Source organism: Carassius auratus, chromosome 11, assembly GCF_003368295.1.
Source record: "Carassius auratus strain Wakin chromosome 11, ASM336829v1, whole genome shotgun sequence".
NCBI lineage: Eukaryota > Metazoa > Chordata > Actinopteri > Cypriniformes > Cyprinidae > Carassius > Carassius auratus.
In genome coordinates this window covers 2,671,351-2,743,439 of record NC_039253.1, presented here as the reverse complement: position 1 = coordinate 2,743,439, position 72,089 = coordinate 2,671,351, and the positions used below count along the sequence as shown (strand labels likewise).

Genomic DNA, 72,089 nt, shown 5'->3' with positions numbered 1-72,089 from the left:
CTTTTTTTTTTCAGAATAAATAAATCCATTGAACAAGTAACCATCAGTCTTTGGAGGCACTGCTTCATCTGTAGGAGAAAATATTCACTTCTGTACAGGGCACTAGCAAGATTAATATGGCATGCCCCAATATGTAACATGCTGCAGTTCAAAACCACATGTAACTCTTAAAACGAACATGAAAATATTGTGTAACCATCACATCTAAACAGGACACATGACACGCTGTACATGAATAATGCCCCATCATCAGTGCACTCACGCACAACATTATGGCTCCATCTGGCAAAACATGACAGGCTTGCATAGACTTGATTTTGCTTGGCCGAATGAAATGAACGATAAAATAGGTCAGCCGTTTTATGTTAACATGTAAAATGTAACATGATTCTTTCAACGCAGGTAACAGCTCTAGGAGATATTCAACACAAGTGTTTTTACACTCTATGATTTCTTAACCATGAGCCTGTAAATGCATTTAGCTCACTTGGATTTGCTCGGTTTATCTGGAGAAGCTCTTTTTTAAGAATGGTTTCATTAAGGGAGGCTCTCAGAGAACAACTTCACTGCATAGATCACAATTATATACATGCATCTTAAGTTACAGCGTATGTTTTCTACAGCAGCCTCGCACTCCTTTTGTATATTACTCCCTTTATTGACTTTTGATACTTGTGAGTTTCCAGCACAAATTTTTAAACAACAGGGGAGGAAAAACTGTTTTTCAGGAACTTTCTGTTGTATACAAATTGTATCAATTAACATAATATTTATAAACATCATAATTGTAAAAAAAAATTGTTTTGCATCAAATTGCTCACTGAGTGGCTCCGACAAAACGGTAAGCTAAGCATGCAATGTCACAGTATATTACATCTCTAAAACATCTTTTAAAAATCATGGTAACAAATTAAACTGCATGTAACAGTTCATTTCAACGCAAATTGTAAAGATGTTCTTCTCAAACATTCATGTAACGCAATAAATCCATAAGGTATAAACAGAGAGATAAAACATATTCAAATTTAAAAGTCAAAAAGGGAAGAATAAAGATAAATTAACTAGTTATTTTAAACTGAACCTAAAATTCAGTAACCTGAGGGACAAATCTAAAAGATATGTGGCATGCTTGCACCAATTTGCCCACAGATTTAGCCAGACTTGACCAGGCTTTCACTCTTTACACTAGCCTCCCATTCACACTCCACTAACCTGTTTTATGATACGACAGATGTTCTGACAGACACTGAATCAGTTGTAACCGTAAAACACACAGGCTGCTAAACCTGAGATGAGGAGCGGTTGAACTGAGACTCATACTGTGGTCCCAAACACAACCCCATCTAATTCCTGATCGTCAGAGTCGTCCTCGCTGAGGGAGAAGTCTTTGTGGTTGGAGAGGCAGCTGGGGCTGCAGGTGGACTCTCCGTCCTTGAGAGAGCTGTTGGTCGTGGGCTTCCCCAAGTCACTGACAGGCCCCATCCTCTCGGCCTCGGCCATCTGGGCCAGCATGCTGTCCAAAAATGGACGGCTTTTGCAAATGTTGTCCAACAGCTGACATCGGTGTTGTAACTGTCCGATTAAAGAATCTTTTTCCTTAATCGTTTGGTTGAGTTTATGGATGGATTCATCCGATTGACAGAGCTTCTCATGGAGGAAGAAAATCTCTCTACATGAAAAATAAAGATAAAAAGTACCCTTTTTAATTAAAGCGGCAGTTAATGCACCATTAGTTGCACCAATCGGAATAGAGCTGTTCAGTAATAACATCAATTTGTAGGCCAATCTGGACAGCTAATTCACCCTTTTTTTTTTTTAAGAGTAGCAGTCGTTGATTTGTTTAAAATGAAAATTCTGTCTATAATTACTCACCCTCAAGTTGCTCCAAAACTGTATCAGTTTCTTTGAGCTGTTGAACACAAAAGAAGATGTTTAAAAGAATCTGGATAACCGAACAGTTCTTGGTCCCCATTGACGTTCATAGTATGGAAAAAGAAATTCATGCAATTTTGGAATAACTTGAGGGAGAGTAAACGTGGCGAAAATTTTTTTTTTTTGGCTGCTTATTACTTGAAGACATTTTCATGTTTTGTTCTGCAAAATTATCTATGACATCTAAAAATTAATTTGAGGCTGATTTCTTTTGGAAAACAGTTGTTATATAAGGACTATAATTGTTGTTTGATATGGCTGTAAAAAAACGTAAAGTTCATAAAAACAATGCCTTTTTAAAATTCATGTTTGAGGCGTGACTATATTGAATAATTCTAACCACAGATCTTATTGTTGAAAGTCCAAACGGCTGATAAATACATCAACAAATCCATCAATACGATGCTTTTAACTGTGAACAGCTGCTGTTGAAACCACAATCCATAATAACGTATCCTCCAGTTAAAATCTCATCTGAATCAGGAGAGAAATATGCACAGGTCAAGCAACTTTCACAATCAAATATAGTTCTGAACAAATATATTTGTTTGTTTTGATGTGAGAGGACGACAGGGACTGACTTTTTCCACTAGAGGAAGCATTATCACAGCCTCATATTTAAGCCTGAAGTGAAAGTTTAAAGTTAAAAACATTTTTATTATGGGTTTGTTTCTTACAAACACGCAGCTTTTCACTTCACAAGTAGTTAACTGGTGGACTAGGGTGGTGTGGATTATTGTGATGCTTTTATCAGCTGTTTGGACACACTGAACAGCAGAGTGATTGAGGAAACATGTTAGGAAACAGTAACCTGTCTGTCTTCCATCTGCATTTTCTAAGACCATCGTATCCAATAATATCTGTTATGTTTTATTTCAGAGGTAGTTTGAATGCAGAAGTTGCTTACAGTAGCTTATTTGAGCTTTCTGATTTAGCGTATACATGGTTTTGACGTCAAATAATGCAATATTATGCATCTACTGCACCATACGATTGTGTTAAAGGGTTAGTTTAAACAAAAAAATTTAATTCTGTCATTAATTACCCACTCTTCGTTCATCTTAGGAACACAAATTAAGATATTTTTGATGAAATCCGAGAGCACTCTGACCCTTCATAGACAGTAACACACAACTGTAATATTCCCAGGTCCAGAAATGTTGAAGATAAATCTTTAATATAATCCATCTTTAATATAATCTTTTTACAAAGCTACGTGAATACTTTTAGTGCATAAAGAAAACAAAAATAACTTTATTCAACAACTCTTATCCTCCTCATCCAATCTCCATTGTGGAGAGTATCACGACGGATGTGCTTGTTTCTGCATCAAATAAACAACCATGCATGAGCGTGTTAAGCGCCATGTGCATGCATTGTTTACATGATGCAGAAGCAAGCACATGCATCATGATACTCTTTTCACTAAGCTACTACTAAAATTGTAGAAACTTAATTTCCTGTAAAGTTGCTTTGCAATAAATTGTATAGTAAAAAGCGCTATACAAATAAACTTGAATTGAACTATGGCGGCATGTGGCGGCAAGAGCTGTCGAATAAAGTCATTATTTTTGTGCACAAAAAGTATTCTCGTTGCTTTGCAAAACCCCTGATGTCACATGGACTATTTTACTTATGTCATTACTATGCTTCTTGACCTTAAACATGGTAGTTGTGTTGCGGTCCAAGAAGGGTCAGTGAGCTCTCGGATTTCATCAAAAAATATCTTAATTTGTGTTCCCAAGATGAACATAGGCCTTATAGGTTTAAAAACGACACGACGGCGAGCAATTAATGACAGAATTTGGATTTTTGGATGAACTTCCCCTTTAAGGAAGTAAATATTTTCTTTCTCCTACTTGTCCTTGGCCTCCGTGATTTCTTGCGTGGTTGCTCGCAGTTGCTCGTCTTTGCGGATGAGGCTCTCCGCCTGCTCGCGCACGGTTTTCTCCGCGTCCTCGAGCCTCTGCTCCAGGTCCGTGACGCGTCTGTACAGCGCCGCCAGGTGCGCGTTCGCCTCTCTTATCTGCACCGGCGACGGGGACGACATGCTCGGGAAACGGAAGAAGAAAACACCAGCCCGGTAAGCTCTTTCTCACCCACGGTAACGCCGCACCGCTGGGCTGATCATCTTCCGCGGGTTTGGACTGAATGATGCTGAACTCTCTCTCGATCTCCGCGTGCGTGATGCTAAAGCAGTGGCGCGCGACTCTGTAATGCAGCGACAGACGTCAGTCAGTGCGCGTTTACATGCAGCTCGGAAGTTTGTGACATTATCTTATTCGAGCAGGTGTTGTAGTTTGTGTTGTTTCCAGTCAGCTGACGTGTCATCTGCACCAACTTCGTAGCAACCTGTAGCTCCTGACCCGGAAATGATATTTGGAGCCGCTGGCCAATCAGAGTCAATGAAACCGAGAGAGACAGCAGTGATTACAAAATGCACTTGCGAGGCTCCAAATATAGCTTTAGATTTGGGGGCCCTATTTATTATTAATTATAATAATATGAATGTGCTGATATCTAGTTTTTATAATAATAAAATAATATTTTAAAATATACCCGTTTAATTTAGCCTACATTTTGTAAAATTAGATTGTATCAGTAATTAAAAATAATATCTAAATGATAAAATTAAGTTTTTCAAAGACTAGTTTACATAAATTACATACAGTCACCTAATTCATGGAAATTCAGGTTAACAGTTATTTACTTCAACTTTAAAAATTTAATATTAAGTCACAATATGTCAATACACAAAATCTAGGCTATATTTATCTAGGCTTAAAAGTGTTTATTTTAGGTTCTTTTATCTTTTTTTATTTTTTTATTTTTTTTAGTGTACCTTTAAGAAGAATCCTTTTCCTTTTCTTTATTTTTTCTCTGTTTTTCATACAAGATGTTACAGCTGAATCGTTAAATAAAACCTGCAATCTGAACTTGTTTGTGCTTAGCTAATACCTGTAGTTATGCATAACATTAAATCACTAAAATAAAGATCACTGTTTTTTTTTTAGAATCACTAAACTATTATAGTATTTGTTAATGTTAGGGCTGGAATTTATTTGTATAGTTTCTGCATTCATGTTGATTTTAATTGAAGTTTTATTATTTCTATTGTGTGTGTTTTTTTTTGTCATTTTTACTAGTATTGTCGTTTAAAAATGTCTATTTTTATTCATTTATTTCAGTTGTATTTTTAGACATTTCAGTCGGCCAACATATAGTCAAATATATATATATATATATATATATATATATATATATATATATATATATATATATATATATATTTCCAGTAACTTTTTATGGTTTAATTATAGTTTCCTTTAATAACCTCGGTTTGTATATAATCGGATTGGAGGATGGTGAGAATGCGACTTGATCCACAAGATCATTAGAAGAATGAGATCAAGAAGCTTTAGCTCAAAAGATAAATTTTATGGCCTATGACTGCACTGCCTTAGAGAAACTAAATTGAGAGGATATACTTTTTTAGAGGGAGAAGGAAATGTGTTTCACACTCCATAGCAGTTGGTGGCAGTATTGCACTCTTTTGTGCACCAGCCGCCAATAAACCCAAAAAGAAGAACTCTCGCGATATTTCAGTCGTGTCCTTGATGCAGAAATGGGCTACTGGGATCTGGAAGAGGGCAAAGACTGCGTTGCCAAAACATGGATCACCACCAAAATAGCCACTGCCATCGGTCAGTCTGCGGTGTTTCTGGATTCTAGGGTTTCTAACGGATCATTTAAGCGTGGTTTCTAACATGCCCATTGTTTATGTACTCTAAAGGCTAAGCTGCTAGCATGCACACTAGCTAGTAATATAGTGCTAAATTCATATTTTCGGCTTAATTCCGTCGGTTAGTTGGTTTATATAACTGTAAAGTGGCATCAGCGTGTATTTTGTGATTGCACAATAACATCAAGGGCTGCTATCAGTTTCCTGTCGTGGATTTGCTTAATACCTCACTTACTTGTGTTGTTTGTGTGACTCTCATAATGATGCCGACGATGCTTTATTAAAGAAAGCTTCATGTGCTTTACTACTACTTCTGTTGTTGTTCTGCAGGGTTGGTAGGTTCTGCTTACCACATTGTGGCATTTCCACCTGAAACAGCTGTTGAGGCTTTGACCAGAGCAACATCTGGCACTGTCACCATGGGTAAGACCAATAAACTGTGTCCTCATGGTAGGAATGTCGACGCAGACTCTCTCTCTCTCTCTCTCTCTCTCTCTCTTTATATATACATGCATATACGCACACACACACACACTGTCCCTCCATTGAAAATGTATGTGCAGTATACTGTCCATGTCCAGAAAGGTAATAAAAACATCTTCAAAGTAGTCCATGTGACATCAGAGGGTCAGTTAGAATTTGTTGAAGCTGTTGAATGCTGTTGACGTATGACGCTGCTGATGTGTTTTCTTTGTTATTGGGTGCACCGGTCAGCAGCGTCGTGAAAGCACTCACAACAGACCCGGAAGAGAAGACAATGCTGAATAAAGTCCTAATTTTTGGACCAAAATGTATTTTTGATGCTTCAACAAATGCTAACTGACCTGTATTATTTAAAAGTTACATTTCATATTTGTATTGCAAAAAAGTAAAACATTAATCTAATAACATTATTCATGCATTTGGACAGATGGAGTTTGTTGTTACTGATTTCATTTGAATAGTGACAGACATAGTGTCTTATTATTCTAACTTAATCTATTGATCACATGTAAGAATTTGAGGTAAATGGAGACATGTACATTTAATCAGAAAATATTGTCCTTCATAAAGTTAAAAAGTGTAACAGCAATCAATTTAAGGCAAATATAATACATATGCTGATTAAAGTAATACCTGATAGAGCACTGATGAGACTGCTTCAGAACAAATTACCTACATTTGTGCCACGAAAAAAAAACAAACCTGGACAAGTAATTTTTTTAAATCTGACAAGTGAATGATTGATTAATTGTCTGAAGGACAAGCTCACGTCAAAGCTTAATGTCGAGCCCTGCTCTGAATAGCTGCTGCTTTTGAATAACTTTTTAGTAACCATTAGAATGTATATTCTGTAATGTATGTACAATGAATGTAATTCAGACGTACTACATTCAGCTATAAAATACTATCTTTACGGTTGCTTGTGTTGGCCTTGTGTCAGAACAGTAGATACATATTTAATTTAAATTCGTTATATCAGATGGCAACACACACTTGCTTCAATAATTTACTTCCTGTTTGCAACCCTTTTAGCCGCCATGGGCGCCATCTTTGGAATGGCCACCTGTCTGAGCGCACAGGCCAGAGAAGCACCTGACGACCCAACCAACTATTTCATCGGTGGATGTGCTTCAGGTATTTTCCTCGGGGCACGAAGTAAGTACAATATAATACAATATATAAGCTGCAATGGTGTCTTGTTGTTGTTGTTAAAGAAGTTTGCTGATGGGTTTGTTTTATGTTTTGTTTTTTTTAGCACACAGTGCTATCACAGGTACCACAGCGTGTTTTGGTTTGGGAACTTTGGCTATGTTCACCAAGATTGGAAAAAAGGAAGGCTGGAGACTAACAGGACCCCCAAAACTGTGACCTGATACGTCCCCTAGTGCTTGATGTGTTTATATTGTATATTGCTCAAATGTATTACATTAAAAAATCTCTGGATGTACTCTCTGTGTTTGAGTTTCTGAAGTCTGTACTGTTTTTCTGTACTGTTGTTGTAATTTTGTCCGCATCAGAAATGGGTCGTACCATTGATTTATACCAGAGAAGTTAAAGTAAATATGCTAGAAAACTTTGCACTTCCAAGGATGCACATTTGATACATGTGCGGCGCAACATAAGTTAGCCAAAGTGTTTAAAACCTATGTGCACTGTTTATCCTCTCTAAATTTGTTGTTATTTGGTTTTGTGTTCATCTGCTTCTACCATTTGCTCTTTTTGATAATCATTCTATTATAGACTAATACAATCAGATACAATAATAATATCTCGAGCCCCTGCCTCTTTAATCACTGACGCCCGTTTGGTCCGGTCCATGATTTCTACAGCCGGAGATCTCAAAATATTTAAATATTTACATTTGAGTGTAAATGGCCATCCCTACAGTGTGAATTCCGGAACTGGAGGTCAACAAAATACCATGCTGTAAGCCAATTAATAACATTTCTAAAATGAAATGAAATGGACTTCTGTTGTTTCTTAGAAGTCCTTGGACCTCACTTGTTGATGACTCACAAGTCTGCATGCTGACCCTCTGTCTTCAGGGTCAAAATCTATTCCTAATGTAGCCTGGAGTACATGTACGAGTTCATGTTGTGTCCACAAGGGGGAGCTATTAAACCATTGTTCCTTCTTATCGGTGGATTATATCTGTAATATAATTTACACAACTCATATAATTACATAATTCATTCACCATTTCATATACATTTATATTTTGGAATCTGAAACCATTAAAAAATAAATATATTCTTGAAAGACTTAATATAAAGGCCCCATGTTAACTTTCTGTGAGCAGTTCATATTAGGGGTCTGGGTCTCAAATAGAATTGTTTTAGCGGTTTCAGTTTGTTCTGTTCAGGAAGTTTTTTTAATCACTGGTTTCTGGGGTGGTCTTGTCTGGCATGAAGTATAGAGCTATCTATAAGTATATGAGAGTCTCCTCATATGTGTGTACAGCTCTGTTATCGCCACAATGAAGACTTTTCCAAGGTGTTTGATTTTTATTAGAGACCCGGTGAGTTCACTGGACTGTATTTACAGGTGATCAGCACAGAGGTTTCTGGGAGGCCTTTAAATAATTAATGAGATGTGGAAACAGCTGTTTGCAGTTTATTTGGTTTCAACAGTTGGAACAAGCAAGGAAAACGCAAGAATCTTGGAGACTGATTTGTTTGCTTTGGCCTTTTCCCTGTTGACAACAACACAAGAAAGTGTCAGTTGTATGAGGCTAAAAGTCAAACGGTGCAATTAGCAAACGTGTCCTCATCTGGACCTCCAATCTGCTAATAATTTAATCACGACACAGAACACGGCAAAACAACTTTTTCTGTAAAGATCAGCAAACCTGTACAGACTTAAATATGTATGTATTTATACAGAAAGAGAGCATTATTTTTTTATTTTATTTTATTGTAGTCTCATTTGAGACACCATTATGAATTTTGTTAGCATTCTGATAGTTTTAGTTTTATATTTCTTGTTTTCACTGTAATTTTCCCTGAAACTTTTGTGATTTTTTTTAAATGTCTATATATTTTAAATTATATTAATAATTATAATTAATTATAACTATACAATAGTAATAATTAACTATCTATTAATTGCAATTTCAGTTTTAGCTGTAGTTAAACAAGTAAATTTAAAACTAATCGGAAATAAGAAATGTTAACTTTAACACACACACACACACACACACACACATATATATATATACGTGTGTGTGTGTATAATGGCCCCTTGCAAATGCTTAACACAAACTTTTAATTTAGGTGGCCATTACTAATTTCATAACCTTAAATGAGATAAATGAAAGCATGAATTAAATTAATCAGAGCTGAAAATAAAGAAAAAAGCTAAAGAAATGTTGCGAGGCCTGTCAAACCAGCTTCTGCTCAAGGGACTAATTATGGTTGTTATATGAAATTTGGCTCATGGTGACATCATGTGACTACTAATGAGCTGCAAATTATTGAGTGCCAATTTTTTATTGAGCAAATTACAGTTCCAGTAACACTGGCAGCGCCTCGTACAGAGTTCAAACCACTGAAGTGTCAAAGACCAATCAGGATTTTAAAAGTGAAGTGTGTAATGTTTCATGGTAAAATACTTTCTCTCAGGATGCTTTTCGAAGCCAGATAGTATAGTTACTTTTTGATGTCAAGAACCCCCAAATATAATGTTCCTTCCATAAACTGCTCCTTTTCAACACACTCATGGCAGCTGGTAACTATTTCACTTTCTGGCAAGTCAGAGGTGAGTATTTATGAACCTACAGTCTCATCAATCTGCTTATGGCCTGCTGAGAGTTATTTTAGGGATGGACCTTCATGCATAGTTTTTTCTAAAAACCATTCATACAACATAAATCATACATCGGTAGTTTAATTTTTTTTTTTAAATTAATAAAAGAGTTGACATTTATATTGTTCCAAAACCAATAAAGATGTAACTCAAATCTTTATTTTATTTTATTTTGTCTAATTTATTTTGTATTATTTCATAATAGTTTATTTGTTTCTAAAATACACTGGGGATTAAATGACACTAAATATTGTGTCAACACTATATTTTACAAACTGTAATGTAAAAGATGAAAAATGTGCTGTCAACATTTTTTCTGACCAAAACAAATGCTTAACATATGTTGTAAACAGAGCTTCACTGTTTTCACATGCAAATGTGGATGGAATAACCAATTTATAAACCAGATTTATATTGATTCAGAATGATTTACAATGTGGACGTATTTTAATGGACAGAAATATTGAAATAAAAAGCAAAATATATTTGTATTTTTAAAGTGTATGCATATATATATATATATATATATATATATATATATATATATATATATATATATATATTAGGGCTGTCAAATAATTAATCGCATCCAAAATAAAAAATCTGTTGGCATAATATATTTGTGTGTATTCTGTGTATATTTATTAGTATATGTAAGTATACTGTATATAAAAACACAGCCAAAAAGTATATATTTTGATAATATTTACATGTCTATAATTATATTCAGATAATTTATATAATTAATAAATATATTTAATATTTTTTTCCTGAAATATATACATACGTGTGTGTATTTATAAATAAATAATAAATATACACAGGACACACTCATATATTATGTAATCAAAAACTTTTATTTTGGTGCGATTAATTGTTTTACCTTGTGAATTCTAAATAAAGAAAGAAAGAAAGAAAGAAATACAAGTTAATAAATAAATAAATTCTTTTTTTTTTGCTTTCTTTTTACAAAACTTTAGAAAACGTTGTCAAAAACAGCTGTCAATAAAATAATGTTAATACCATAAAATAACAATCACAATTAAACTCATTATTTCCAGCAAATCTTGAGAAAGCAGAAAATCCGGGAAGTGTGTTAAAACGTGTAAAGCATTTAGCATTTAACTTATATCTTAAGTTTTGGTCTAACCATAATTTGGGGATACTCTTTGGAAGACCTTCCAAAAATCATTATTTATGCAATTTAGATTGCTCCTCATGGTGCAGACTATAATATGAAGCATCAGTCCTGCAGTTTCTTCTGCTCTCTTCCTTTCTAATGAGTTTGCAGGAAAAAGAAGCTGATGTGAACTTTCCTCCTCCACTCTGCTTTTATTGATTCGCTCGCTGGCTCGATTTCCTTCCGATCGAAAGCATAAGTAGAAATTCCGGTTCATCTCAAATCAAAATACCTGGTTTGGCCAAAGAAAGAAAAAACAACTACTAAAGACTGTATCCTTATCCTGGTGTGTTCATACAGCAGCCAATGCATTAACAGATTTGAGCAAGCAGCTCGCTCAGCATTTAACCGTACAAACGGCTTCAGTCTCAGCGGAAGCACATCGACCCAGCGCTCGTGCGTCAGGGGCATCATTCTTCCATGACTACAACAGACTACTGTGATAAAGAGAGTGGCATCGTGGAGCTGCATTCTTCATAAACCTCAGACCTCAGCTTTAATGGAGGCGATCTTACAGAAATGTTTCTGATATCAGAGCCTGTTAAAAGCCTCTCTCCATTAGGGCTGGCATTTTGATGAGTCACTCAAGGGCCTGTTGGACAGCACATGCTTAGTTAGACTGACAGCTGGCTGCTTAACGTCCAAAATGTGACTGTAATGAAAAGTGTGTTGATAAACAATGATGATTTATGTCTGCTGCTGATGGTTCAGAGCTGATGTGTGATGGACAGCATTATTGACGTCTTCTATCTAGTTAACCTAATGAAATGAAATGACGTCCAGAGTGTACATTTAATGAAACCATGAACTAATCGTTTTCATTTGGAATAACTTTACACTAAGACTTCTGTACTTACACTGTAAGTGCATTGGGTGTGGGTGGGTGTGTTTGTTAAATATTCTTCAAAAATATACAAAAATGTCCAAAAATATGGGTAGGAAACAGAAAATGTGTTTGATGGAAACTTATTTTAGCAAATTAAAAATATATATTTTGTAGTTGCAGATGCTGTCCATGAACAATATTTACATCTAATTCACTGGGGGTTGATTAATAATATGAAAAAAGAAAAATGCTGTCAAAAGCAAATATTTTCAGAATTCTTTTTGGATTCTGTGTAATTTATCAATATAAATGTCAATTACCTTATTGCATTTTCAAACTGTATAAACTGGTCTGAATATAAAATATCAATTATATTTTATATACGTACATTTCAAAATATAAAATAAGATTTTTTTGTTTTGTTTAGCAAAATATGTTCTAAAAAATGTTTATGTAAATATATATTTTGAAACTTATTTTATTACATATTTTTCGTATCTTATATTATAATACGTTTAAGAATTTAATGTAAATGTATATTTTTAAACGTATTTTAATATTTTTTTTCTTCCTTTTTGGTTTTGTTTTTCATCCGTTGCATTCTTAAATCAAGATACATTTACTTGAGATGCAAACTGACTTAAGACATTAAGTATTTTTTAATTACTTAAATTTAAAGAAAAAATATACTTTATTTTGCCTCTTTGACAGATATTTTTATCACATAACTTGATACATTTTGCAGAAAGTAAAACTGAAAAATAATAAGTGTTAATATGAATTTATTTATTTTCTTAATTGTGAACAATGCTTTGCCATTGACCCATATTTGCTTATGTTTACTTTTAGGATTTAATAATGGTGTTTTTATTGACTCAATAGGTGAGTAAGCCTTTATTTAAATAAAAAAAAAGCTAAATTAACGATCATTTTAATACAAGCTTAGCTATAAACCCAGTGATTCTGTTTGACGGTATTTCAGCCATTCGTGCTGCGAGTGGTTAAACTGTAGTAAACATTAGCATACTTGCGGCGTTTGTGGATTTATCAGCCTGCGTTCTCCTGTTTTACTTAGTTTTGGGTTCTAGTGTTGCACTACCATTGATTTATTTTTGCTTTTAATTGCACTGCTTATCCAAAGAGCCAAAATCATCCACATCTCAGTGTAAAAGATGAGTTTGTTTAGTGGGAGATAAACTCCAAGTGAGAAATATATGGTGTTGGTCTTTAGCTAATAAAAATCTAAACCAAGCCAGTCCCACAGCTGAATAATTTACTGAGTGCTGAGTAGAGAGAATCCAATACACTCAAACCAAACTTCTCAAATTTGACCACTCGCAATCCCCACCCTTCTGAACACACATATCTGCGCATACAAACATCTGGGATGCAACGTCTGCAGAAAATGATGAGGCATAAGTCCCCATGGGTGATATTATGGCTTTGTAAAGCATTCTTGTAGATATTGAAAAAAATGTAGATATTGAGTCCTGAAAGTGAACTCCTCATATCGCTGTCTGTTAACCTTTCTGCAAATTCATTTATGGGAGCGATATTCAGATCTTCAGTCTGTAGGGCGGTTTTCTAGGACAGTCGAATATAATTGGATTCTCTTTTGGCTGCTCGGCAGCGTGAACTTGTGCTTACTTTGAAAATGCCAAGAGGATCTTTTCTGTGTATGTAAACATGAGCATGAACTGAGAAACAAAGTATAAATCTCGGAATATTTGTCAATTAACGGGAGCGGGAATATGCTACAAAATGCTCTTAAAGCAGAACAGATGTTCGATTTGAAGGATTCTTTATCATCGCTACATTGGTGTCCAAAAATGGGTTTAAAGATTCATTCGGTCTGAAGAGATGCCTTAATAGAAACGGCTTGCCTTAAGATAATTATAAATCTGTCATCATATCCTCATGTGACAAAGCCATTCCATGATACCAAAAACATCTGCTTCATGCTGTTCACAATAGGACTAACACAGACTGTTTGAACCTTTGTGCAACACAATATCGCTATAAATCCGACTTTATCTCTGAAGACGCCTCAAGTCTGCTGAAGAAGAATAGCTAGAGAACATCTTTAGATATAATCAGCATATTCTGAGAAAGTTCTCATGGTTTTGTATGATAAGTGGTATGTCTCGTTCCACTTATTTCTTTTGGATAGGTTTGTGTACGACACAGCAAAAAAATAGACTGGAAAGTAAAAGTGGCTTAAGATTTACTTTGAAACAGTTTTCACTTAGAAATTGCTTTGCAAAACAATTGTAAAGAAATGGCAAGCAACAATGAATTAAACATGATATTTTGAAGTAAAAAGACTGAAACAGTATTCCATCCATTTGTTAAATATATACTGTAAACACTAAAGCTCAATAAAATTTATTTTTTTGAAATATATGAAATATATAATCATAAATGCCAAAATGTAAATAAATGTTCAGTCTTACAGAAGCCTGTATTCATTTTTAAACAACAAAATACTATTGTTTTAACTCAACTTAAGAGGAGTTTATGGCTTGATTCATGCATCATTCACAAAGATCAGTCTTTAATGTCTCATATATTTATTAGTGTAGTCTCATCATGCTAATGTTTATGTTTTGTTTCTGGACGTTTTGTCTTCTCAGCACTGTACACTGGGTCCATTACACTATCATCCTCGTCTGCTCCATTTCAAGCTACGTTACAGCTCCTTATTTATTTCTAGTTAGGAGAATATATAAGGTGGACTATCACAATAAAGTGTAACCTCAGAGTAAAAAAACAAAAGGACAAATGTAAATTCATATCTCATGATCTCAAATCGGTCTCGTAATTATAATTTGATAAATCAAAATGTTTATGTTTTGAAACGGCACACATTATTTTTGTAATTGTGACTTTGTGTTGTGTTTCTGATACTCGCAACATTATATCAATCAATGTGGTTTTCTTGTTTTAAAATGATATATTAAACTATGACTTCATATATCTCTTGTATGTAGTTATTCCTTTTAGCTTGAATGTTCTTTCTTTTATTCTTACAACACATGCTTTATTTGTCGTCATGATATGATGTCCAGAAATGCACCAGAGATAATATTTAATCATGTATTTTATATTACGATGATGTTTGTTTTAACTAAACTACGAACAATGTGACCACTGAGCTCAAATGAATATTTATGGAGACATTTAAATAGGCAGTAAAATAGCCTCCCACTAACAAAAGACACTATAACCAGAATGTAAGTAAATGTAAGTAATTAAATGAATATGAGGTCTAATTAACGGGAAATTGTGTGACATGCTCTCTGTCCCTTGTTATATAGAATTCTCTCACTATATTTAAGGAAAGAGACGCCTTACAGAGATATTTCACTCAAAAAAAAACACATTTACTCACTCTCAAGTTGTCAGTTTCTTTCTCCTGTTGAACACAAAAGAAGATATGTTGAAGATCATCGGTAACCAAACAGTGGCTGATACCATTGACTTCCATATTCCATAGAAGAAGAAAAAACAATACCATGGAAGTCCAACAACTGTTTGGTTTTAACATTCTTTAAAATAACTTCTATTGTGTTCAACAGAAGAAAGAAACTCAACCCAAGATTGAGTAAATAATGGCACAATTTGCGGGTGAACTTTCCCTTTAAATATAAGTAAATGGACATTTTCTTGGCACGCTGCTGGAATGATTCTGCATCTTTTGTTGCTGAGTTTCCAGTTAACGCTGGATTGAAGGCTGCATTACAGGTCCAGTGGCTTTCTGTCTCCTGTATACACATCTCCCAGACGTTTTCAAAGTCTAATGGTAACGCTTATATCATTAGCAGGCCATTCGCACTCACGGCTGTGACTCAGTGTTCAGTTTCTCTGACCGCAGATGTTAAGAGTCCTGCACAGCTGTGAGGTCGCTCTCGTGTTTATCCTAACCCTCTTCATAGCCTCACCTGCTCCCTGTCCTCTGGCCAGCGCTCAATCTGACCTCCCATTAGAGAGAGGGAGGTCCGTCTCTTCATCTTAATAACAGATGATAAACTGACGGCGCTGATTAAGAGTGTAGGAATGCTACATTTTTCAGTTCTGCTCAGGCCTCCAGATACAGCAGCTCTTTAATGGCTTTTGCTAAAAAAAAAAAAAAAAAAAAATGGAACAAAGGTTTGTTTCCTAGAAACCCAAACACAATTTGAGCTATTTAGTGTCATAAACTCAAAGAAGACTGTAGGCTCATTCTGCAAGTGCCTTGTGAAGTTTGTAAAATGTTAAACTATCAGGAAAAAGCACTGTATGTTTAAACAGTGTGGCATCTCAAACTAAATAAATACAAGTATTTTAGGGTATGTTTTCAAAGGTATTTATAAGTATTTGAATTGCATATAAAATTCCATTTAAAAGGTTTTAACAAAATAATAAACAGAATGTGATGCATATTTTAAATGACTATAAGAAACAGGTCAGTTGTTTCACTCGCAATAATTACACTTTATTATTGACCATTGCATCTATTTCATTTATACTGAACAATTAAAGTGCATTAAGTACAAAATTAGTTGTCCCAGTTTAGCAGACTTCAAGTATACCAGTTTAGCATACCAAAAGTATAATTGCAGTAACAATACAAAGTACAAATGTAAATGTATTTGTATTATACTTAGCATGCGTTTTAAATACTCTTTAGTATATCTATTTTTCACTAGGGAATAGCTGGAACTAGGCATATTAAATTAAATATATGAGACGGAAATATTTAAGCATGCACTGATGATGGATGTATAAAGCTGGTTATTGTGTAAAGACATTCCATCTATTATTATTATACTGTCATAATCTTGTGTGTTTCTTTTACCTACGCATCACATTAAGTTTATTAGTATATGTTAAAACTGTGTTAACAAAATGGATGGGAATTTTATACGCATTCCATACATAAATCCTAAATATGCTTTTAAGCGTTACAAGGTTGACATTTAAAATATAAGATTAAGATTCTAAAAGTGCAAAGTACTTAATGCTAATATGTCAAGCAATATTATATTTTGTGATTTATGTGTTGGTTGTAAATATATTCATTTTAAATGAATAGTAAAAATAATAATAATAATTATCATTCTGTCATCATTTACTCACCCTAAAAATTGTTCCCAAACTATATGAGTATCTTGTCTTTCCAGCTGAACACAAAAGACATGGTTCTGAAGAATGTGCGTTCCGGATTACCAACATTCTTTGAAATATCTTCAGTAGAAGAAAGAAACCCATAAAGATTCGGAACAACATGAGAGTGAGTCAATGATGACTGCATTTTCATTTTTGAGTGAACTGTCCCTTTAAATATACATCATAGGAGGAAGTTGCTTTTTGGATTCAGTTAGCATGGGATAGCCGTTAATATATTAACGTGCCGAACACTGACGTCTTGAGTAGACCACACAGAAGCTCACATGCGAAGCGAGATTTATTGTACCCATATAATCCACATCCCTCTTATCCCTCATTCCAAGTTCTCCTTGAGGCGTGGAGTTAAATTTAAATGGTTATTTGCTGAAAATCTCATATTCGGGTTTGACGTCAATGATTCGTGACCGTCAATGATGTCAAAACTGATGCAACACGTCTCGACACGTGTAAATTTCCGTCTGCTCCTCGACATAATCCTAACCGGAATATTGTCAAATGGAGTACGTTAATGGAGATTGACACCCAGGTCAAAGAATATCCAGTTGACATGCGAGTGAGTAAATAACTACAGTATTTTCATTTCAGGGACAACTATTCATTTCATTCGGAAACTGTTTGTAGATAAAACTAGCTGAAGAGGGAAACATCTGTTTATCCTACTGTGTGTGATTCATGTTATGGCTTGGGCTCTGATATCCATGAACAGGTCTGTGATGTTCCTGCACACACAGCACTCCCAGTACCACAATCATCCCATGGCTTTATAAGAATTTATGAATGAACACGTTTCACAATGGCCTGTGTCGACCAAAATGCTTTAACGGCACACCTCAAAGATCAGTCATGGGGCTAAACTAGTTTCTATGGGAACTGTTCTAAACAACCATGGCTTTCTGTATAGATTGTATCCAATAAATAATGACCTAAACATGTTGAATCAAGACTCGTCTAGAAGAGATTGGTGATTTAATCCGGCTTTACCGTGTTTATAGTGTCTGACAGCATAACACTTAAGCATTTTAGGGATTTGACTGTCCCTGTGTCAAAGTTCGCCCTGATATTACGAGGTTTTCTTGTCGTCCAGCAGAAAATGTGCGGCTTCAGAAAGCTTAGTGAATATCCATAGAATTGCAACGTCCCTTATTTAACTGTAAACATCCTACAGCCTTATGTGTGTTTGTTTATTCAATTATTTCATACACTGCAAAAAAGATTTTCTTGCTCCGTATTTTATCTTGTTTTCCATTACAAACATTCTTAACTCAGGATACATTTACTTGAGATGCAATATTAAGTCTCGCTTTCTGAAAATTTTATTAAAATGAGGTGAGTTTAATCTTAAAACAAGACGAAATGCCTAACTGTGGGAGAGGAAAAAATATTTTCAATTCAACAGATAATTGATCTTACAGCACTGGCAGATATATATATATATATATATATATATATATATATATATATATATATATATATATATATATATATATATATATATATTTATATGTGTGTGTGTGTGTGTGTGTGTATGACTTACTGTATTTTCATAGATTTTCAGAAAACAATAATACTTACAATCTCAAGAAATTTTTCTTCCAAACTAAATGTATCTTGATTTAACAATTCTTGCATAATTTATATAGATTTTTTTTATATTTGCATTACCTTTCATCTACCAATAAAACTACTTTTCTCATGGTATGCAACATATTTGATTATATTTAAATACAAATTTTGATAATTCCTCAGGTTTTTTTCACAAAAAGTGTGAAAAAGTGTGCAGATTCCAGTCATTAATTCAATTAAGATTTGTTTTACTAATTTAATAAAAAAATAAAAAAAATAAATTCTTATCTGCTTATTAGTGATTTAGAAGTGATTTACTATGTTTCATACTAAATATGAAACATAGTAAAAAATAAAATAAAGTAACATAAAAAATATGAAAAAAAAATTAAGTCCTAAAAAAAGTTTGAATTTGATTTTGAACCTTAGACTTTTATCATGGGCTATTTTTGTATTCACTTTTTTTAACATAAGATAACTTGGAAAAGAACATAACTTGAATAACTTGAATGTACAGACTTTGTCACTTCCTGTTCATTTACCTGTAATACAACAGGATGTAATGCTGATTAATTTTCACACTGGTATTTGTTAAATTAATGTATTGTTTTAATCATAAACACAGTGGTTTGTGCACTTTAAAATAATTTGACCTATGAAAACAATAATTTTTCTGCTTCAGAATTTCATGTTTAATTCAATGTGTTACTGTTTCTTTGTAATTGTTTATGAATTTAATAATTTCTGAGTTAAAATGGTTTCTACAGAATTTGTATTTATTTATTATTTTCACCATAGCACACATAGTTTTACAATTTACTGCACTTATTCATCTTCTAGTTATTTACTTATAGCCGCAGTTATAGGAAGTCTGGTATATTCATGGGAAATTCACGAGAAAAACACAACACAAAAGGACATTCTCGCATGTTCCAGATCAATGATATGGCTTCAACAGAATTTAAACATTTCCTGATAAGTTAAGGAGGATATAGGCTACACTTTTTTTTAAGAGGAATTTCCTCATTTGTAAGTTCCTTTGGATAAAAGCATTTGCTAAGTTAATAAATGTACTGAATTTAAATTAGATGCACTGAAAAGGTGTGTTGAAGGGGTTTTAAAAATTAGATTTATGAGTATGCAATATGTAACGTGAAATAGTGCATAATTTCCGGCAGCTCTCCAAACATTACAGTTAAATCAATAGCAAAAATACACACATTGTGTGAATCCAGGATTGCTCATTAAAACCTGTTAATTTTCTGGTTTCATGTTGTTCACATGACAGCACTAAAACAAGTTATGCAACAAGTCTGCTTCACGTTACCATAATTAACTCAAATTTAATACCTAATGATATATTGGAGCTGTGAGACTTGCATATGCAATATTATAATGCAAACATAAAATATAATGTATATTACAAAGATCAAATAACATGCATTTGTTTAGTATTTTTTGTATAAAATTTCAACACTTTATATAATAGTAGTTTACTTTTTTTTTTTTTTTATTGACAGTTCAGTACCAAAGAAGACCAGTTGGAATTTGTTATGCAAATATTGTGATGATGCTATCAAGTCAAATTGAGAATTTTAAACTTTTACATCTTAAAGAGTGTTTGCACAAAAAATAAAAAAGATCTATTTTTGAAATTACAAAGCCAAGTTTGTCTTTGTTTTGGCTGAATTAACTGAACTGAGAAGTATATGATGGTCACAGACTCCCATTTTTTAGCTTCAGACTATGAATCAATCAAGGATTATATATTGATGCACTAAATAAACTAAAATGAAAACAAAAACTATATAGACATTTAAAAACTAAAATGACACGAACGCACAACAATACTGCAAAAACTTTAACTATAATTAACATGCAAGCAGAAAATATAAAAATTCAATTTTATTCAAGATATTAACAAAAAATTTAAGTGATAGCAAAAAAACATTTTGATATTTTGAGAATGATTTTGAAATACATTGTTTCATTTGCAATGCGTCTCCTAGTAAAAATGAACATATTTCCTCATGAGTTGTGAACGCCTTTAAAAGTCTGGTATGGTGTGTGTGATCTGTTCAGATTTGAAAAGTCATGTTTATTCCAGCCTTTAGGGATTTAGAACAACCCCAAACCACAATGTTTAAGGAATATCAATGCAGCTCGGCACAACAATTGAGAAATAAACAAATTAGCATGACTTTGGCAGGACTTTAGAGTTTTGTTTACATCTCTCATAGAGCGATATCCAGACTGTAGGTAAATGTCCACAGCGGACAGGGGGTGGAGCTGGTGTGTGTGGTTTAATGCCATCCGCCCTCACAATACCCCACCGCACACCCTCCCTCTCCTCCAGTCAGACAGCCCTTTCTCCAGCTCTCCAGCAGCACAGAAACTCATCTCTAACGCCACAGTGCTGCTCTCGCTGTCAGACAGTCTCCTCTCGTGGAGTGGAAATCAACACTGTTTAATTCAGTTCAGTTGTCAGTGTTGCTTCAGTGCGTGGCACACCAATCCTCCGGTGTTAACGGGACACGTCAGACAGGTCCTTGACTCTGGAACCAAAATCTCCATCCGTAAGGAGGCGTGGGGCCCACTTGGCGTATTTGGAGATTAACCACTAAAGAGTGCTGGGATTCGATCAGGAGGTGTTCACGCAGAAGGACGTTCGTGGCAACATGCGTGCGCTCCTCTCAGAGAAAGCATGATGGGATTTTGGCTTCTGTAGGGACTTGCAGTCAGCTTTTCTTCACTTTTATGAATCATTACAGAGGAATCTGTTGGATAAACATCTGTTTGAAGCTGTTTTCCAAGTGATTACTTCTTTCGGAGTTGTGTACATAAAGGATGTAAGACAAGAACCTGCACAGTAAACATTTAAAAGACTGCACATCAACAGCTGCTTATGTCAACAAGTGCTTCCAAATTCTTTAAACATATATATGTGTGTGTGTTTGTGTGTGTGTGTGTGTGTGTGTGTGTGGGTGTGTGTGTATTTTAATGAGTGATAGTTTGCAGGTGTTTTGAGATGGTTGGCATATCCTTCAATTATTCGTTTTTGTGTGAAAGTGTAATGCTGGCTGGGAAAACAGCTAATGGGTTTCTATTCGCAGCGCTCATTGTTTAAGGCTGGTTGCTCATCACCGTACACATTGAGAGGACATTTTTCTATATTTATCTTTTTCCACACTCCTTTTTTGCGGCTGGTTACTTCAACAGTGCAGATTGTGAGAACATTATCTCCCTCTTTTCCTGTTTTGGCAAAAAGTCTCCAAAGTTGAATGCAGTATGAGGATATTTGGACATTTTTACACCTTTGGCATCCCTGGATTTTTGGAGGAATGCAGTGCGTACCCTGGACGAGCCTCTGATTTTTCATAAACAGAAACTACAGCCCTCCTTTACTCTTCTAAAGAGAAAGGGTTGGAATATTGATCAATGCCATTTTTACCCAGAGGTCAGCTGAACAGACGTGCTGTGGAGTCTGGATAAGCCGGGCAGACGGTAAGAACACAGCTTAACTACAGCTTAAGAGCTGAGATTTTCTCAAACACAGTAATGGGCAAAAATCTTGAAAATAAATGAAATGAGGTGTGTGCAGCAAAGCTGTAACATGTTTGGTTAGAACAATAAAAAAAAACAAGCTAAATAATAACACTTACTCTTTACATTATGGTGCTTTGTTAGTGGAACTGTACATTCAGTAATGTACTAAGGGATAGGAAAAGGCTTTAGTTGCATGTACTTTTCTTGCATTTATTTTTTTAATGTTACTGAAGTAAGTACATGTAACAAGGACACTAAAAAATAAAAAAGTGATACCAAAAAAAGCACAAAATCACACGTCATACGTTTGTGCATTCAAAACGTTTTAATTACAATTTATTTATACGAACGTGCATTTTGTGTTGGCAAGAGCCACTTACAGATAGGGTTATTTGAGTTTCTTTTGCCATCAGAAGATGCCAAACGAAAGAGAAAGTGACCGATTAAGGTCTGTCTTCTGCATCATTCCTACTAAACATCCACGAATCATCATCAGCTGTCCTTGCATTTACATCAGGCACAACCTGTCCTTTCACGAAAGCACTAACATGTTCTGTTCTTTCTAAAACCCAGACCCTGTACTTTTAACACTGAATGACAAAAGACAAAGCATCTCCTCTGACCTATCTCTCAGTTGCTCTTTACACCTGGTATTAAGACTTGTCTCAAGTGGACAGATTAGACATATTAACCATTCGAACATGGTAGTGTTATGCATCTACTTATGAAAGGATCTGTTTTTTTGAATAGCTTGTTGTGTGTCACTGCAGCTTTGTGAAGATCTGATGGTCTCCTCTTAGGAATTTCAATATCTTAGGCTCTGTACACAAAAGCTTACACATTTTCAAACATGTATGATTCTCTAATTAAGTTATAACCATACTGACAGATAATAATATGAAATTAGGAAATTATATTGTTTCTACTACACTATTTCAGGCAAGTCCCGCTGCTTCATCCTCTCAGATATGTGGTTAGGCTCATTCTTTCAGTTCTGCTTCAATCACACAAAATCTTATATTCTCCCATTTTTCATAACTTGAAGCTCACATAATATTTCTGAACATTTATGACATGTCATATGTGTCAAACTTGTTCTCAAAAAACTTTTCAGACTCTTTGCAATTGTCAGTCTTGAAATTAACGAACTGCGTCTGAACAGATCTGTATTTGGACCCCAAACAGGATTGACAATAGTATTGCGCAGCTGTGTGAACCTTAGTTTGCACAGATAGTGAACCATGTAATTGTGTGTGCACTCCTGTGGTTTCAATTCAGACTCATTACATTAATCGTTCATAGAAAAGCCCAACTGAGTCATTTAGGACTTCAACACAGCTTATACATCACTATTGTCATCATTATCTGGATAAAACAAATCTGCCAGGATACGTTTATGATGGTCTGCCAAAAGAAACACAGCTTCACCTGAATAGACGTCCCTTTAGAACACAAAACAACTACAAAATTACAAGCTCTTTCAAACAAGGGTGACCATTTCTTTAGCAACAAAAAGTAGGACATTTCTGTGAAGGATTTAGTACCAGAAGGAAAAAAAACTGGAAAATAATCTAGTGAAAGATATACTCTTTTACATCAAATCCAATAATTATCACCAACATCCATCTTTAATAAAACAAATCCGTTTTAAATAGTAAGTTACGATATGTAAAAGAGAGGCTAAACTAAAAATACAAAAATAATATGCTAAAATAATAAGAATAGTACTAAAGAATAGCATCTAGTTCGGACATTTAAAAAATGTGCTGAAATAGCTAGGGTGCAAGTTTGATTTTTGCACTGGTGGGGACATAACAGACAACAGACATTTAGCCCTTGAAAATCAATACAAGTGATGTCTGACTTTGGGGGCGAAAAACAGTTACTATAGTAAAATTATTTGTGATCCACACTCCAAAGTTTCATTCTGAATCAAAAGACTCATGAACCCGGTCCTAAATTCTGAACTAATGATTCACCATCCTCACATCCTCACACAGAAGTACTAATCTAAATATTGATTCCTGAATTATCATTACAGATCAGGACTCGGTGTGTGAATCATTCAATTTGCGAAGTGATTTGTGAACCTGCTCCGAAGTTCCGATACAAATCAAATTATTCAGGATCCATACTCCGAAGTTCCAATCTGAATCAAATGATTCACGATGTTCCGAAATACCGAACTGAATCAACTGTTTCGCGAACCAACTCAGAAGTTCCAATCTGAATCAAATGATTCAGAATCCACGGTCCAAAGTTCCGATCTGAATCAACTGTTTCGCAAACCCTCTCAGAAGTTCTGATTTGAATCAAATGATTCAAGATGCAATTAAGTACCAATCTGAATTAAATGATTCATGCTCCACACTCTGATTTGAATCATCTGTTTTGAACTACTCGATTCCTTCAAAACACTTAATCATTCAGAAACAAAGAACCATGTTGATCAGAGAAGCAATGCTTGCAATATAGTCTAACAATCTTGTTTAAAATGTAACATTGTGAAAATAACATTAACATGTATTTGTATGACTGTTTAAATTCTATCTAAAATAGCGATAAAAGGAGGTTAAATGAGTGTCTGATTCAATATACCTACATTGCATTTCAAAACCAGACTATCTGACCTAAAATCTTCACTTTAATAAATTCTATTGATCATATGGGCATTTCCCTTCACTAATGCCTGTCAATGATCAATAAAAGTCAGCATTAGACCTACAGTAAATCAGAAGGACAAATATAAATGTTATTACTAATTCAATTATAGTACAAAAGTTTAAATAAATGAAACAATACATCATTATTTTAATAATCCTTAATATTCTTTTATATTCAACCCAAATAATTTATAGTTCCCACTTCCAGGGAAGGCTGCTTTTAATCAGTTGATTGATGTGGACAAATGAAAGCAATCACCTAAAGGCACTGGAGATTTTCCTGTGTGCGTTAAGGTCCATTGAGAGTTTTTAGTGTCTCCACATCTTCAAAATGTTTAAAAGACCCTTGAGAGCTTCTGAAATTCATCGTGTTAAAGACTGCAGAATGAAACATCTCATTCATGCATGTCTCATGAATGCTTCACGCATTTGCAATTCATAAACACGATCAGCACCAAGCTCTTATGTTACACTCCCATCCCCGACTGCAAAAATAAACAATGTGCTGAATTTGAGCCACTCATAATATAGCTGATAAACATCAGGGTGGTTACGTTTAATTTAAGAGGCATCTGTTCAGTTTCCATGAGTTTTATACTGTTGTTTAGTGTGTGGTGAACAAGGCCATTGAATATAATGCCAGAGATGTGAGAAAATCTAACACAGTTCTGCATATCAGAAGAAGACAAGCCGAGAGTAGCAGAGTGATTGATTTTTCCTGCTTGAAGCACCTCAACTTCCTCTGACTCTGCAGATAAAGAGAAACATCCAACCTTTGAACAGTCATTTGAGTTGGATCTCACCTCGCACTACCTAGGATGGAGGTAGAGCTTCATCAGTCTGAACAACATTGAGCAAACAATACACTAGAACATATTCATCTAAATGCTTCATTTATACATGGACTAATCATAGTATTTAAAAAGTGAGGTGTGTAATTTCTGGGTCACTAAGGTCACCAAACCCAATTGCAAAAGCAATTAAAGTTTCCCAAACACTCCTCCCACGTGCCATTGGTCAAACAAAAAGATAGTCCCACCCCAAATTTACACCACTGATTGCCAGAGATGGGCTGGTTGAGCACAATGACTTTCACCAGCACATGTAACCTGTAAACAGACATAGTTGTCTCAGCATAAGACGTTTAAGTACAATAAAGTATTTTGTTCCAGTGAAATAAAAATTGTGGTAGCTTTAAGGCCATCTATATTTGCTTTTACGTTATCTGCTAGCAAAACCTTAAAAAAAATGTAACACAAAAATTATAGTATTTAATTTCTGAAAATATATATATATTGAAGACTCATGCTGCACTGCTTAGATTTCTGTCCAATCAGATGCTTTCTAATGAGACTGTCCCAACCCATAATAAAGCCTTCAGGCAACTATCAAGGAACATATCATAGTTCATGGCTATGATGCAACTAGAACCTATTGGTTTATTTAAAAACAAAGGTAAAAACCATTCAATATGTGCTGACCATTTCCTACTGAAGCCTACAACCTAGTTTTATTTCGGCAATATGATATTACGCTGCTTCTAGCACGTTTTACTACACTTTCAAAGGGAAATGTCCAGTAAGTGGCGCTCAAAGCATAATTTGTTTCAGATAAAACTGAACAACTTGAATCTGGTAATGTTTTACTACGATGGTTGTTGTACATACATCAGCTGTTCAGAAATAAAATGTCTGCTGAGTGGGGATAAAAAGTTAATGCTCTTTTGTGTTCAAAAGTAACGTACCACCTACGCTAAACCTAACTGGTAGTGTTAACAAAAGCAAACATGAGGCACTGAAGCAACCATGCTATTTTAGCTTCTACAAGCCCTTGAGTTTTTTTTATTGTGACTAAGGTTTCACAGCAAATTCCTCCAAATTGCATGTGCAATGCTGTATCAGGTGCGCTACCGAGCAAGTTTACTACATCAGCAGATCCATACATATGGAAATGTTTAGCGTCAAAATGAGTTAGTCCACAAATTATCCACTATGGTGCAAAATTGAGGTCGGAACATAGTATTGTACAAGGAACCCGGCAAAAAATGAATTGTTTAAAAGAACATATATAACATAAACAATTTTAATTTACTGCAACTTAAATATCTGTCTTAAATATTTGTAGTAAAATTATGAATCCGAAAAGGTGTACTGTTCTTTTTGATAATAAAAGCATTGTAATTATGGATGAAGTATATGTAGTGCACATCTCTGCCAAAAATGGGATGCAAATCTTAATTGTTTTTTTTTAATGGTTTGTTATTGACATTCATGTGCAGTTGAAATTAAACCCCTAAAATGGTGATTGTAATATTCATTAAAATGGTAATCTATCTTAAAATTAGTTTAACATTAATAAGTGTTGTTAAATCTAAATGTATTAAAAACATTTCCAGTAATTGAAATAAAGTATAAAATATAATAAAATATAAATATTCAAATATTCATAAAAATTCAAATTAGAAGTGCTGTCTTTGCAACAAAGTGAAATCGATAACTTTCAGTTGAAATTCAAAAAAGTACTAAATAAAATAAAAAAATTAAAGTGACATATACTTTGCAAATATTTTCATTAATTATTTCCATTGTTGCCATGAGGATTTTAAATGACAAAACCTTATATTTTATTTAGGACATAGGAGCTTGTGGATATTAGAGTACAAAATATCTGAGTATATAATGACTATAGAGCAGAACTTCAGCAACCCAACAGACAGAGTCTGAATATCAAAACGTGATTAGGGGATTTCTATTTTCTCTGAAGCCTGAGAAACTAGTTCTTAGGAAAGGTGGCTCTTGGGATGCTATTGTAGCCATCTTGTCATTTCTGAGTGCCCACTTGACTAGACAATTTGCTTTTGACTGTTCTGTAAACACAGATCTGATCTGCCCAAGTCCACTTCCCTTGTAAAGAACACACATTTAGAATGCTATCCCTCCAATAGGGCGCTCAGAACAATCGTCTGTTTCCTAATAAGGAGACTGTGTGCTTAATAGTGTGATTTGTGTGGGGTGTATCCTGGCCGGAGACTGTGTCTGATGCCTGGGAATAAAACAAAGAGGCAGTTTTTATACATTTCATTTGAGGGTTATTAGTTTTGGTTTGTTTCCATGAGACTGAAACAGTAGTCTGTCTGTCACTGTTAAGTCAGTGAGTGGAAGCAGTCTCATGTAGACTTTTTCCATTTCCATTTAGTGCTGCTAAAGCCAAAACATAGATGTGCATTCTGCTTTCATAATAAAAAAGTTTCATTACTAATTATATTTGTGTGATCATAACTTGAATAAAAAAAGAAAGTATTTGGATCTTTGATAATAATATTAATCGGCACTGATAATAATAATAATGCTAATAATAATAACAATAATACATGTTTCTTGAGCAGCAGATCAGCATATTAGAATGATTTCTGAAGGATAATATGAAATTACACTTAAAATATATTCACATAGAAAACAGTATAAATTGTAAATAATAATATTATGTCACAATATTACTGTTTTTACTCTTTCATATAAAAACAGCTTTGTTGAGCATCAGAAACTTCTTTCAAAAACATAAAAAATCTTACTGACAACAATGATGGGATTGAACTTGTATTCCAGACAGAGATTATGAATCATCATTACTCACATTTGAATTTCACATTTACACACGCACACACTAACTAGTAGCCTATATTTTTTTTATGAAGACCTTCTATTAACTTCTGTTGTTCTTGAATTATGTTAATTATAATCACTATAGACAATGGTCTTTATATGGCAGAAATAGTTAGGTATATGTTATTATGCTATTTCGTTTTGTTGCACCGTGTTCTGACATAAGCATCGGCAGGCCAATGAGAGTTAAAGAGAGGGCGCCCACTATATTCCCAGCTGACCCGTCTCTTTCCTCAGCTCAAAACAAATTCATTCATATACTCAAAGTGCCTTATACCTGGACCCATGAAGCTAGATCAAACAGCTAATAAATTTTGGCATTTTAAAGAGATAGTTCACCCAAAAATTAAAACTGTCATCATTCACTCACCTTCACGTTGTTCCAAACCTGTATGAGTTTGTTTCTGCTGTTGAGTATATTATGAAAAATGTGCTCAACCAAAAAAGTTGCAGGTCCCAACAGCCTTTCATACTATTGTGTAAGAAAAAAACACTTAGTCAATGTGCACCCAAAATTGTTTGGTTACTTGCATTATTCTTAATATCTTCTTTTATTGTCAACAGCAGAAAGACACTACAGCTCTGGAACAACTTGAGGATAAGTAAATGATGACCATTTTCATTTTGGGGTGAATTAACACTTTAAAATTAAAATAGATATGTCTCTTTTTAGAATTATGAAACAAAGTCCATTTACCTGCAACCGTTGATGGTAATTCAAAGCGACTCTTTATTTATGTTCTGGCATGTTTTGCTGTTACTGGACCAGAAGCAGAGTGTAGTTTTGCCCAGTGCAGTCTTATAACGTCTGCTCAAGTGTTTGAGTCAGTGTGGTCTGGTTTAGTTCTTAGTCTCTAGAAGACCGGTCTGGGCATTTCCTGATTTCAGCTGCTGAATTGTTTGGTTCCCCCAGCAGCTTTTCTTACAGAATCATGTGGGAATGGAATCAATAACTATAATTCCTGTAAGAATTTAGGGTTTTAAAGGCAAGACAAGCAAAGACACATCCACTGGCACAAACACTTACAAGCATGTGGAGTTAATGTTGTGTCTGGTGATGTTAAATAACAAAAAATACATCTTTGTATTTATGATTTGACACATTTACATCAGAAAGAGAGATGTTTCAAGATCTCAATTTAATAATTTAGTAATTAATTAATTAATAATATAATTTATTTAATAAACCATAATTTAGTAAAATATACATTATGCATAAAAAATACAATAATTTTAATACTATTATTTGTGTGTGTGTGTACATACAGACTTATTGTTTACTAACTAAAGAACATGTTAAGTACTTGATTATAATTTCTACTGTAGTGTGTTCTTTGATACAGAATAATGTTAAAAGGACTATATTGCAAATTCATCATTACAATATCTATCTATCTATCTATCTATCTATCTATCTATCTATCTATCTATCTATCTATCTGTCTATCTATCTATCAATGACCGTTTTAATAGAAATTACATTTAAGTATATTTGACTTTTTAACATAAATTCTTGTCACTTGTCACTACATTTTAACTATATTTTATAGATAAAAAAAGATCTACTTAAGTGCATCAAAAGCATCAGAGTTCAGCTGACTGCAGTAATAAAAATCCCTATAACTATAAAACATCTTTATTGAAATTGTAACAGGCATCTGAAAACATTACATTCCGTTCACATTTAAGTATATTCTTTTAAAGTATATTATTTCCTTAAGTTCTCTTCTAAAAATCTTTTTCATGATTACTAATGTATTAAGTACAGAAGCCTATTGTTAAAAAAAAATATAAAAAAAATAAAAAAATATTTTTTTCATTTACTGAAGTGTAATACCTAACAAGGTAATCGTTAAATACAACTGAATAAATGTACTCTGTATTATTAATTTGATACAGAGTAATAAACCTTGGTACTGCCACTGTTCTGATTCTAGTCCGCTAACAATAAGGCTATGATATTAAAAACTTCTCACTCAGAAATAAACAAATCTGGCAGATTTAACGTGTTTAAGAGAGCAAAAAAAAAAAAAAAAAACTTCATGTGGACGTAGAGAAATCACTGAAGAAAACCTACTAATATACTTCTCATGTGTGCTGTGAAGTTGCCAAAGGACAAGCTTGTGATCAGTGTAACACTGCAGCTCGAGTGAAAACGCAGCCTGTTTTGCTTGGAACATCCCAGTTTATCCCCATCTGATAGATTGAAAAATAAAAGATTAAACATGAGTGCTTTGGGAGCATGTGGCAGTTTTTGTATGTTCTGGATACAGACGATTTGGGCCACATGACGCAGCTGGACAGTCCACACCTGTGCGCTCCGAGACCTGTGTCCGTAATGAGATCAACAGAGGAGCAGAGAAGCTGCGGATGGCAGCAACTCGGCTTGCACGAGGCCACTCGTACGTAGATGAAAGATTCTGAATACACAATCGAAGATGTTTTCATTTGGTTTGGCGTTTGTTAGTGCTGCAGTTCTGTAATTGTTGGACTGCTGTCCTTGAAACGTTTTTGAGAATAACAGTTGTGTCAAACATCAGCATCAATCATCGATGCATCTAAAAAAAAAGTCAAAGCAATAAAAACAAAAAAAGAAAAGAAAAACTGTGCTTGTTTGAAAATTATGTTAGCAATAACAATTACAAATTACATGACAAAAATTGTAGTTAGTAAATAAAACCATTACTTTACCCATTTTAGGAAACATAATCAGACTTCTATTTGAGAACTCATTCATCACATTGAATAATCTTGTATCATATTGATATTAAAATACAGTAAAAATACAGAGTAAGAAAAATAATGCATGAAAAAAAAAGCATGACATAACAACAAGGTTTCCTAAACTGAAGGAACTACAGGAGGTTTGTGAACTTAATAAAAACCAAATAATTTATTTAATCATAAATAATGGAAATTTAATGTAAATTAGGGATGTCAATTTCGACAAATTCTCATGATCGATCGTCGTTTAAATTAACGATCAATTAATCGATTAATCGTTAACCTTCATACTGCAAGATGCGTCTACAGTAGTTATCGCATGAATTGGTGTGCAATGACACTAAAAACGCAAGCGTCCTCCCACAAAGGAAAGGGTTTTTACTGTAAATAAAAGGCTAGTAGGATTATAAAATGAATCGATTGATCATTTAATATCATTATTTAATTCAAATACAATGACTAATATAACGCAGTCTCAGATGCACTCTGGCATATGACCGGAGCGGAGTGGTAATATTTCCTTAAGAGCGCCTTTCTGAAGATTCCACTCCGCTCGCTCAACCCAGTTCATAATCCAAGCGTTCTAAGTGCATTTTATCTTGTGTGTGCTTTTCACATGCTTTATAATCCATGTGTATTTTGTAAAGATCTACGAACATTTCATCTCCTGTGTGTGTGTGCGTTTGTGTTTTAATGAGCCTATTTTGAATATTCTACTGCACAACAACAGCAGCTATTTTCACGGAAATAAAGTGAATGAAAATCAAATACTTTTTCAGTTTTTGCATTTTAGGAATGTTTGCTAAGGATAGATTAATATATTTAATACATTTTAATTAATACAATTAATAAAATTAAGAAGAATAAAAAAAAAATCGTTTTGAAACATAATAATTGCTATTTATCAGCATGCATAATTTTAGACAATTATACAAGAATTTTGGTACAAACAGTAAACAATTAGGCCTACTAGAAAAACTTTATTTCGGAGCTGGAACTGGTTTACGGCGAGAGTCACCGGAATATTAACGGAGCGCTTGCTCGGGCTGTTAGCGACTGAGTGGAGCGCACGTCCATAGAGCGGAAAACGTTGCGGGCGTGCGTCCATGTTTTTGTTACGGTGTTATTTTCTTTCCAAATGTGCATAGGATATTGTGCATATCAAGGAAAATCCAGAGAATGCGAAAAAAACCCATCTACGCGTTCTGATGGTACAGATGTTTCTGGTATGCATAAATAGCCCTTTGCCAGCTGAGACAACCTGGGAAACCTGGTGGCATTCGCTTTCCACCAATTAACATTATCACCATTTGAAATAAAATTATCCCAAACAAAACTCTTGCGTGCTCGCTTCATTTTCCTTCACAACTGCTGTACTTTACATGTTTTGGCATAAGCCATGTGCGTCGTCCCCTTTTGGCGGTTGGCAAACCAGCTAGCCGCCTATGTCTCAAACTATGGTTAATGGTGATCATGCTTAATCGACCGTCGATAAGGTTTTTCGATTAAAATATTTATCGACAATTAATCGATCGTCGATTAATCGTTGGCATCCCTAATGTAAATCATTTTAAAATAACACCAATCAAAATATAACACTAAAAATATAATATTTTATCTGTTTACCTGGGCATCATGTGACCAATGTCACAGAGCCGTGAACATGCAAATGTGATAATTAACTATTATGATATTTATTTTAAAATCTCAGGAGGTATGGATAACAAGGATGACAAAAAAAGTTTGGGAACCACTGCATTATATGCAAATATGCAGTAACTAATAAATAATAATTGTAATGTCTTTAAAAGACAAAAACCTAAATAGAAATACATTGAGTGTATTTCAGAGAGATGTGTTCATCAGTAGTTGCAATGTTGAAACATCTTAAACCTGAACTGATTTGTGTGAATCCACTGGTCGAGTGCAGTGTAGCCTCATGACTAATGTCTGCTTATTGTGTGAATTTATTTCTGAGAGTAAATAAGTGGTGAGCTGTATAAGACAGGAACATTTAAAAGATGAAAAAGAGCAGTTAGGGAAACTCAATAAATTACTGCTAATTTATTGCTACTGCAGTCTTGTAATCAATAAAAAAGTAACTGTTTTCTGATTACAAATATTTTTAAATCTAATGTAATCTAATTACCAGTACTCTTGATCAATCCGAATCACAGAGTGGAATTAACATTATATGGAATTGATTTTATAAATGGAATTTGAGGAACAAAATCCACCCAAGTACATGAATTATTGCTTTCCTAAAATGTGTCAACACAGTTTCATTTTCATGTTTCATTGCATATCTTTAGTAAATCCTGACCCGCCAAAAGAGCGTTTGCGCTGCTACAAGCTAATAATAAATCTAGATCTTCCATGGTCTCAAGTCAATCTGATCAGTGCAAAATCAAACAAACTCACACACGATGGTAAAATAATCACAGTGAGCAGAATCTGTGTGGACTTAAGTTCAAAATCTGCTTCAGGTTTAAACTTTGTCATTTCTGCGCTTGACTGTGCTCTCCAAATCAAACTGACAAAAAAGATTTGGCTAATTCTCACACTAATGGTTGAACGAATGTTGCTTAAAAGGGTGAAAAAAAAAACATTAATTACTTATTTATAATCAATAATGCATGTAATTTATAAAAACACAATCTACCCAAGTAGAGAAATAAGAAGCTTTTGAGTGACACAAGCTTTTCTTCTATCGTTGACATACAAATTTTTAGCATTGCCACAAGGGGCGCTATAACGGTCATTAGCATTAGCACATGACATCTTTTTTTCGACTTTTTTAAATGGGTATGTTAACCAGGGAATCTAATTTATTAATTATGTTAGACTACAAATAAGAAGCACCATGGCATGTGTCGATCTTCACGTTGATTAGTTTGCTCAAAAATGTTGTTAAATAATGCGTACCTTCAATATACTGTCTCTATGCCAAAGATCAAGATATGTTTTCAGTGGACTTTAAGAATGTGCTTTTTGCAACATTAACAACCTCACACCCAAATTCCCAATATTTTATTCTGTAAGCTTTATACCGCAAATAAAAAGGCAATATACTAATACTAATATACATAAGCCAGCTCATTCTGTCAAATGGCTTGTGTACGTCGAGCATTCAGTTTATATGGACTAAATTATAGGCCTGATTTTATCAAGGTCATTTTTCAATCAACTGTGCATTATGGGAACAATAACCAGGGTTACACTTTATTTTGATAGACAATAAGTAACTTTGCAATTAACTAAACTCTCATTAATTTGCCATTACATGTCAACTAACTCTCATTAAAGTATTAGCAGAGGTTAGCATAAGTAGAGAAAGTTTAGATAAACTTGCAAAGTTGGTACAAGCAGTAGAATGTCTTTTGAGGGAGCATCAAAATAAAGTGTTAGCAGATATTTAGCAGATCGTCTACTAATACTCTAATGACTCCAAAACATCTTTCTCCAGTTGTAGCTTATATTCTGATGAAATGAAAATTCTATCTAATGTTTCTGACTTCACTTTTCCAAATGTGTGATGGCTTTGAGTGATGGATGTTTGGTTGTTTTGCAGGGACTCAATGCTTCTCCTCATTCTAAGATGAAGTTATGGAAGTTTGCTGCCATCGGCCTGATTCTCTGTGGTGCTGCACTTCCTCTGCTCGTCCTTAAAACCGCTCCCTCTTCCCGAGCCCCGCCCCCTCCACCCCACCGCAGAGCTTCATCCTCATCACTTTCACCTTCATCATCTTCATTCACAACAAGCAATTCGTCTACGGTTGGGGCAGGTGGGCGGCAACGGAGGGTCAGATCAGCTGACGGAGGAAACTCTCTCGTATCAGAATGTAAGATCAAGCCCTTATGTTCTCGTGTTGTGACAGTCCTTCTTTATAGCGTAGCCTATCATTGTTTACATCAGAATGTCACCAGACGTCAGGCTAGAGTCCAACTTCACAGAAGTTCACAGAATTCCATTTGAATTGAACACTAAATACGATAACCATTGTTCCCTGAAGTTTCAATTTTAAAGTTTGTACGTTTATGCAATTGTGCTTACCAACTACAACTGAAAAAAATTGTTTTCAAACAGCTTTTCATATGTATTTCACACTAAAATATTGACATGCTGACTGTTTTTTTAGAAAACACTTAATCAGCGCCACTAGAAAAGTGGGCGTGCACAATTAAAATAAAGTTTTTGCCATGCTAAACACTGCTATATTTAACCCTCCTTTGTTCCTCAGTCATGAAGATGTTCCAGAGCTTCACAGAGGGCGAGCTGAAGCAGGTCATTGGGACACTGGTGGAAAGAAAAGCCCGCAGAGATGCCCAGAAGAGCAAGAGGACTAAACGGGCAAAAAAGCGATCCAAACCCTGCTCGCTACAGGAGGTAGAGGTGACGGTCAGACAGCTGGGATTGGGATACGAGAGTGAAGAGACTATACTCTTCCATTACTGCAGCGGAAAGTGCACAACTAGCCGCAAAAACTATGACCTGGCGCTGGCGAAACTGAAGCACTCGCAGCTGCTAACAAGGGAACAGAAGGACAAAGCGCGCCACAGCCCCTGCTGTCGGCCCACCGCATATGAGGAGGACATCTCCTTCCTCGATAACTTCAACAAATACCACACAATCCAAGAGTTCTCGGCCAAAGCATGTGGATGTGTCTGACCTTGAGGGTCAAAACTCATCGGAGTTCTCAAAACTTTTAGGAAACATAACATTAATCAGACATTAATCTCTGAAAAAAACAGACCCTTGATTCGGAGAAGAAAATCTTCTGGGCTTAAAGCAGAAGAGGCGGAGCTTATATCTTGCATCGCCTTCACGAAACATACTCAGCTGACAGATTCTCCTCAGATACTTCTGCAAGTCCCGATGAAGAGAAACCAAAAATATGTTAAGCAAAAAAAATATTCTCATGTTCAGTCATTGCTAATGAGATGCTGCTGTATATCTCGTTTCTATTGCCTTCGTGGGTCGATTTCAAATAGCTTGAAATGTTGGGTGGATGCTCAGAGCTTCAATGTCGAAAACCTCTAGAAAATTCATTCAGGCTTCAGTAAACAAAGCAAGTGCACAAAGGCACACCCAATGCTGAACAAAACTTCCTCATTGTGTAACTGGGCTGTAAATGATCCCAGCAGCTCTGGAAGGTTTCATCTCTGACATTTCAAAAGGCAAGACATTCCCACAAATCAAATTCAAACAGACATTATACTAAACATCTACCTCAGCTTTGCTATAGTCAACATGGTAAAAGAAAACCCAATATTTGATCCAAATATTGACTTTTATTAAATGTTATAATAATCAAACAAAAAGTCTTATAAAAGAAGGATTTTAAAATGCTAGGTATCACAAACTGGTTTCAAGTCGTTCCAAATACAACTATGTCACATCCTGTGAAATCTGTCAAATCCGATTGGCCAAAATATGCAGACAGGTTATGATTTTTTTGGCAAAAAAATCTGGCCAAAAGTAGTATATTCCAATCTTCATAACCTGATGAATTGGATTGTATAAATTGGTTCAAATTCCATGCATTTATGAAACAATACTACAATTTCCAAAACAATACTACTATGCTTTTTTGGCAAATTGGTGGCTTATACTCATTCGTATGCTTTCACACAATCTACTCATTCACAAGTGATGGTTACATTTAGGGGTTATTTACATTCATTCTTATTATTTTGCGACAAATCATACATTTTTGTACTTCACATTGTGTGAATTCATATGAAATCGCCACCTTGTAAAATAGATAGGGTTGCAGTGTCTCCACAAGGTTCTCCGAATCTTCCAGTCAGGTTCTATACAGAGAGAAATTTGTTCAATTTTTGTGCATCAATAATATCCAAATTGTGCTTTGCCCAAATTATGCTCCTAAAGTCAATTTGCACTGCTCTTCAGAGAAAAATGTATTTCATACTTCTAGATCCTTGTAAATGGACTGAACTTGAAGGCAACCTCTCGGCAGCAGCCGGTGTCAGTCTTCCCTTAGTTAACCTGACCAAATCTACTTTATTTGTGTAAATCCTATAACAGAAGAGTCTAATCCACTTTAGCTCCTGTCAAGCCTTGGCCAAAAATACAGAGAACTAAAGAGGGAAGAACCTACCTGCACAAGCATCGAATAAGTCTCTAAATAAAACCGTGTCCTGATTTTAGCTCTAAACTCCACCAAAATAATCACAGGCATTAAACAAGCACAGATACCAGAGAAACTAACTCCTCGTTTCGACTTTCTGTAGTCAATCATGTTTGCTTTGACATGAAAAGAACTCTTTTAAATAATATTATATAATACTATACTTAGTGGATTACAAGTGCAGTAAGACACGTACACGTGATGTCAACAGACTGCAAAAGTAATTGCATGCAATATTAACTGGAAAAAGAATTTGGAATACAAATGAAGTAGGATGAATCAAGTGTTGAAAACAATGTCTTGTGCTCAGGACGCAGACGAGTGTCCCTTCAAGCCACATGTAAGTCTGATCAGTTCATCAGCACTGATGTAATTACAGGAGAAGACTTAAGCCTGGCCTTTAAACTCAAACACCATGAGCTTGCAAAGGTGTGCAGACTTTGTGCTACTATAACGACTCTTTTGATTTCATTTTGTATATATATTTTCACATACGGACAAAAAAATATATAAAACCAAATAGAAGATTTATGCAATACACTAATACAGTAATGTGCATGTATATGGTTGTAAGAATCTATTAGCATGCTAAACTAGAACAATAGAATCTAATTTCACATTCATAATCCAAAACCACATGCAAAAAAAAAAAATGTTTCATGGACGATTTTCAGCATGATATTGCTTTTATGCAATTAATAGTTCACCCAAAAAATGAAAACTCTGTCATTATTTACTCACCCTACATGTTGTTCCACAACTGCATGACTTTCTCTCTTCTGTGGAACATAGGAGATATTTAGAATTTTTTTAGAAAATACATTTCTTGGGATATTTCTAAAATATCTTCTTCTATGATGAAAGCATTCTCATTTTCAAGTGAACTATACTTTTAACTGATATTTCAGATTAATTATGGCTATCTTTATACTGATACACCTAAAAACAGAACCATTTAAATTGACTGATTCTGCTACATTGTTACAAACAAAAATATAAGCGTCTGGTCTGATAAAAATAGCTTGCTGATGTATTTGCTGCACAGTTATACTTTTTTAGGTGAACAAATATTTCCAAATGATGTCAAGCGAAGTTAACAAAACATCAACACTCCTGTCAAATAGAAATGGTGCTGTATATCCATTCATATCTAAATCTGTCACTCTGTGGTTAATCGTATTTGTTCTTTTACTTTTTCTGGAGTAACTACAGTCTCTGAAGAGTTCATCCATATGGCCTCAGTCTCTTCCACCTGCTGCAGTGGGATGTCCTGTTAACCCACACACACACACACACACACACACACACACACACACACACACACACACACACACACACACACACACACACACACACACAGTCTTTCAGTTTAAGCATTGTTGGACCCTGTTGACCAACTGCAATAAACATTGATGCAATGCATCTACATAACAAATTACGGATATTTATTGAAGAGTAAGTTATGGTTCATTAATTTATTTAGATGTAGAGTCGCAGACTTAACAAAAACATATTTATTATTTTTTGGGGTGCCAAAAATATCTCATATGTATTATATTCGATATATAACATGTTTAATAAACTGTATCAGCTTTAAAACCAACCCAACCCTGTGTGATTTATTATACTGTCATTGTTTCACTTTTTGGGTTGCATAAGCACAAATTAAATTCAGATAACATTACTATTTAATTAAAAACCATTGATGAACGTTTAGCATCTGATAGAAACAATTAACCTGTTAAATACACAAGATGCAGGTGCTCTACATACATTTTCCTGTTTTGTCTGTTTGTATTATTTTATTAGTTTGCATTAAGACAACCAGAGAAATTTTGTATGATTATATTTTCACAGATGAAGGAGAGTTTAAGTTAATGTGGGAGTTAAAGCTCCACTTGTCTCATCAATGTTATTAACTGCACAAGTGTGCAAATAAGAGCATCCGTTAGTGTCATTTATGCCAAAGCTGTCAACAGTAACCCAAGCATTACAGCCAAATGCAACTTTAAAAGCATGACGAGTTAAAAAAAAAAGAAAGATTTTGTTTGTTTGGATTTTTATTCGTCTGCTGAAGGTCTCTGAATCTCGCATATTTCATATGAGGTACCATATCATGAAAAATGATAAGCAAATTCTTTCCTAGCCTCTTGTCCTCACTCCTGGATGATAGATACTGTAAGCTGAGAAACATGCATCTCCTGAGGACAACATATTACCCATAATCCCTCCACAGTGAACGGCCTTGACACGCATGCATTACTGTCAGCAGCTCTGTGTGTTCAGGAATAAAAATACAGCAAACTTGACTCAGTCCTGAATGAGGGAGAAACCGCTGCTTTAGTTAAGCATTTTGAAAAATGACATGCATTTACAGTACATTGTGTGTGGTCATTACTAGGAAACTGTACCATTTGCCTTCGTGACTTGGGTAATTAACATAAGTCTGTCTTTTCAAATAAATTGGCTAAATAATATCTGAATAGGTGTTCAGTGTGGTTTTGGATCCCAAGTTTGATTTTTAAAGGGATAGTTCATTCTTGTCATCATTTACTCACCCTCAAGTTGTCCCAAAGTTTCTTTCTTCTGTTGAGGTCCCCACTAACTTCTACAGTATTTTTTACATACAGTACTCAATGGAGACCAGCAACTGTTTCCAACATTCTTCAAGATATCTTCTTTTGTGTTCAGCAGAAGAAAGAAACTCTTATAGGCTTGGAACAATTTGAGAGTGAATAAATGACGACTTAAATGAACTATTCCTTAAAAATGTGGACATATGCATCAGTTTCCTGTGATTTTAAGTGCACAAGGCTTCCCGAAGCTCTCAAACTTTTATAAAGCTCCTGAGTCATGGAAGCTGATCTTTATATAAATGTTCCCCTCATTTAATTTGGAATAATCAATATATATTATCAGGTTGTAACATGAGATTTTTCCCTGACTAGTTTAGTAAGGGCACTGTCTTTCGTTCTTTGTAAGCAACAGTGAGACATTTTATTCTTATGAAGTTTGACAGAAAGACGAGGGGTAAATGCATCTAGATATTAACCCTTCTAATCAGTAGTTCCTGGTGAAAGCTTACAAATTGCAATGCAATATGATTTTGAATATCCCCAAACAATGAGAGGTTAGCATTTTGCATATAAAACAGGGAAATGTTATTACTGCTACTAATAATCTTTCATTTAATAAAGCTTATTAAAAGTCAATTTAAATTATTTAATGATTAATATTTAAACGATTGTAATATACATTTAAGTAAGTTTAACCAAAACATTTTGGCACTGTGTTCCTATTGTCAAAAAGAGGAAGAATCTCTCGCCTATTTATTTTTGCTCTTATTTATTTGTGTTTCTTTTCTACTCACACATTTCTGGCAATAGGGAGCTGTATGATGTCTTTACATTTATTTGTATGTAAATAACACATTCACAAAGCAAGATATCTTAAATTTAAACATAACTGTAAATTACTTGCCTCAGATTTTTGTTTACTGTTAAAATTTCTTCCAATAAAAAAGCACTTAAAACATTCTGAATTATAGATTTATCTATTTTTAATGTATTTCTGTACTCCACTCTATAGTCTCTGTAATGTTTATTGATGTATATGTATATATATATATATATATATATATATATATATATATATATATACACATATATACATATAAAATATGTAACGTTTATATATTAAATATTTATATATGATATATATTATATGAAAATAAATATGCAAATATATGTAAATATTTTCAAAATATATGCAGTATGTGTGTATATTAATATATACATAATAAATATACACCACACAAACAGACACACACACATATTATGTAAACAAAAAATTATTTTGGATACAATTAATCCTTTGACAGCATTAATAATCTATCTATCAATCTATCTATCTATATATAGTTTTAATTAATATACTATTTACATCAATAAACAACATTACAGAAGGGCTGTCAGTCGATTAACATTTTTCATTAATATATATATTTAGATTTAACATGGTTTTGCAAGTAATGTAATGCAAACCAGTTTAAAAATAAGTTGCATTTAATTATTTATATTTATATTTAAATTCGAATATCATGCTTCTACAGTTTTTTCAAGATGGATTTCTAATGTTTATGAATGTTTATGGCCCTGTTACTTTGGATCTGATGTGGGAAATCATGCTATACTGACAGATCTGCAGAAAACCTTTTCAAATAAAATGAGCCCATTAAAAACAGTTTTTCCAGAGTTTGCTCAACAGTACCAAATCCTGACAGATTCTTCAACACGCAGTCGTGATTTAACTTTAAAGCCTATAAGAGCCTTTCAAGCCACATTTATGACTTTTCTATTTTTATATCGCTTATCTAACCGTAAGATTAGATTTCTTCCTTCCCTTATGCAGTTATTGCTGTGTGCTAAAAGAGTCTAATGCATTGGATCATGTAATCTATAATATAAATTAAACAAGCCAGGCTTTATTTCCAAACATTTCAAACACGGCCTTCATCGAGTGATGTTCTGGCCATGTGCTGAGCGCCCTCTGCTGTCCTCTCACAGAGACATGCACAATCACACGAGGGCTTGTTTGACTTTGAAATGAGGATCAGGTACACAAACTATCCTGGCGAGCCTGCATGATGATCACACTAAGCAAATACTGCTCTGCTTTGAGGAATCGATCACTGTAATTTGGAGGGTAAACCACTTTGACCAGCGAGAGTGTTACGTTATCTCCTCAACACAAACATCATCTATCACTGCCAGGCCTTGACTCTATTCTATCATTATACAATGTCTGAATCTCACTGACCATCTGAGTGGGTCACTCGGGTCAAGCCAGACAGACTAAACACGTCGGGAGTCATTGTTTCCGGTGAAGGAGCTGGATTCGATTACATGAAATCAAGGCTTGGTGCTCGCTTTTCTTCTCATGTTCAAGTGATCACTGAGTTAAGCTGTGCATGAGAATGTCTCGGTTGAAAACACACTCTTATGAGCTCAGATTGTCTGATTCGGTCTCAAGAGAACTTCAGCATGAAAATTATGTAACACTTCTTGAAAAAAAAAGTTTTTTGCATGTTAATTGTTCTCTATTGTATAGCCATGAAGAGCTCCTATAAGAGAGCGATGGAAAAAATATGAGATCAGAGGGGAAATTTTATTTCTATGCTTTTGCATTCCTTCGCAAACCATTTCCATTCTCTAACAAAAGTATTACATTATCCTGAGTAACTTTGCATTTCCTTGCAAAACGTTTGTGCTCTCTCGCAAAAGTATTGCGTTCTTCAAGGAAATGGCATTTTCTTGTAAAACTTTGCGTTTTCTCACATTACCCTGAGTAACTTTATTCCAAAGGCACTGAAATACAGTATAGGTTTTCCTTTCGCCTTATTTTATTTCAGTTACAAAACTTTTGCAGGAGGAAAGCAAAAGCATCAAAATATACGTTTGCTTTAATTTTTTTTACGGGACCATGTCCCTTTAAGTTTTATTAAATATTACATTTCAATGCTTTCACTTGCAAAACATTCACAAAAACCTTAATTTGCTCTCAAAAACCTGGTGATGGAAATAATTTAAACTGGAAGTTACTTTGAGTGCTTTTGCAAATGAATGCCAAGTTACTTAGGGAAGCATAAAACTTCTGTGTGAGAACAGGGGATGATTTTTTTATTTTAGACCGTAGCCACTTTTGCTAGCATGTCCACAACTTTGAGAATTATTATGCTTTTCACAAGGGCTGTATCCAACACATTTGTTGTACAAAACAAAATATGGAAAACTGTGGCAAATATTGCTGAAGGTAGGACATTTAAGCAGGAACCAAAAAAAAAAAAACAGCAGTGATTGTGTGTGTGTGTATATATATGGAATAGTTATAATATTTTGTTATGTTACCCAGATTTTGAGCCTAGACCTAAAATGAAATTTCCGACTTAAACTGTTGCAAATTCTTATTGCTTTGGAGCACTCAAGTTGGTATCTTTTTTTAAAAAGCCAGATTATTACTTAAGGAAGTGTATAAAGTGAAAAACTAATAGACATTTATAGAAGTTTATTATTATGAAAAATACACAAAAAAATATTGTAAAATTGTGCGTATATATATATATATATATATATATATATATATATATATATATATATATATATATATATATATATATATATATATACTTTTTTATTACATTTTTTTATTAATTTTTTACAATTCTACTGAAATAATAATAAATAAATAAATAAAAAGAAATACCTGAACTGCACTGGGGAAGCACATGAACATCTCGCATCACATGGTCAAAAACAAGTCAGATCTGTCTTGAACATTAACAAAAATCTCAGTTTCAAACCACTTCAGAAGTTAATTTGGATTAAGCTCGTATAAATCTTTTGTTGTTGTTGTTTCCAAAAAACTAAAAAATTCATGAAGACGTCAAAAAATCTGCTTGTGTGACCAATAAGAGTGATTCATCAAACTGCCATGCAAAAAATGTTTATTACTCAGTCACAGCTTTGTGCATGTCTGCTAATATTTAGTTGATTAGAAATGACTCAGTTTAGCATGTGAATCAAGGATGAAATGATTCCAAAACACTTTTGGAATTTTAACCAAACAAGAGCCACATCTCATAAAACAAAGAGCTGAGACAAATAGCGAGATTATGGATTTATTTAAAATAGAGATTTATTTAAATTACAGTGAAATATACTCCATTTATATGATTCAGTAGAGAACAGCCGACATAATAAAGAATCCAAAGTGAATAAATAAAAGGATGTGAAAATTGAACAGATTCCACCACATGCTTGCTAATGGTGAGGGTGATTATCATCATCACTGTCTGTGATTCATCCAGGGAACATTTTCTGTGGTTGACCACATTTGTTTTGAAAAGGAACAGTGAGGAAACCCACAATCAGTGCTGAGAGATGCTGCACACATACTCATTACACTCAGCGAGTATGATTATGTCCATGTATACAAATGTGCATTTCAGAGATCTGCAGCCATAAACATATGGACAGAAACAAAATGTGGCACTGTGGCTTCAACCAGCTTATTGTGTCTGGAAGAACAAAAAATAAGGTAAAAATTCACATCTGTGAAGTCATGTTTTTTGTGGCCCAAGAAGAAGAAATATTTTAAAGGGTTGCATTGGGTTTCTGTAGGTTTTAAAAATAAATTTCAGACTACTAGGACCTTTTTAAGACCAAGTAAAGAAAACCACGTCTGTGTTTTTCTCACACAACCTCTGTGATAATTCCAGAGCAAATGACCTACTGTTTTTTCAGCAAACTCTGTGATCCTCTGAGAAAAGGAATCTCGTCCGAATGCGAATGTCTGTGATTGCCGGTGATATTTTATTTCACAACGCGTTTCCTTGTGTGTTTTGTCCAACGTGAGTTACCGTAGATGCTCTTACCGCACGGATGTTTGATATTTGCTTTCCGGCAAAGAAATAATAAAATAATAAAATCAAGAGCAAGATCAAGTAAACTGTTACCGGCTATTGTAATATCAGCATCAGGTAAGATTACTCACGTTCATTTATATAATCAGTTACATATGTACCTTTATAAAAATTAAACATACGGTAGGTTTAGCCTAAAGGAACCACACATTTACATGGTTTAGCTATACTAGCCATTTAGTATTTATTGTGTAATAATACTAATGGTATTACAGACCGCGTGATCTCTGTGAAGCCCAGATGCACAAATCAGACCCTCCCACCTCTGTAATAAACACGGAGATGTTAGTCCCGTCCGAATTGGTACATGAAAATTGCAGACATCAGGTGGTAAGAATCTAGTCACGTCCGAATAGGGCTTTTTACGTAGTTCAGCATTTATCACAATCTTCTAGCATTATTGGTCAATAACCAAGCAATTTTAAGACATTTAAGTGAAGAAGGATAAAACAGACAAACCTCCTGGGACTGGGTGGAAACCGGATTATCAGTGCACAGAAGTACTGAAAAGTTTGCAGTCTTGCATGTTTTTGTTTGCTGAAATTGAAATGAGCAAAAGACAGTTCATATAAGTAAAATATTTAGAAGTGACATAACACAAATAACTGAAAATCAATTATGAGTAGAATTAAAGCATTCATTCACCTCCCCCCAAAAAAATCTGTCACCATTTACTTGTTTACCTTTATTGTTATAAAAAAAAACAAATGACTTTTATTCATGGATGTCAAGAATAACAAAAAACTTGATTTGGGCATATGTCTCATACTGCAGATTGTATGGATGTTCTGTTCTGTTCTGTTCTGTAGGGCTGTTCTTCATCACCATTTGAGTGTGCGGTCAAAAACTAGCTTAGAGCACTATCTGCAGTTAAAAACTAAGCTTAGGATCAGAAAACACAAACTCTAACAGTTTGCAACAAGCACAACAAAACTTACCGATGTAAGGCAACTTGTGACACTGTCGCGGTTCAGGCTCTTTCGTGTTTTAGTGTTAATCCGTTGTAGAAACATTGACAACTTAATTACTAATGGGTTTAAAGCTTATAAAAAGTAAATTACTTGAAAAAATATATATTTATCTGACTTACCACAACAATATTTCCGTCAGAACATCAATTTAAATCACCAGACGGGAATCAATCTCTTCTCGACCGTTGGAATTCAAAAAAGTGTACTGCACTCGCGAGACAACGCTGCGTGAACATGCTCGCGCAAATGCAAACAAATTGTTTACTTTGTAAAATTAATGAAAATAATGAGTTTATTACTTCTTTTTGTTTATGTTTGGTGTTCAACAGATAAAAAAATTTAATCCATAGGCTAAAGCTAAATTGTTTAGTTGCAGTACATAATTTCACATAAATTCAAAGAATGAAATAAAAGAGCAGCAAACAAGGCTGTAAGTAAGGGGCCGGTTTTTTTGTTTTAATGATGTGCCTTTTAACATTATCAGGTATATTAAAAAACTAAACAAATCGTGCTGACAAAGTGCACGCATCTAGACTAATGTAAAGTTACATGATGAAGTCATACTAGTGCACATGTGCATTTTGAGTGTGTTTGTTTCACTGCATTATTTGGTGTATTCAAATGCATTTATGAATGCATGTGAATGATCACAAAATTCAAGATATGGGGGTTAGAAAATGAATATATTTATATCATTTTATGAAGTTAATCAATATCACACGAAGAGTGCCATTTGAGTTTGTCTCCCAAAATCAGCATGATTCAAATGTGATATTAAGTTACTACAAACAATAATTTAATTACAAATACAAAAATGTTGCAGAATAATGTAATATATGAATGAATAATAGCCTAAAGAGCCTTTGTGCCAAAAGGGTTCTTTCTTGTCATTATAGAACCTTTTAGCATAAAAGGTTCTTTTGAGTTGAGTAAAGAACCCCATGGTTCTATATAGAACCCCAATGAACCCTTTTTTCTAAGAGTGTGTTGTTATAACATTCACCTTGGAGACTGAAAATGGGGTCGCGAATCATTTGAGTCAGTTTGGCAGTTCGATACGGGATGACGAATCATTTGAGTCAGTTCGGGAGTTCGGAGCAGGTTCGCGAATCATTTGAGTCAGTTTGGGGATCACAAATCATTTGAATCAGTTCAGGAGTTCGGAGCGGGATCACGAATCATTTGAATTAGTTCGGGAGTTCGTAGCGGGTTCACGAATCATTTGAGTCAGTTTGGGGATCGCAAATCATTTGAATCAGGTCGGGAGTTCGGAGCGGATTCGCGAATCATTTGAGTCGGATTGGGGATCACAAATCATTTGAATCAGTTCGCTAGTTCGTAGCAGGCTCGCGAATCATTTGAGTCAGTTCGGGAGTTCGGAGCGCGTTCGCGAATCATTTGAGTCAATTCGAGAGTTCGGAGCGAATAGTAGCGTTCGGAGTATGGAGCGTGAATCATTTGAGTCGGTTTGGGTATCGCGAATCATCTGAATCAGTTCGGGAGTTCATAGCGGATTCGAGAATCATTTGAGTCAGTTCGGGAGTTCAAAGCGGGTTCGCGAATCATTTGAGTCAATTTGGGTAACGCGAATCATTTGAATCAGTTCGGGAGTTCGTAGTGGGTTCGCGAATCATTTTCGTCAATTCGGGAGTTCTTAGCGGATTAGCGATAAATTTGAGTCAGTTTGGGGATCGCGAATCATTTGAATCAGTTCGGGTGCTCGGAGCGGGTTCGCGAATCATTTGAGTCAGTTCGGGAGTTCGTAGCAGGTTCGCGAATCATTTGAGTCAGTTGGGGAGTTCGTAGCGGGTTCGCGAATCATTTGAGTCAGTTTGGGGATCGCGAATCATTTAAATCAGTTCGGGAGTTTGGAGCGGGGATGATTCTAGTTAGTTTGGGGTTCGCGAATCATAACTGTATATGGATAGGCATTTTTAATTAATTTAGTAGCTAGTTCTAATTACGTTTTCCGTGTTTAGCGTGTTTAGGTGCGATATGTGAACTAGTATTTTTTGTTTTAATGATGTGCCTTTTAACATTATCAGGTATATTAAAAAACTAAACAAATCATGCCAACAAAGTGCACGCATCAAGACTAATGTAAAGTTACATGATAAAGTCATACTAGTGCATGTGTGCATTTTGAGTGTGTTTGTTTCACTGCATTATTTGGTGTATTCAAATGCATTTATGAATGCATGTGAATGATCACAAAATTTATGGGGGTTAGAAAATGTATATATTTATATCATTTTATGTAGTTAATCAATATCACACGAAGAGTGCCATTTGAGTTTTTCTCCCAAAATCAGGATGATTAAAATGTGATATTAAGTTACTACAAACAATAATTTAATTACAAATACAAAATGTTGCAGAATAATGTAATATATGAATGAATAATAGAATAAAGAACCTTTGTGCCAAAAGGGTTCTTTCTTGTCATTATAGACCTTTTTTATCATAAAAGGTTCTTTGGAGTTGAGTAAAGAACCCTATGGTTCTATATAGAACCCCAATGAACCCTTTTTTCTAAGAGTGTATGTAAGGATATTTGTATTTGAAAACATTTTAGCAATGCATACAACATATGAATTTAAGACTTTCTTCTTAGATTTAAGATCTTTTTAAGGCCTTCATTTGTGGAAGGGTGGGTTTAGACTGTTTTAAGACCCTCAGAAACAATATGAATTTAAAAATGTGTTAACTTCAAACTTGCCACATGAAATAGACATGGAATTTTGTGATATATTGTATATTTATGAAGAATTTGCTTTTCTGCACTTAGAACGATGGTGTTTGTTGTCCTAAAGCTATTAACAGGAGATGCTTTTATTTCTTCTGAAAGGTTTCTAGGAAAGTGTTCGTCACATATCATCTGAAATGCTTCATTAATTCATGGCCTCACGCATGCAAGGGCGTTCTGGGCCGATAGCAGACCTCACAGCACACCAAAACTGACACATCACACCCTCTCTGTTAAAATAAACTCAACTGAAGCTGTCCAGAATGAGTGACGAGTTCAAGAGCTGTGGAAAATTACAGAAACGCCCCAGCGGAGAAGCACAAAGATGATTTCACACGTCAAACAAAGCAGTTCAGGATCATTCCTGCTAGATTTGTACATGCATTTCAGTCACTACTTTGTTATTTACAGAAAGAAATTGTATTTGTTCTTTATCCTGTTTTTAAAAAGACATTGTTGCACTAAATAAGAAAATATCAAACCAGGTTTGATTGGGGTCAATGTGTTTTCAGTGGTGTTCAGTCCAGTAGCATGTAGTGAAATTGTTTAAATACAGAATTTAGGTATACTATGACAAGTCCCTACCAAAGACTTAAATAGTATTTTCTTGTAAAACATTCTTCAGTAATCTTTGATAGAGCACCGGGTTGAACTTCCAGGGAACTGTCTTCATGCATTGATTGAAAACCACTTTGGGATTGCTGCATTGGATCATTTGTTTGCAAATATCATATGGTTTGATAACCAGTTTGTGTGACTCATGCTTTTGAGTGTGTGTCCAGAATTGTCCAATTATTTAGATCCACCATATGAACTATATGAGAAGTTAAGCAATAAATATGAAATCTCAACAAAATGGCAGAGTGGTTAAACGTTAAATCCCTTCACTTTACCTGTAGTTTGTCAGAATAACAGAATGCAGTCAATATCTGTTGTTATTCTGTTGGCTGTTTGTGTTAGTCAACAAAGCCAACTGTCAAATAGATGCTTGTGTTTCTAAACCATGTAGTTATGGTATGAATGAAGCTATAATTAGCTTACAAAAGGCTCCCAAACATCAATTAGCTAAAATAACTTGCTCAAAATGGCTTTGACCTTTTAACCATTAAAACTTGAGAGAATGGAAGAAAACAGTGGATTTGACCTTGCATGTAGACCACACTGTGACATAACATTACTCATACTGATATTCAATCATTACCAAAGTTAAATTATAGACTATAATCAATCAAATATCCCATGACAGATATAATTACATGGCTCTTTAGAATACTCGGTTTTAATTAGTAAATTGCGCCATCAAGCGGTCTGATGTTTTCTGTGCGCCTCAGATCACGTTCGTTTCCTACAAACCAAAGACCATTGCTGTAGCGCTTCACGCCTAAAACTAATTTTGTTTTATATGTGAGTTGAGCTTGAGTTCAGCTCTTCGGCGAGAATTAAAATGCTGGTTTGAGGGGTATCTGTGCACCCAAAAAAATAAAAAAATAAAAAATAACAATAAAGAGATTTAGCCCCAAAGCACTGCCAAAAAAACACTGCCTTTCAATTTCCATAGGCCGGTGTAGCAGTCGATTCTGTTCCCCTCGAAATGTCTGTTTCCCCTCGGGTTGCCAGGTCCGTGTAATAAACCCTACCAAATAGTTAATCAAACATATTCCAAAGTAGCCTAAATTCCGCGGATTTGGCAACATTCCCGCATACAAATACACCAAACAGAGCTGGATGTAAGGAAAGCAAAAAGGGACAAATTTTCCTGCTACACTGCAGCATAGTAAAATTATTCTCCCGCTCCCGTTTATGTTCTTTTTTTTTTTATTCATCTTGCAGTTGTTCCGTTATTTTTGTCTTGTGTTTTTACATTTCAAGTTGAAAAACCTCTCGTCTTAAATTTATTTTAAGTTTAAGATTTAGGACGGTAATTTGAAATATTTGACTTGCCGTACATCCAGTCACGCTTCTTGCGCACGCTAGTTCTGATCGTACGACTAGGAACTCGGCAACTACGTAAGAATTGTAGTATGTTTGCGTAAAGGGGAACAGACATTCCGAGGGGAACAGAATCGACTGCTACACCTGACCTGTCTTACCTGTCGAGCAAGAAAGAGTCCATCTCTGGGTCGGTTTTAAATCCTTTAAGCCATCTCTGAAACCACCTCACCTTCCCCTTTGCGTGTAAACTTTTAAACAATTTACTGATAACAATTCTTCTCATTGGTTATAAACCTGCGTTGTAATACTCGGACCTTCTTCTCTTTGTTTACACACGTGACATACGTAACCAAGCAAAGACGAGTGACGTAAATGTGTCACTTCCCGCGAAATCCGACCAGACATCTTCCATATACTGCAGCTTATTTTAATTAATTTAATTTTAATACTTAAGAAATTAAAAAAAAAAATCAAAATTTTTTTTGAAGAAAATATTTTATTGTACTATATTTTAATATTACATTTTACTTATTTTGTCCATAAAATTAATCATCTATGTCACTAAAAAGAAAAAACCTCTAAAAATGGTTCATCACATCACCATGTGACCAACATGTATGCTTTCTTCTTCTGTCAAAGGACATTTTAACTGACCACCAATGTTATATATATCTTATTTTAATGGGAAAAATTAATATATATAAATATTTATAAATTAATTAATTTTTATTATTTTATTTTATAAATGTTTTCATATTTGAGGCTAACCTTATGAAGAAAATAGCATGTTGTTGGCCAGACTAGGCATATTACATTGAAATTATGAGTCAAAAAAGAAAATAATCAAGTTACTCCACAGACCCAATTTTTGTATCACAGTTTTCATGACCTGACTGTGTGATTGTTTACTGATGTCCACTTTTCAGTAAACTGCTACCTGAACAGCAAAAACAGTTAAGAACTAAATATTACTAACTGAGAAACAATAATACCCAGCTTACAGAGTGCAGACAATTGAAGAAGAGACTTTATGAAACAACAATCAACGGTTTCCAATTGACAGAATGATGTAAATTAGAAGCAGAATCATATTTCAGAATTCAGAAACAACAGACATGTGCAGGTGGAATAGTGGAATGGTCTAAATAAATTTAATTGCAAACATGAATACAATATAGTTTCCCAGTGGGAAAAAAAAAGATCCTGGATGAATAATGAATAAAAATGAAAAACAGGAAAAAACGAAATATCTAAATTATTTGCATATTCCAGAGTTTTATAACTTGTCACATGGTCAATGGAAAACAGAACAGACCAAATATATATATAGACATTTTACCACCATTACATATTTGAACAAAAAAGACAATTATTCCATTGAAATCAATGGTCCAGAAGCAGCCTAGCCCTTCTAAACGATCTCCAAAAGCTTCCACCAGAGCTAAATTGTATATTTAAACCACAAGACCAGTGCAGTTGAGCTAGTCTGGACCAGAAATAGCACGGGCGCATTCACAGTCTATCTGAGGTCTACACAAATCAACCCAAAAAAAGAACATAAAAAACAAGAAGTAGTGTGTCCTACAGTACATCTGCTGCAACACATTGAATGTAAACATTTACTGACATTTACAGCAATCAACTCGCACTCAGCAAACATCTGTTTTGTAAACCTTTAGCTCTGCTAGTGCTTTCATATTGACGGGAAACATCTTACTCTATGGAAACACCTTCATTCTGAAGCGAAACGACAATGTAATGCAGGTACAACTGAAATATGAACAACTATTAAGTGCTATAGTTGCTATAAACACTATATCCTCTGCAAACAGGACAAAAAAAAAATATTTTTTTATCTCACTAAGTTTTTAACAAAGACTGATTTAATATATTTACCTACATATCTACATAGCTCGTTTTATTTGTAACAATATTGAATAATAATTTTAAAAAATCCTATTGTAAAATGACTAAATGTGAAGAACTGAAGACTGCTCTTTAACTGCATGTGTGGACAGAAACAGTCAATGCTCTATTTCCACATTTTGTGAATATGCTACACTCGAGTACCTATCACTGGCAGTGCACTGAGGAGATTCGGCAGCAGAGAGGGACTGGGTCAGAGTCACAGGTTTCTCATGAGTGATATCTGGCCCACACTAGCTGACAAACTGCCTTTACAACTTAAGATCAAGCAGCTTTTGTTTCTTCAAGAAACTGTATAAAAGGGCAAATCTCACAAAAATAAATAAATGTATATAGTGTAGGTTACATTTCATCAAAAGAAAAACATAATTTATTAAAATTATTGTAATATAACTGCATATTTTATTTAATTATATAAAATTTAGTATTCAATTATATTACAATAATTTGTGATTATATTATAATATGAATAATTAGGTTACAATAATGTGTAATGAGCCACACTAGCTGAACAAAAGTCTTCTATAACTTATGATGAATCAGGTTTTGCTTCTTAAAAACCCTTTAATCTGTAAAAAAAACGCAATTCTCTCTCAAAAAGAAAGTCATATTTCACTTAAAATTCAAATGAACTTTTGTTTAAAATAATTATTTATTCAAATTACTGTAATATTATCGAATTGTATATACAACATTATATAGATTAAGCCTAATTTAATTCTGCTGATATGTTTAGTATTGTGGCATTATTTTAATAATATTTTGATGGATTGACAATTATGACATAAGATGGAGTAAAAACATCCTGTCTAGGCAAAATGGCTTTTTTTCTTTCAATCAAATTATGAAAAATTAAGCAGAAATACTACCCTGATTTATTCAATTTAATAAAATTTTCATTTCAATAATTAGGATGCATTTCTTTCATACTAAAGTAGGCTGAAAATTAAGGTTGGATGAATTTTATGTAGAAAAATAAGATCACAGTGCAAACCCTCTTAAAGGAAAAGTTCATACACACATTAAAAATGACTCAAACATCAAAGGATGCTCAGTAGTGAATGGGTGCCGTCCAAACAGTCCAAACAGCTGAAATAAACATCATAATAATCCACACTACTCCAGTCCATCAGTTAATGTATTGTGAAGCAAAAAACTGCACGTCTGGACGTTCATTCTGACGGCACCCATTCACTGCAGAGGATCTACTGGTGAGCAAGTGATGGAATGCTACATGAATGCTACATTTCTCCAGATCTGTTCCCATGAAGAAACAAACTCATCTACATTTTGAGTCAATTTTTGGTTGAACCATTCCTTTAATGGTTTTATTTTAGTGTGAAATGTAACCCTGACAGATTCTGTGAGATTCACCCCGACGGGCCAGTTCTACAGCTGCGCAATCACAAAACGTAAAATATCCTGTCCAACTATTTTCCTATATATTTTTTTTAACAAATATCCGTTAAATAAGAGAAACGACAAACATTTAAATTAAAAACACTGTATATAGTATTACGGTAGTACAGACAATACAGAACACATGTAATGATAGTTATTAATGTCCTTAATAAAACATTTTGCTATAAAACTTTTGATCCTAAACTATGTACAGTACATATTCATAAAAATATACTGTGTGAAAAGGTACTATTGCAATGAAACTGGAAAATAATTAACAGTAAGTGTCTGTACAATGGTCAACCTCACTGCAATGATATGTAAAAGCTGAAACATTTCACCCCAAAAATAAAAAACTCTGTCATTGTTTACACATCCAAACCCAGAATCCTCAAAAATATATTTCTTTTTTCAGCTTTGAAACTACAAAAGAGTCACAACAGAATGTTCATTTATAGCTGAACTTTTCCTTTAAGTAAAAGAGAGTCCATTCTAAAGATCTAAAGTGATTTTAACAACACAGCAGAAACTGAGCTGAACCGTGATGGAAGATGAGATGAGACAACAAACTCTGTGCATACTCTGTGCACACTCAGCAGGGAATGGAGTAATCACAACATTTAGAAAGGAAATTCGGTTTACTAAAACACTAAGAGCCTCTCATTCTCATCAATATGATGACTTTGAGAGTGTTATGTGTCCAGTCCTGAAGATGAGCTGTTTTGCTGTTAAAATGCAATCAATAAAACCAGCTGAACACATGACTACAGTACACCTGAAGGAGAAAAAACACCTGCATAGTATTTGAGGGGATCAGAGGGCTGCAGTGAGGCATTGTGGGATAAACATCAGCAGCAGACTCAACACTGTGTGTCACCTGTGGATGGACACACACCTGCCTCTGGATTACCTGAAAGAAAAATGGTTTAAATGAGCAAAGCACAGACAATAACAAAGACAAACAAACAATAAATACAAAAATATGCACACACACACATATATATATATATAAGGAGATATAGAAGGAAAAAAAGAAGGAATTAAAATCTACTTAAAATTCTGGTTTAAAACACGTCTCATTCTTGAATGTACCAATGTGTCAGTCTTTACTCACGATGGGTTCATGTGGTTTACAAAACTTCTATAGCATTTGCACACTTCCATTTAAGGACTGTAAAAATTTCCAAAATGACTGATTTGGTGGACAATCAATCAATCAATATATATATATATATTTATATATATATATATATATATATATATATATATATATATATATATATATATATATATATATATATATTTATATATATATATATATATATATATATATATATATATATATATATATATATATCATTACTAATAATTATTACTAATAAATGATAAGAGACAAAAATAAAAGATTTTCAAATTACTAGACATTTTATTATATTAATGAGACTTCTTTTCTTTATTATGATATCAATATTTCCTGGATGTTTTTGAATTTACGCCAGCCAAAAACATAAAATAAATATTTAATTAAATTAAAATATGCATATAATTGAAAAGATTAACTGAAGTAATGCAATAGTATTTTTAATGTATTGTTAAGTAAATTACCAATTGTGAACAAAAAAAAAACGTAATTTTCAAAAGAATAAATAAAAAATAATATCTCTCTCTCTCTCTCTCTCTCTCTCTCAATATATGTATATATACACACACACACACATACACATATCATATCAACTAAATATTTTTGATTTGCATCTTACAAGTGCAGATAACAACCATGAACTTGATACCAATATGAGATATTACCTGGAGCAGGGGTGGCAGCTGTGGGGGGCGTGCGGGACTCGTCGTCGTCGCTGAAGCGGATAACTGGCTGGCCGTCACACTCCTGTCCGCTGATGCTCCGCAGCGCCAGGATACGATGGTGCAGGGCTGCAAAGAGCTGCGCAGTGTCCTTAGAGCTGGACTGAGAGATGAGACGAGCAACACAACACTGACTGACTCAAATCAGCTGATCATATGATAATCACTGGGTGCATTCTTACAGATATGAGGAAGACTTTGACGCCCTGCTCCTCTGTGTCCATAGCTGTTATTCTGAGACTCTTCTCACTGGCTTTATCCACTTGCATCTGAGACCAAAGCTTAGTGTTGAGGATCACTCGAAGACTTCCCTGAGTCCGCATGACTGCAAGACAAAAAAAACACTGTGATCAGCTGCCTATCAGTAAACAAGAACACTAAAGATTTCTCTTTTCTAAACTAGTGACTGAAAAAAGGTGTGTTGTGCCATTTATTGCTAAATAAATGTTTAATACAGGCTGATATGTAGGAACAATCAATAAACTGTCCAGCATTTGTCTATTTTGAAATTGCTAACATCAGCCACTAACTTCAGCACTCAATACAGATAAAACAGAAGAAATAGCACCCCCTTGTGTCAGTCACAAAATCTGCAAGTGGCCTCATCTATAATGAAAATGAGGTGTTTTTAGTGAATGTTTTGTATAACTATTGCGTTACACAAACATCCAGTAAATTCAAGCTGCTGTGTATAAAGTTATATTTCATCCAATGCCAAACTCATGTGACTCCTCTTTTTTTTCATGCAATTCAAAGAAATGTTTAAGCAGAAATGCTAAGCTTCTGTTTTCCATATTAACAAAAACAAAGAGTGATTTTGACACTACTGTTCTAAAGTTGGTGGTCAGAATGAGTTTTAAAGAAATAGATATTTAATTCAGCAATGATCAAAAGTCACAGTAAAGACACTCATAATGTTACAAATGATTCCTACTTTAAATAAATGCTATTCTTTTGAACTTTCTTTTTATCATTACATTTTAAAGTATATTCAAATAGAAAACAGTTATATTTTAAATGGTAATATTCCACAGTATTACTGGTTTAATTGTGTTTTTGATCAAATAAATGCAGCCCTGGTTGGCTTAAGACTTCTTTCAGAAACATTAACGGTAGAGTATATTAAATGTTCGACATTCTGCATGTGATCTTTTTCGGTTTGTTTCAAGATAAAAAAATATATATCTTGTAATTACATTATGACAAAGCTTTCACTTCTGGGATGAACTTTTCCTTTTGATATCAATGAATGGCCACTATCAGAACTCCATGGCAAATTTCCGGTAAATATTGAAGTGCGAAGGTTATACGACCAAGGCCTTTGTGCATTACCCAGTCTGGACTGTAAGGTGCCGTCGTCAGTGGACGCCATGTCATTGAGCCTGAGCACTCCACATCCTTTCTCCAGCCATGACTGAGACGTCAGCTCAAACACAAACAGCTTACACTGCATCTGAAATCACACGGCAGAGAGCATCATCCTCTCAGGTGTTTGTGAAGCTGGCCTGTATGGATCAGATGTGTGCGCTGCTCTCACCTGCAGCACATTGCTCTCAGACTCCTCTCCTGTCCTGACCTCCACCTGCTCTAATAAACACTTGTGTGATTTGTGTGCTTCGTGTCGCGCCGCCGACTCCTCCAGAGACTCTTTCATGTTGTCACCTACAGCACATTAAAAAACCACAGCATGAGCTTCAATTGCTTAAGGCAGTGGATAAAAATGATACTGTGAAAATAAAGGAAGAACAAGAACCTTACATTATCTTTGTACAATTAAGGGATATTACTGACTTTATTAAAAAAGGATTCAAATGCAGTTCTTTTGAACTATCTATTCATCAGAGAAAAACGCATTAAGATTTCCACAAAAATCTGCAGCAGCACGACTGATTTCAATAATAATCAGAAATGCTTCTTGAGCAGCATATCAGAATGATTTCTGATGTATCATGTGACACTGAAGACTGGAGGAATGATGCTGAAAATTCAACTTTGCATCACAGAATTAAACTATTTTAAAATATATTCAAACAGAAAAACAATGTAACATTGTATGTTTCACAATATTACTGTTTTTAGAATGTTATGAACGGAACTTTGATTAAAAATCTTCTTGACATTAGATACCTGATGGGTTTGATTTAATTTATTCATAAAGACAATTGTGGACTCTTATGACAAATTGCAAGTCGCTTTGAAAAACACACACACGTGTGCATAGATTTGCTAAAAAACACATATATGTATGTATATGTTAAGCATACTATGCTATTTTATTAACATCCTGCCACTTCTGGTTTGTTTTTAAGACTCTGTAAGATTAAAAAAAAATAAAAGTCACAAAAAGTCCAAAATCACATACCCTTCTCCAGAGTTTGATCATGTGAGGACGAAATCTGACTGAACAGGCCCATCTCTGACTGAGGCTCTTTGCTGCCCCCTGGAGGTTCAGTGCTGAGTTTTGGCAGTGCCTATAAGCATGCAATACATAAACATGTCAGGAACTGTGATCTATTATAACCTGACCATGCCAAATCATGACAAACACATCAAAGATTCGAACAGAATTTACAGTTTTACCAAGACACGATCCGACATGTTCTGCCCAAAGACAAACTTCACGCTGTTGGCATTGCTGCAGTCAGGTTTTTGTGCACTACGAGAAACAATATTGATTCCAAGGAAAGTTACACATCTCTGCCCGAGGGGATCTGTAAAAATTTCTTTAAATATTAACATGAACATTTCAGATGCAGTACCTGGAAGTGACATACTGCAAAAAGTAATTTGTTTCCTTTGAATCACCACTTTTGGATGAGACACAGCTGGTGCCCAGCTGCAGAAAACACACTTATACTTTCACTCAACAAGATGAAACACCAACACAGAAGCAAAACTATTTCTCACTAAAAGTCAGAACTTGATCAAGAATTATTTGGAATTAGGACTGCGTGATACAGGTAAATGATAACTTGATCTATATTTAAAATACATAAAAAGGACAAAATAATCATAAAATAACATCTCCTACATATTTGCACTGAAGTAGTTTATTTTTGTCATCGGACGCAGATGAATCAAACCTTTGCTCTATCCCTCATGTTCTGTCCAAACACAAAACTGGTCTCAAGTGGGGCACCTTCAGTTTGGTCTTCTGTTTTTTGTCCAAGAGTGTTGTTGCTCTTTACCTTAAAAGAAATAACAAAAGGTTATTTAAGTTTAAAAGTGTGACCACGCTGCTCATATCCTGTTCACTTTGCGCTAGTTGTCTTTCAGAGCTTCAACTAGAAATACGGGGTCAGCCAAATAAAATGAAGAGATTCAGAACAAGATGACAAAGTACTTTCTGGAAGCCACAGCTATGTGAAAGAAAACTAGACTTGTCTGGCCTTTGGACCACAGCCCATGCTGCGTTCAAACATGCTTATATTTGGCAAATATAAAAAACAATGAGTGCAAACATTAAAGTGGCCCTGAAAACTATGTCGACACCTTAAACCACACTTCAAGATGAATATGAATCTCTGTTATATAACAAAATATCAAACAAAGTGGCATGAAAAAGTATTGCGCAAGTACACTTTTTAAGCAAAATAGTACAAAAAGTATTAATCGGTTTTCTCCCAAAGTGCACCCGAAATGATAATTCTGTGATCATTTACTCACCTTCAGTTGTTCCAAACCTTTAGGAGTTTCTGTCTTCTGCTGAAGAACACAGAAAATATTTTCAAGAAAGTGGGTAACCAAACAGTTTCTGGTCCCCATTGACTTCCACTGATTTTTTTCCCATAGTATTCAATGAGAGGCAGCTGTTTGGTTACCCGCATTGTTCTAAATATCTTCTTGTATGCTCAGAAGAAAAGAGGAAAAAAAAGATAAGAACTCATACAGGTTTGGAACAACCTGAGGGTTTGTAAAAGATGCCAAATTTTTTTTAGGTGACCTATCCCTTTTAAGAGATTTATGTGACCATAAAATCAAGTAGATAACAGTGGGTTGTTAGTCACATCTTACCGTTGACGCGTCATTATCTTGTGTGCCAGCAGCAGACGTCTCTGAGATACGTTCACATCCTGCTCCTCCGTCTGAGAGGTTCTTCGCTCCGTTTGAACTGCTGTCGTCCGTGTCTGGTGAAACAAGATTGCAGCTTTTAGTTTTAGTTCTCCTTCAGCTGATCTGTTAGATATTCATCATGCACTCACTATGGGTGTAACAATACACATATTCATAATCAATATTTTCAGGACAGGTTTTACGGTTCCATGTGCATGTGTACGGAACAAATATAGAATTGTTTTATACAATGCACATGAGGAACTTTATTTGAAACTCTTAGTTCAATATGTCTATGTTTTAATTTATCTATGCAAGAATAAAACTTCACTGGACATACAGCTCATTTACATTATCCAATAAGTGCAATAAGCTTGGTTTTTTCCTTATTTTTGATAAGAAACAAAGTCTCATCTTTCAAATTCTGTCCAATTTTTCAGTAAATTCAAACAATAAATGCCGTTCTGATGATCTTTGATCGCAAAACAGTTTAATAGTTTCATAATACTAGCACAAAACAGACACGAATGAACATATCACATCTCATCATGTACAGTAATAGCTCAATCAGTGTTTCAACCACGGAAAGACACTGATAAAACAGCTTGTAAACAATATGCTTTGGGCAAACCATTCAGTGCCCACAGATGGTTAGTGCGCTACAGAAATAAGCATAAATGTATGCACTACATTAGCCTATATATTCACTATAGTTATGTTAACCTGCTAGTGATGTCTTGATTATGAAATGTATGTGTAAATAAATCTGCCATGAAAACAAGTTATCTCAACAATGAATTGGAGTAGAAACGTAATTTTGATAATTAGTCACATATTAATTGATATTAATATGTGAAACTGGCAATTTACATGTATATATATTTTTTTGAAGTGCTGATTATTGTATTTTAAAATATATATGACCTAAATGCAATAGTTTTGGCTCTGGTGTTAATTATAACCTTTAATATTATAGTAATGTGCAAGTAATTGGGTTCCCTACACAGTTTATAACATTAACAATCATTTATAATTATCCTTAAAGATGCAGTCCAATATCATTATAAATGATCCAATATCATATGTGACCCTGTCTTAAGTGTCGGATAGGACAAGGATCAGACAATATTTGGCCGAGATACAACTGCTTGAAAATCTGGAATCTGAGGGTGCAAAAAAAAAAAATCTAAATATTGAGAAAATAGCCTTTAATATTGTCCAATTTAAGTTCTTAGCAATGCATATTACTAATCAAATATTAAGTTTTTATATATTTACGGTAGGATATTTACAAAATATCTTCATGGAACATGATCTTTACTCAATATCCTAATGATTTTTGGCATAAAATAAATATTAATAATTTTGACTCATACGATGTATTTTTTGGCTATTGCTAAAAAAAAAAAATACCCCAGCGAACCAAGACTGGTTTTGTGGTCCAGAATCACATATTTGAGCAAGAACATAACCAGCCAGTGCTGTCAATATTAATAATTTGAGATTAAAGTATAATGATAATAATAATTTGCAGGGTTTGATGTTATATGAGCTAACTATTAGATTTAATCACCACTGGTAGCATGATTTATTGTAATGCTTTTTTCTTCAGTTGGTCAGAACAAAAGTGGCAGACTTGTTTCTTACTTATTCAGATGACAATATATGGTGAAAATTCTTATCTGGGTCATATATTCCAATACGTAGGCTAGAATCTGTGATTGTGAAGAACAGTAAATATCCACACAGGTGCAGTGACTGACTGCCAAACACACGAGCATACTCCTCAAACATCAGATTCACCCACGACCTTAAGGAAGATGAATTAATTCTGCAAACAGCTACAATTGCAGGTTTTTAAACAGAGATGGTGACAAAGAGGCAAAACTTACAGACTGCAGCTTTAAGTTATTTTTATTTAGAGACAGAACAACAATTTGTTCAGTAAACAACAGTTTCATAAAAAAGAAAAAGAGATGCAATTTTATGTACTTGCTGAACCGAAAACATACCGAACTGTGACATTAAAACTTATTTACATACTGAACTATAATCTTAGTGAACCCTAGCACTCACTGTTCTGTGGGGGGGATCGAGTTGGAGGGGGCTGCAGCATTGGAGGTCGCAGGATGCTGCGCTGGGCTTCTTTGCGTTTGGGGCTCGGGACACCTGAAACAAATCAAAAGACATTTTAGGCTAACTCTCAGGCCCTATTAAGGGTCTTTGACACAGAAAGTTCAAATGGTGACTGTCTGTGGAATCACGTAAATAAACAATCTTATGAAAGCACCACAAATGGACAGTAATCAACAGACAGTTCAAAGCAGCAGATGTTTGATCAGTGACTCACCAGCACTCGGCGCCTGGCCATGGATCAGAGTCGGGGGTTTCAGGCGAAACCCCACAGTTTTCTCTTCTAGGAAATTTAAAAAACAAAGAAACACAGTCGTCAACATGAAACCAAAACTTTCATGACTTACTTGTTTAATGCACAAATTAAGTCTTGTGCAAAGGTTTGTAATAACATGCCCAATTTCTTAAACAACTTTCATTTTTAATTGTCAAATACAGAGCACTTTTCTTAATCCAAGCCAATTCCCACTGGATAAACTCCAGAACTGATTTGTTCTTACTGAATATAAATGTCTTTATGAGTGAACTTAAGTAACGTTTTAAGTAAAGTCTGAAGCACCAGAGTCTCACCAGGTTCTGAGTCTGAGTTTTCGGTTGGTGACTGGCAGAAACTGGATGGCATGAAAACATTATTCTTAGAAACTGTAAAAAGGAAAAGAAAGGTGTGTCAAGAAACCAGGCTATACAGAAGAAGTTGTAAACGTTCTATTAAACCTGTAATTATTTTCCAGGGGAGTTACCGGAATGAGTTGGTGGAAACTGTGTAAATGGTGATGTTCTTCCTCTTTTGGCTGCAGGGCTGTAATTGCCATCTGCTGTATCAGAGTCTGGACAGAAGGAAACGTCCAGAAAAAGGCAAATTAAAAAATTTAATACATTAGAATTTTAAAGACACTTGCATACATTAATTTTTCATACAGAAATCATGTCCTCATATATATATATATATATATATATATATATATATATATATATATATATATATATATATATATATATATATATATATATATATATATACACACAGTATATATATTAGAGAGAGAATTTATATGAGATGATTTTCACCCCATATTCAAAAGGAAAATAATTAATTAGATTTTTCAAAAAGAAAATGAAGAATGTTTATAAGATTTATAACATTTTCATGACATAAGAACATTCCTTCTTAAATTGTAGTAACTGTATATGGCTTTATAAAATCAAAATTTATATTTTTTTCTATTTGAGCAAGTAATTACTTTTAATTTCAAATCAACTAATTTGAATGTGCTTAAATGTGCTATTATAAAAAATAAGAAACAAATAAAAGCAAATACCCAGGTCTCTTTGTCTTTATGTCTCAAGTGTTCCTTTTTATTCTAAAATGTCCCAAACATTTATTTGTGAAATTAATATTTTCAGTAATTTTTTCGGGTTAACTGCAAAAAAAGACAGAAGCTCACCCTCTCCATCCTCTGTGCTGGATCCCTCTGCTGACCTCTGAGGACAGAATCACTGTTTTTAGGCCAGTATTGATCAGATGTGACCCGAGGCATGCAGGAAGAAGTGAAGAGCTGGTCTTACCTTTTGGGTTTTATCTTTCTGAAACACAAACACTGGAGGAGCAACAGCAGGTTTCTCTGTGAGTTGAAAAACAAGATTTGGTGTCATTGAGTGGATATACTACAGCAGCATCTCATGTATTCTTGACAGAGAGGAAATAAATCCAAGACAGCAGATAAAGAGTGAGAAATGCAATGGACTATATACATCTATGTACAGTATAATTTAAAAAATATATATAAAAAAGTATAATTACAATAGTTTATAATAATTAAAGCCAAAAGTGTGATTTGTATATTTATAAGGGCTGTCAATTAGGATTAATCAAATTGTGAAATAAATAACTATTTTACTTTAATAGACTTCTATGAACTGTAGCCCAGTGATAGGCTGTTATATGTCCAATTATATGGAAATAAAATACACAATATATTAATGTTTGAAACTTCTTTTTGTTTTACAATGTTTTGAGTTTGCACTTTCTGAACAGGAGCTTCTTTTTCTTAGACGCTAGATGCTGAAATATTAATTAATAGATAGAAATCACATTTTTGAAAAATAACCATTTATTGAACCTTAGATAATATCTTTAAAAAATGTGCATGTGTTTTTTTTTTTGTTAAGTACCATATTAGATACAACAGTCTTTTCTGGCTTGTATGATACAGACGTATGATACAGTAGAATATTAATTACCCAAGAAAAAAACAACTTAAAAAAGATTTTTCTTGAAAATGTATGCATAATAAAGTAAACCTAAACTGATTCAGTCCAATAAGTGTTCCTCTTGAAATGTTACTTAAGAGAACTTTAGTTATTCTTATGTTTACTTTATAAAAATCTGTAAATATATTACAGCGAAAAGACACGTGAACCACAAGCTGAATTATTTTTAATCAGGTAAAAACATCCAAATATAAAGTGCAGAAGAGATCATCTCATCATCCGTTTGCCAACACAACTCACCGTTCTCATCCGCCATGCTGCTTCTGATCCTCCGCAGGATGAAGTCAAGATCTTCTGTTTCCAACCATCAGAGAGAAAATACTACATAAAAAAGCACAAGAATTTTCTTAAATAAAAAAGACATGATTAGCCAAAAAGACCTTTTTAATAATTTAATCCACTCAATAAACCTCATGTTTATAAGCTTGTATGACTTGAATGAATCAGTTTTCAAGTTTAACTCACTGATTCAATGCTCCGGTCATAGCAGTCTACAGCTCACTGGAGGGAAAGATTTTCAGTTAATGAAAACTTCTTACAATTGTTGTTCCTCAAGTTGTAGATTATATGTTTCAGGTCATTTTGAGTGCAACAGAAAATAGTCCACTGTGTATGCAAGTTTACAAATAACCTAAACATTAGATGTTGTTTTTAATTAAGAAAATTATGTTTGTTTGTCATATATTTTTCATATATATGTTTAGATAAACAATAAAATTATTTAGTTAAAAATATATATTTTTATGATTTTTTTATAAAAAAATTGAATGTTACTTTTATTAGAATGCACACATAATACACATAAAGACTATAAATATAAAGCTTTACCTAATTTGATGTCCACAGTAAAAAATAACTAGCCCTTAAAATAACGTTTTTTTAATTATAAAACAATTATATTATAAAAAATATATATACTTTTAAAAATAACCATTTTGTTATTTAACAGAATAATACAAATATAGGTTAAAGCTTTACTTAATTTGGTGTTCCCAGCCAAGAAATGACCAACCTTTTAAAAACTGCTTGTAAATGTTTCATTACGCTTTATTATCACCCAATCTTGGATACAATCTTTTTTTCTCTCAATGAACACAGGTTTTGTATTTCATCTCGGAACTGATTGATCGTGAGTCTCACTGATCTGAGCTCATACACATCAGTGTCACTCCTGCCACAAATAACCAGAAAACCACCAATCTACAGAGAGAAATGTCTGTCTACAGGCTTATAAAGACAGCAGGAATAACAAATATGCCTGTAAATGATAAACACACTTCTGTGAGAGAGTATGAATAGACACACATAAATGTAAACATTAGCTCTTGTCTCTGACTGAGGCCGGCGCGTTCAAATGAAACGATAACATTTCATAATTAAATCAACTGAAATAAGCAAACACGCGTTGTGTCAGCTCCAGACAGTCTCACAAATCTAACATGACTCGTCGCGCTTAATTAAAACATATGGAAAGAGTTTTAATGGTCTTTAATACACAAACATCTCTTACCCTCATCTGTCACCTCCGCCATCCTCCTTACGTTAGTGTTTACCCATAATCCTCTGCGTCCTATAGTGACGTCAGAGCGTAGACGACTAACTTGCGTTCTCGAAGAGTAAAAACGTTGTGATGTTTTACTACAATTATAGAACTATATTATTAAAAATGCTATTTTTGTTTTATTTAAAACATGAGAAGAATAAATGCGTTAGTTTTCCACTAATACAGTGTCAGAATGCGGTGTAGTTTATCTCACTGCCACCAGAATGCAGTGTAAAACATGTGAAATATGAAAAAAAAAACATGCTTATATTAAGAGTTGCATAAATTTCATAACAGTACCAGCTTCAGTTATCCACCTGAGATAGCAACAATATACTAAAATCTGAAAAATGATTATAAAACATACTAATCATAGGAAACTAGTGCTTATTTGCATACAGAGTACATGTTTTTAAGTAAGACACATTTGTAATTCCCTTTAATACATAGTACACACTTTAGATAAAGATATAAAAGTCCATATGAAATTGCATATATTGCAGTGGTCATGTTTTAACACTGGCGTGTTGGTCATCCTGATCGTCTAAATCACGATACATTGGCTCTCTGTTCCTATACAGACAATAATGCTGTACGATGAACACAACATCGAAGAATATGGACAACACACCCAGTCCGAATTTTGTGGGGTCTCCGAATATAAACTTCCACTTATCTGTCAAGGAAACACAAAAATTAAAACAAATGTTTATGTGCATTCTAACGTCTTTAAAGCACTGGTTGTATAGCAAAGTGTTTGTGTGGTCTCACCGTTGTTATAGGCCTGAAGGAACATTTGAAGTAAGCTGAAACTGCCCCCTGTGAAGTCCAGCAGCACATTCCCGATGCTCCATCCCTCTGTGCTCTTCCTGCGGTAGTTCATATAAGCCTACAATATAACGCAGAATTATATAACACATTTTTGGGTAATGGAACTGGACTTGATGTAAAGAACATGTAAACAAACGATGATCAAGTTGTTATTACTCTAAATTAAACTTACATAAAACATACACAGAGGTGGCCATACGTTTGGAATAATCACAATGTTATGTTTTAGAAAAAGCAATTCAATTGGAAGAAATGTTAGTTTCAGTAACATTTCAGTAAAAGTAATATTGTAAAAACTGTTTTCGGTTTGAATGTATTTTCCATTGTAATTTATTCCTGCTAAATTTTCATCTTCAGAAAAATAAGCAGCATTTTAGAATAATTTCTCATGTATCGTGACACTGAAGACTGGAGTAATGATGCTGAAAATTCAGCTTTGCATCACAGGAATAAAACAAATTGTAAAATATATTCAGATCAAAAGCAATCCAATAAATCCAGCTTTGATGAACATAAAATACATAAAAAACATTAAAAATCTTAATTATTACAAGCTTTTGGTCACCTATGTATGTTATAAACAACATCCAATATATATATATATATATATATATATATATATATATATACACATACATGATATAAATTTTTTCTATGCATCAGCATCAGATTTAAACTCAAATGTAACCATTTCTAATATTTCTCCCCAAATACATGTGACAGAAATTATGTTACTCCAAAATTCAATCACAAATCTAAGCTAAGGAGGATTGCTTTTATTCCGATTCATTTGAAACTTTCTTAAACCACAAATATAACCAAGTGTACAAAACAGTTAAAAAGAGGAAGCGTGAAATCTATGTTTAGCATTCCGGTAAACTGCATTGAAGCCATTATTTTTTTTTAAAAAGGCTAGTTCACTCAAAAATTAACAATTCTCTCATTAATTACTCACCCCCATACCATTCCAAGCCATCATGACTTTCTTTATTCCACAGAATACAAATCTCCCATGGATCTCAGATTTCTTTCACACATGTGAATATTCAGACATGGGGGCTAGACACATCAAGCCAGGTTTGATTCCCAAAACACACTGATAATAGTCCAAAGTGCTAAAGTTGACATCCATTAAAAGATAATTTTTTTTTAACTGCAAGCACTGCAATGAAATCTCAATGAGTCCCCGGAGGACTCGCACTAACGCACTTCTGTCATCATGCGTAACCTTAACTTGTGCAAGGAGTGATGGGAACAGTGACATCCAGTAACATTGAAAAACTATTTTGAATTTTAACAACAAGGAAAAACAAAAACTGCTTTAATATCTGTATCAAATGGTGAAAAAAAAATGTAATGTGAGTTAGGTAAGTAAGCAGTGTAATGTAAGGGAGCAATGTGATATAATGTGACATAAGTGAACAGTGTAATACAAATGAGCTGTATAATATAAGCAATGTCGTAAATGAGCAGTGTAATATAAGTGAGTTGTGTACTGTAAATAGTGATTTATGCAAGTTAAATTAGTTTTTATTTATCAAATGTTTTTGGAAAACCACATCCTGGCTTCAGTCTTCATTTGCTGCCGAATTGTGTTAATATGCATATAGAAACATAAGGAGAGCAAGAGATTGATTGCAATAGTCAGTTTATTTTTACTTAATACTATAATAGTTCAGTTTCATTTACATCTTTAACTAGCCGTTCATTTATCAATTGAATGGGCGACCTATCTGTATTAAATCACGCAGTTATTTCACCCTTCTGACAGGATTGGCAGGAGCCAGCGCTGATATTATATATAATGACATGTTAATGTTGGAGTTTGTCCCAGTTCTCATGCACTTTCATTTTTAGGAAAACCACATCTGATAAATGTTTCCTTTATGATTTCACTGGAACAAGGAAGTCATTTGGTCTGCATTTTTTCAAGTCAGATTTGGCATGATATCAGGGTGAGACAATGATAGCGTATGTATGTCATGGTGTGAAATGGGAGAGTTGTACCTGAGGGATGTACTTTACAAGCGTGACTCCCAGTTTAATGTAAGAGAAATAGTAGAGATAATCCAGCCAGGAGATCTTCTGTGCCACAGCTACAAACAGAGAGACGAATGCAAAGGTCCAGCCGATCGCTAATAACCCAATGGCCACTTTGGAAACCTTTTGCCCTCCTCTCTGTATAATTAAATGATAAAAAAAGCAATTTAGGAAACAATGCAATTGTTATTTATTACTGTGTACTACTATTCAAAAGTTTGGGGTCAGTATGATGTTTTTAAGTTATTGAACAACATTTTTCTAATGCTCACCAAGGCTGCATTTATTTGATGAAAACCAGTAATTTAGTCAAATATTCCTCAGGAATCATTCTTATATGCTGATTTACTGCTTAAGAATCATTTCTTCTTATTTTTAATGTTTTTAATAACTTGTGGAACATGTGACATTTTATTCAGCATTATTTGATGAATAAAAAGCAAATATATCAAATATATATATATATATATATAATTTATAATATATATATTTTTTAAATAAAATAAGCAAATATAAATAAAAATTCTAAACTATTTTTTTTATTTAATGCTAAATACTGAATTAAATAATAAATGTATGTAAAAAAAAATCTTATTGACCGCATACGTTACAATTTTAATATATGTGTGTGTGTGTATAATAACATTATCATTATAAAGATGATTTACACAGTAATGCTTCAACATTTACCTCATAGATGGCACACTGGCAGACGTAGACGAGAGTGAGAAGTAACGCATGAAGACTGAAGAAGACATCATTAGCGTCGACAGGAATGACCCCGTTCGGATCTTTCTTCAAGAACTCCTCCTGTAGATGCACCATTTATCATCTCCATTAAAGATAAACTCTATTGAACATGTGGACAAAAGCTTAAGACTTCAGTTCAGCTAGCGCTAAAGTAGTCCTTTAAATGTGTATTTTCTACAGAAATGCTACTGTCCCAGAGACCTCTGTTAGTAAAAACAATGCTGCAGAAGACTGGACTAAATAACTACAACCCGAAAGCTGTCAAGAGCACACACCTGTATATAAGGGACCCAGAACAGACCAATGTTGAACACACTGTAAGCGAAGAATCCAGTCAGGTTGAGAGCGAGGAAATCAAAACTGAGGCCTACCACACTGCATGAAGCAAAACATGCATGTTATTCATTAGCTTTTTTATTCAGTCGAAATCCTCGAGTCTCAAAGATCATCTCATTACCTTCGCCGTTTCCAGTTCTCATACGCCTGCGGGTAGAACGATACAGACCAGGCCACGAAGTAAATCCAGCCAATGATTTGGTTGATGATGAAGAGGACGTTGCTTCTTACAATCAGGAATCTGATTCGTGCTTCTAAGCTGGAAAAATAAAATCCCGTCTAGATGTTAACACACATTTTCTACTTAGTTTTAGAATGTTATAGTCTTTTTTAGTTCAATTAAAGGGACAGCTGCTGACGTCTAGTATTAAAAAAATACTATGGGTGTCAATGGGTACCAGAAACTCTTTGGTTACTCACATTCTTCAAAATATCATCTTTTATGCTCAGCATAAGAAAAAGAAACCCATACAGGTTTGGAACAACTTGAGTGTGAGCAGACCTATCCCTTTAAATGTATTGGCATAGTGCTTTTAACAATAAATACAGTTCACCTATTACTCAGCTGCCCACAAGCGCCAGTATAAATTCCCCTAAATTAAGGAACTAAATAAATAAAACAGGTTTTGCAAGTGGCTGATGCAAATGTCTCAAAGTCTGGTTATAATGCATGCACAAGTGTTGCTTTTATGCTATAAATGGCAACAAAAAACTCCAGTAGGAAGCTATAAGAGAACATCACTTTTTATCCAACACTGTTTAATTGGTGACAGATTAAGAAAATGTAGCTTACAACGCACTTTTTTATGTGAGTGTCATTGCTGGAAAGGTAAGCAGTCACCTGACCAACCCCTTTCGCTTGCACTTCAAAAGATACAGATGAGTTTCCTGCCGGCACGACAACCTGTGAGAGAGCAGAGAGGACAGATATAGTTATTTAGCATTGCTTCATTTGACAGTGTTTTATCATATTTACAGTGTTCATTTGTCTTAAGTTAATATCATTATTCATGTATAACACAGGCTATAGATTGGAATGGATGACACACACACACACACACACACACACACACACACACACACACACATATATATATATATATGTGTGTGTGTGTGTGTGTGTGTGTGAGATGTAATGATACATGATGACTAATATTATAAATCCAAACATTATAAAAGCTCCAGTCCAGATTTTGATATGAAAGAAAGCATCAAAACATACTAATTCCTATCAGACTAAACTGTAATAACAACAAACCTTTGCATTCAACATTAAAACACGAATATTGCTGAGTCAGACGGGTGTATTAAAATCTGATAGGTTGAAATAAGTGCACATACCTCATCAGGCAGCAGAATTATTGAAGAGACGTTTTTTGATTCATAAGTGATATTGAAATAAACTGTTACAGATGTGTTCAATGGTGAACTGTGGATGTAAACACATAAAAGCCAAGTCATATATAAATGATTCCCAACCCATATAATATATTGAACGTTTACATAGTGAGTATTAGTGTGAATAATCAAATCATGGCTTACAATCGTACCTCAGTGTTATGGTGATATTTTCTGCAGATTGTTCCTGTAGATTCACTGTTGCTGGAGCTTTGATAGTCACTTCTGCATCTGTAAATAAACAATATAATGATATTAACTTAGCCCTGTTCTTCTCTTGTTATCTTTTATTTGTGTATATTTAAAACATCTCACATACCACCAGCAAACACCGTGTGCGCACAGGCAGACAGTGTAATGAGAAACAGTAAGACAGCCTGCTTCATCTTGACATTATATTTATAATCCTACACGAGTGGAATTACTGTTCAGTCGAGTGCTCTCATTAAAAACAAAGCGAAATGCGTCCTAACGCGCCAAAGATAAAATCTGATTAACTACAGATCATCAGCTGTCAGTCGATGAGTCAGTCTCTCAGTAGGCTACACTAAAAGTAAAAAAGCGTTAACTCTATTACAGGAGGAAAGTGATCAGTCTGATGTCAGTTCTGCATGCATTCGACATTTTGGATCACATGACACGGGTCAGCTGACATAGATATGTAGGTTGGGTTATGTCCATAGACAGTAAAAGTGTACTGCTCCACACTGTAATATAGTTGGCCAAACAGATGTTTTGCGGTCTAATTGTTTTCAGTTAGTCACGGGCATCGGATGAAATGATAAACTTCAACACATTACATTAGCAAGCTTGGAGAAATTCAAAAAGTACACACAACATGTAATAAAGATAAAGCACGCGGTTACAGTCGCACAGACACGATAGGTTGATTCGCAGCGTCTTGTAAAACATTGAAGGGGTTTATTTTGCAGAATTATAAAGACCGTGTAGTTGCATCAATACATGTGA

At 34.3% G+C, this 72,089-nt stretch overlaps 5 protein-coding genes and 1 long non-coding RNA gene across 10 annotated transcripts; 2 read left to right on the top strand and 4 right to left on the bottom strand.

Annotated features, from left to right (window-relative positions):
- Window positions 1-1,261: 1,261 nt before the first annotated feature.
- LOC113110759 (vimentin-type intermediate filament-associated coiled-coil protein-like) lies at window positions 1,262-4,347 on the bottom strand. Its single transcript, XM_026274925.1, has 2 exons — window positions 3,792-4,347; window positions 1,262-1,669 (listed from the first exon to the last, which is right to left on the bottom strand). The coding sequence occupies exons 1-2, from the start codon at window positions 3,980-3,982 to the stop codon at window positions 1,315-1,317; spliced, it is 546 nt and encodes a 181-aa protein (XP_026130710.1). The 5' UTR covers window positions 3,983-4,347; the 3' UTR covers window positions 1,262-1,314.
- A 1,156-nt stretch (window positions 4,348-5,503) lies between these two features.
- On the top strand, window positions 5,504-7,604 carry LOC113110757 (NADH dehydrogenase [ubiquinone] 1 alpha subcomplex subunit 11-like). The gene is made up of 4 exons (XM_026274923.1): window positions 5,504-5,636; window positions 6,005-6,097; window positions 7,190-7,312; window positions 7,413-7,604. Exons 1-4 carry the CDS (start codon window positions 5,558-5,560, stop codon window positions 7,523-7,525), a joined length of 408 nt encoding a protein of 135 aa, XP_026130708.1. The 5' UTR covers window positions 5,504-5,557; the 3' UTR covers window positions 7,526-7,604.
- Window positions 7,605-34,870: 27,266 nt separating this feature from the next.
- On the top strand, window positions 34,871-36,068 carry LOC113111320 (neurturin-like). The gene is made up of 2 exons (XM_026275946.1): window positions 34,871-35,136; window positions 35,536-36,068. Exons 1-2 carry the CDS (start codon window positions 34,893-34,895, stop codon window positions 35,961-35,963), a joined length of 672 nt encoding a protein of 223 aa, XP_026131731.1. The 5' UTR covers window positions 34,871-34,892; the 3' UTR covers window positions 35,964-36,068.
- A 2,086-nt stretch (window positions 36,069-38,154) lies between these two features.
- LOC113110756 (uncharacterized) lies at window positions 38,155-50,985 on the bottom strand. The gene is made up of 4 exons (XR_003293197.1): window positions 50,734-50,985; window positions 45,386-45,463; window positions 38,639-38,716; window positions 38,155-38,225 (listed from the first exon to the last, which is right to left on the bottom strand). It is a non-coding gene; the product is annotated as an uncharacterized LOC113110756 (long non-coding RNA).
- Window positions 50,986-51,584: 599 nt separating this feature from the next.
- On the bottom strand, window positions 51,585-65,796 carry LOC113110754 (ran-binding protein 3-like). 5 transcript variants are annotated; one of them, XM_026274919.1, is made up of 20 exons: window positions 65,733-65,796; window positions 64,688-64,723; window positions 64,463-64,543; window positions 63,518-63,573; window positions 63,397-63,433; window positions 62,692-62,778; window positions 62,522-62,593; window positions 62,169-62,234; window positions 61,895-61,987; window positions 59,780-59,892; window positions 59,432-59,470; window positions 58,849-58,953; window positions 58,525-58,601; window positions 58,346-58,421; window positions 58,128-58,236; window positions 57,303-57,427; window positions 57,098-57,218; window positions 55,948-56,090; window positions 55,709-55,868; window positions 51,585-54,812 (listed from the first exon to the last, which is right to left on the bottom strand). In XM_026274919.1, exons 3-20 carry the CDS (start codon window positions 64,476-64,478, stop codon window positions 54,763-54,765), a joined length of 1,545 nt encoding a protein of 514 aa, XP_026130704.1. In that variant the 5' UTR covers window positions 64,479-64,543; window positions 64,688-64,723; window positions 65,733-65,796; the 3' UTR covers window positions 51,585-54,762. The 5 variants fall into 5 exon arrangements, with proteins under 5 accessions (XP_026130704.1, XP_026130705.1, XP_026130701.1 ...); XM_026274920.1 differs by lacking the exon at window positions 64,688-64,723 and having other exon boundaries at window positions 65,733-65,783; XM_026274916.1 differs by lacking the exons at window positions 64,463-64,543; window positions 64,688-64,723; window positions 65,733-65,796 and having other exon boundaries at window positions 63,518-63,604.
- Window positions 65,797-65,895: 99 nt separating this feature from the next.
- Window positions 65,896-71,763, bottom strand: ctns (cystinosin, lysosomal cystine transporter). The gene is made up of 10 exons (XM_026274922.1): window positions 71,440-71,763; window positions 71,273-71,351; window positions 71,064-71,151; window positions 70,523-70,626; window positions 69,844-69,981; window positions 69,662-69,761; window positions 69,327-69,446; window positions 68,604-68,774; window positions 66,537-66,654; window positions 65,896-66,441 (listed from the first exon to the last, which is right to left on the bottom strand). The coding sequence occupies exons 1-10, from the start codon at window positions 71,504-71,506 to the stop codon at window positions 66,272-66,274; spliced, it is 1,155 nt and encodes a 384-aa protein (XP_026130707.1). The 5' UTR covers window positions 71,507-71,763; the 3' UTR covers window positions 65,896-66,271.
- Window positions 71,764-72,089: the final 326 nt, after the last annotated feature.

What these genes read in the sequence shown, in the direction of transcription:
- LOC113110759 (XM_026274925.1), bottom strand. Translation starts at nt 3,982, where the DNA reads ATGTCGTCCCCGTCGCCGGTGCAGATAAGAGAGGCGAACGCGCACCTG. An exon ending in ATCACGGAGGCCAAGGACAA is followed by an intron (nt 1,670 to 3,791) that starts GTAGGAGAAAGA and finishes TTTTTCATGTAG; the next exon opens with AGAGATTTTCTTCCTCCATG.
- LOC113110757 (XM_026274923.1), top strand. Translation starts at nt 5,558, where the DNA reads ATGGGCTACTGGGATCTGGAAGAGGGCAAAGACTGCGTTGCCAAAACA. An exon ending in CAAAATAGCCACTGCCATCG is followed by an intron (nt 5,637 to 6,004) that starts GTCAGTCTGCGG and finishes GTTGTTCTGCAG; the next exon opens with GGTTGGTAGGTTCTGCTTAC. An exon ending in ATCTGGCACTGTCACCATGG is followed by an intron (nt 6,098 to 7,189) that starts GTAAGACCAATA and finishes CAACCCTTTTAG; the next exon opens with CCGCCATGGGCGCCATCTTT.
- LOC113111320 (XM_026275946.1), top strand. Translation starts at nt 34,893, where the DNA reads ATGAAGTTATGGAAGTTTGCTGCCATCGGCCTGATTCTCTGTGGTGCT. An exon ending in AAACTCTCTCGTATCAGAAT is followed by an intron (nt 35,137 to 35,535) that starts GTAAGATCAAGC and finishes TTTGTTCCTCAG; the next exon opens with TCATGAAGATGTTCCAGAGC.
- LOC113110754 (XM_026274916.1), bottom strand. Translation starts at nt 63,604, where the DNA reads ATGACACCAAATCTTGTTTTTCAACTCACAGAGAAACCTGCTGTTGCT. An exon ending in ACATGTCGGATCGTGTCTTG is followed by an intron (nt 58,237 to 58,345) that starts GTAAAACTGTAA and finishes GCATGCTTATAG; the next exon opens with GCACTGCCAAAACTCAGCAC. An exon ending in TCAAAGTCTTCCTCATATCT is followed by an intron (nt 55,869 to 55,947) that starts GTAAGAATGCAC and finishes CTCATCTCTCAG; the next exon opens with TCCAGCTCTAAGGACACTGC.
- ctns (XM_026274922.1), bottom strand. Translation starts at nt 71,506, where the DNA reads ATGAAGCAGGCTGTCTTACTGTTTCTCATTACACTGTCTGCCTGTGCG. An exon ending in GCACACGGTGTTTGCTGGTG is followed by an intron (nt 71,352 to 71,439) that starts GTATGTGAGATG and finishes GTTTATTTACAG; the next exon opens with ATGCAGAAGTGACTATCAAA. An exon ending in TAATTCTGCTGCCTGATGAG is followed by an intron (nt 70,627 to 71,063) that starts GTATGTGCACTT and finishes GCTCTCTCACAG; the next exon opens with GTTGTCGTGCCGGCAGGAAA.